Source organism: Stegostoma tigrinum, chromosome 12 (genome assembly GCF_030684315.1).
Source record: "Stegostoma tigrinum isolate sSteTig4 chromosome 12, sSteTig4.hap1, whole genome shotgun sequence".
In the NCBI taxonomy this organism is placed as follows: Eukaryota; Metazoa; Chordata; class Chondrichthyes; order Orectolobiformes; family Stegostomatidae; genus Stegostoma; species Stegostoma tigrinum.
The window spans coordinates 34,783,957-34,856,045 of NC_081365.1; the positions used below are offsets into that span (position 1 = coordinate 34,783,957).

The 72,089-nt window shown below is 40.1% G+C and overlaps 1 protein-coding gene across 1 annotated transcript; it reads left to right on the top strand.

The window, feature by feature from the left end:
- Positions 1–11,403: 11,403 nt before the first annotated feature.
- Positions 11,404–45,987, top strand: gpr156 (G protein-coupled receptor 156). Its single transcript, XM_048540736.2, has 7 exons — positions 11,404–11,532; positions 19,521–19,631; positions 29,878–30,003; positions 30,137–30,232; positions 34,516–34,752; positions 40,443–40,604; positions 41,828–45,987. Exons 1-7 carry the CDS (start codon positions 11,404–11,406, stop codon positions 43,232–43,234), a joined length of 2,268 nt encoding a protein of 755 aa, XP_048396693.1. The 3' UTR covers positions 43,235–45,987.
- The last annotated feature ends 26,102 nt before the right edge of the window (positions 45,988–72,089 follow it).

A 72,089-nucleotide genomic window follows, 5' to 3' on the forward strand; every position in this document is an offset into this window, starting at 1 on the left:
AATAGTTGAGGCCACAGCACTGGCTCCTGTGCCATTTTATTAGTTACAATATGGAAGACTGAACAACAGCTATTTATCTGGTCTTTCTACCAGGATTTCCTCCATTAGTCATTACTGGTTCCCAAGTCATCTTCTAAAGAACGCATGCTTGCTTAAGCAATCTGCTTCCTCTGGATATACTTTTAGAACCATTTACAATCATTGTCTAAATTATCCTTTTTATTCTGTCATCCTTGGCTTCTTTCTAACATTTGCCCAATCCTTCGGCCTATCACTAACCTTTGCTGTCAGCTATTGACCATTGGAAAATTCATCATCAGGATCCTCCTCAACCGTCTCCTCCCTGAAACGCAGTGTGGCTTCTGGCCACAGAGGGACACAGTGAACATGATTTCCGCTGCATGACAGCTGCAGGAGAAATGCAAAAAGAACCTACCCCTGTACATGGCCTTCTTCGACCTTACAAAGGCCTTTTGACACTATCAACCGGGAAATATTATGGAGCATCCTTCTCTGCTTTGGTTGCACCATGAAGTTTGTCACCATTCTTCACCTGCTTCATGACGACAGGGAAGTTATGGTAATGATAAATGGATCTATCACTGACCTATTCCCTGACTGTGCTGATGTCAAGATTGGCTGTGTTGTTGCCCCAACACTGTTCTCGATCTGCCTTGCTGCAATGCTGTAACCCACCACCAACAAGCTCCCTACTTGAGTGGAACTAACTTACCGAACTAGCAGGAAATTATTCAAACTCTGCCATCTTCAAGCCAAAACCAAAATCACAGGAAGCAGTGTTATTGAGTTTCAGTACATGGGTGATGCTTGCATATGTGCAAACTGACAGGATAAAGAGCATACTGTTGTTAGCAACTTTATTGAGGTGTATGAGACATGGGTCTCACCTTGAACATCCTCAAGGCAAAGGTCCTCCACCAACCTGGTGTGGCATTGTGGAGAGAACGCCCAATCATCAAGATCCACAGGGAGGCATTAGAGAATGTTGGCCACTTCATATACCATGGGAGTATCCTGTCAGCCAAAGCAGATATTGATGAAGAGATCCAGCTTCGCCTCCAGCATGCTAACGCAGCCTCTGCCTCCTCAGGAAAAGAGTGTTTGAGGTCAATAACATCAGATCTGACACCAAGCTCACTATATACAGAGCTGTGAAGGTTTCTACCTTCCTATATGACTCTGAGACATGAACTGTCTAGAGCAGACACCTCAATGCACTGGAGCATTACCACCAAAGCTGCCTGTGCAAGATCCTGCAAATCCGCTGGAAAGACTGATGCACCAAAACCAGCATCCTCGACCAGGCTGATATCCCCAGCATCAAGGCAATGACCACACTTGATTGGCTGCCACGGGCTGGGCATATCATCTGCATGGCCAACACAAGACTCCCCAAGCAGAGCTCTACTCTCAGCCCTGAAACAGCAGGTAAGCCCCAGGTGGACGAATGAAATGTTTCAGAGATACCTGCAAGGCTTCACTGGCGAAGTGCAGTTTTCCCATTGGCACCTGGGAATCACTGGCCCAAGACTGTCCAAAGTGGAGGAGGAGCATCTGAGAAGGTGTCTAGCACCTCAAAACTTGCCATCAGGAAAAAGCAGAGGACAGGTGAAAATATAGTGTATGGAACATGAACCAACACCCCACCTACCCCTTCCCATGACTACCTTGTGCCCCAACTATAGCAGAGTCTGCAGAAACTGCATCAGTCTGTATAGTCACCTACAGACTCACCTTGAGAGTGGAAGAGAGTCATCCCTGTCTGCAAGGGACCACCAATGATGATGATTAGCTTTTGCAGCATTGTACCTCTTTTAACACAGGCTTTCACCAGCTTAATTAACTGTATGCTTTTCCTCATAAGGTTCTTCTTTCCCAATGGAATATATCTCCATGAAAATTATGAAATGTCCCTTTGTCTGACATTGCTTCCCTTTGTCTTAACGTGCAAACTATTTTGCCATTCCACTTTAGTCAACTTTGTCTTCGTAATTTAAATAAAGGCAATTACAAAGTTCAGTTTAATACACAAGCTTCAGATTTACGTGTCTTCTGCTCAAACAGTGTGAAATCCCAAAATCACTCTGACCTAGAGGATCTGTAATTTGAAGTCATTAATTAACCCTGCCGCACCACACATTACCAAGTCCAAAATAGCCTGCTTTCTAGTTTGTTTCAGAATGTCTTGTTATAGGAAGTTGTCTCCAACACGCTCCGAATTTATCTATCAGGTCCTCTTTGTCAGTTTGATTCATCCAATCAATATGAAGGATAAAATTGCCCACAATCAGTGTGGTAGCTACCTTACAAACACCCATCATTTCTTAGAATTTCCACAGTGTAACTACAGAAAGAGCACCTATAACTTACTCTGACAAATGACTTATTTCCTTTGCTTCTTCTTATCTTTACCTGAACTGATTTACATCCTGATCCTCCAAATGAAGATCATTTCTCACTATTGTATTGATCTCATCCTCTTTTAACACAGCTCCCCAACCTCATTTTCTTTTCTTCTCAGCCTTTTGAAATGTCAAATACTCCTTAAATATTCATGTCCCAACCATGATAACTTTTCAACCATGTCTCTTTAATGTCTATTATTTCAAATTTGTTTATTTTTACCTGTGCTATTAATTATCCATTTTGTTACAAATCCTGTGTAAGTACTGATAAAGAGCCCTCACATTATGACATTTTACCATTTGCCATTTGTTTTTAACACTTTCTTTTTTTAAAAAACCTACTCTGATCTGATTTGTTTGTGAGCTTTTATCTGTACTCTGTTTCTTCCTGTTGCATTTCTGGTTACCATTATCTGTATTTCTACCTTGCACTGTTGCTCCATCCTTTCTCTTTAACTTTGCAAATCACTTTTCAGGTATTCAACTGTCTGATCTTATTTACTTTGCCTAAATTTTGTCATGCTTAGGTAGTAGTCCAGAGATTATTATTTTTATGGTTTTGCTTTTGCATTTAGCCCCTAGCAGCTCATATACTCTCAGTACAGACAGCAAGAACTCTGAAACTGTTGAGCAATTCTAAGCGCTAAAACTCCCCTATTCCTACCTTCTGCATCCCCATACTTGCATTATACCTGTGGGTTGGAAAAGTGAATGATCCTTCAAGATTTCACAAGAAAAGGGAACATTTTGATAAAGTAAAAACTATAACTCAGTTCAGAAAAGATCTTCATAAGTTATAGTGCTAAGTTAGCTATGTTTGCTTCATTTAGTTTCTCACATACTACAATAAAGTTTTTGTTAAAATATGTGTGACATTTTGTGGCATAAATCTTTCAATTAATTACTAAATTACTCTTTTAAATATTAAAACTGCTTAATTGTAACACCTGTGATTATTCATTTTGTCTCAGATTATTACTTTAAAAAGACTTCTCACCACAGACATTAAACTGACTGGCCTGTGAATTTGTCTTTACACAGTTTTCGAAAAAGTGTAACATTTGGAAATATCCACTCCTCTGAATTACCTCAACATTTGGATTGGAAGATTGTGGCCAGAAATTCTTTAATTTCCATTCTTACTTTCCTCGGCTTCTTATCCAAACCCGGTGGCTTATCACATTCATACAAACATGTGACCATATGAATTAGAGTCAGCAATAAGTCAATCAGCCCTTTAAGCCTGCTCTGCCATTCAACAAGATCATGACTGATTTGATGTCAGCCTCTACTCAACACTACTGCCTACCTCCAATAAACTTAGATTCTTGACCATCAAGGAAGTCTATCAATCTCTACCTTAAAAATATTCAATGAACCTGCCTCCTGTACACTCTGAGCAAGACAGCTCCAAGGACTTACAATCCTCTAAGAGAAACAAAAAAAAAATTCTTCTCACTTTTGTCTTAACTGGAAGATCCTTTATTTTTAAACTGTATCTTCTGGTTGTCCCACAAGGGGAAGATCCTTTTAACACCCATCTTGTCCAATCCTTCCAGAACTTCAATAATGGTCTCAACGCAATCACTTCTTATTCTTTCAAACTCCAAAGGGTACAGCCCACCGTATTAAACTTTCTTCATAAAATAATCCCTCCTACCTGAGGAACCTTCTCTGAACTTCTGTTGATGCATTTATGTCTATCATTACATAATGAAACCAGAACTGTACAACATATTCCAGGCATGGTCTCACTAGTGCTATATTCAATGGCAGCAAAATATCTGTACTTTTATGCCCGTACAACTTGCAATAAACAGCAACATTCCATTTGCCTTTCTGATCACTTGTTAAATCTGCATACTAACATTGTGACTCGTACTTCCAAATCACTCTATAACTTAATTAGCTGGTCTAATTAGTACGTTTGCAGATGATACAAAGATTGGTGGAGTTGTGGATAGTGAGGAGGATTGTCAGAGGATATAGCTAGATATAGATCAGTGGGAGGCATGGGCAGAAAAATGGCAAATGGAGTTTAATATGGACAAATGTGAGGTGATGCATTTTGGAAGGTCAAGTACGAGTGGAAATTATACAGCGAATGGCAGAACACTTAGGAGTATTGCTATGCAGAGGGATCTGGGTGTGCATGTCCGCAGATCACTGAAGGTGGCAGCACAGGTAGATAAGGTAGTAAGAAAGGCCTATATTAGAAGGGGCATTGAGTATAAGGATAGACAAGTTATGCTGCAGCTTTAAAGAACTTTAGTTAGGCCTCACTTGGAATATTGTGTACAGTTCTGGTCACAACACAACACTACCAGAAGGATGTGGATGCTTTGGAAAGGGTACAGAGAAGGTTTACCAGGATGTTGCCTGATATGGGGCATTTTAGCTATGAAGAAAGGTTGGATAAACTGGGTTTGTTTTCCCTGGAAGACAGGAGGTTGAGGGGTAACCTGATAGAAGTTTATAGGATTGTGAGTGGCAATGGATAGAGTGGAAAGTATGAGGCTTTTTTTACCAGACTAAAGGGGTCAATTTCTAGGGGACCCTGTTCAAGGTGTGAGGAGAGAAGTTTAAAAGAGATGTGCAAGGCAAGTTTTTCAGAGAAAGGGTGAGCGAGTGCCTGGAAGATGCAGCCAGAGGAGGTGGTGGAAACAGACACAATAGCAGCATTCAAGAAATACCTGGACAAATACATGAATAGAACGGAAATAAAGGGATAAGGGCCCTGTAAGTGAAGATGGTTTCAATAGGGAAGGGAAAAATGTGGCAGGCAGAATTTGGAGGGCCAAAGGGCCTGTTCCTATGCTGTATTGTTCTGTGTTCCATCTGGGTCGGCAATCTTTCTTAATTTAAATAAAATGCTGCTTTTCTTATCTTCCTGTCAAAGTGCATATATTCTCATTTTTCCTAAGTTATACACCATTTGGCAAATTTTCACCCACGCACCTCACCTATCTATATTCCTTTGCTGGTTCCTTACATTCACTTCACAACTTACTTTTCTATGTACCTTTTGTCATCAGCAAATTTTGCAATCATACATTCAGTTGTTTCATCAAAGTCATTACTATAAACTGATCGCTGTGGTAATCGTCACGTCTTGACAAACTGCAGTTGACCTATTTATGCTTCCTCTGGCTCCTGTTAGCTAACCAATCCTCTGCCTGTGCTATTATGTTTATCCCCAACATCATTTGCTCTTATTTTGCATAGTAACCTTTGATGAGATCCTTATCAAATATCTTCTAAAAGTCTAAGTGCAGCAGATCCACAAGTTTCCCCTTATCCACATCATCTTTACTTCCTAAAAAAAAATTCCAACAATTTAGTCGAACGTGATTTCTCTTTCACAAAACTACTTGGCTTTACCTGGATGCATTAAAATGTTTTCATGTCTTTCTAGATCCTTCTTAATAGAAGATTCCATCATTTACCTATAACAGATATTAAGCTGACTGGCCTGCAGTTTTTTGCTGTGTCTCTCTTCCCCCTGCCTCAGAATAAAGGGGTCACATTCACAATATTCCAGTCTGATGAAGCTGCTCCAGAATCTGGGGGATTTCGAAAAATTAAAATCAGACATTTACTATTCGAGCAGCCTAAGACCTAAGCTGAAGTGAATCAGGACCTGTTGAGCTTCCAACCTTGAATTCTGTCCATCACAAAGACTGCCTATATCCATTTTTGTAACACTGCCTGCTTCTGTCTTAACTATAACCCATTGTCCACCCAGACCCTCACAGGTGCCCTTTGTAAATTTCACGTTTGAGCACTATAATGTTTTTCCGACTGATTTTCCAATTATCACTTTCCATATGCTTTATGTCTTTTGGTCTTCAAAAAGTCTGCCACCCTTTCCCAGCTCCACTTGCCGAGCACTCCAGTCCTGTGGACCTACAAAAGCCTGTTAAACTTTTAATTTAGCTTCAAGCATCTCAGTACCCTATCCATCAATCTTTCCATAATTATCCATTCCATCTTTGAACTTCCTTCAATGTACAGATTTTTCTCTCTGCACTTAGTTCCTCCTGTAAAGCTTGATTCTTCTTAACAAACCTGTTCACTTAACCTCCCATTTGTCTTGGAATCCATTTATTTCAACTTTGCTGCTCTGATGCACCATTGAATGGATTCCAGTATTAAATACATCATACAAATGCAAGTTATTGTCAGGGAGGGGTGGGGATAAGTAATAGTGTAGAATTTCTAAGAAAAATTTGCACTTCGCGTTAATGTTTGATTAGCATATGTTGTGCACTATAGAATGAAGGAGCAATTCAACACATTAACATGTCTGAAGTAAAGGTGAAAATATGACCAAGACGTAGGTTTTTAAATTCCTTGATAACAAAAGTCGTATTCTCCAGGTAGGTTAGAGGCACTAAACTGTGGACCTGACCTGCTTTAATGCTGGATTCAACAGAGGAAATATGCTTTTTTCTGTATCAATGACATATTCCACTTTGTAATTAACAAAACAATGCCTAAAACATTAACTTTTAAACTAATTTTGTTATGGTGATTCCTCAATTTTATTTCATTAAATAAAACTGGGGTAATTTAATGTTAAACAATGTTTTATGTAATGAGTAAGTGCCTTTTATGTTCACAATGATTGGTTTAAATAACACCTATTATTTTCTTGACAGAACATAATGTCTGAAGTCAAACATATCTCCCCTGTATTATTTGGAATTATGTGCACCTTGTTATCATGTGGGATTCTTCTAGCCCTTTTCTTCCTTATCTTCACCGTCAAATTCAAAAATAACAGGTATTATCCATAAAACAATACATTTGTATCACTGCTTAAACTTATGAAGTCTCATTCTCTCCCAGCCCCATCTCAGCCAATTCATTATGTAAAGAGGCTAATTGACAGTGAATGATATTGATAAGGAAAAGCTCGGATTCAGTTGCTGGTCTGTGAAGTGAACAATTAACCTCTGAGTCCTTAGGTTAGCAAGTTCACCAGGATCTTTGTAACCTGTTTAAAGGTGGCATCAAACACCCAGATTTACTTCTACTGGCTGTTAGTACATAATGATTAATCAGAGGTATCAGAGATTGTGTGTCCATACTTCCAAAGAAATTATCCCTTAATGAGAGTTTCCACCATGAGAAGGCGGCAAAAAAGAGAAGAAAAAGTCGGAGACAGAAACAAGATAGAAAGATAAACAGAATTACAGTTGAGTGCAAAAGAAATTGAAACTGAAAGGGAAGAAGTGGGTTTAAACTTTTTCAATCAACATTATTACAAACATGTTAATGTCATAATCTTAGATTGAGGGGTTGTATACGAACAACAGAACTGAGGAGGAATTTTTTTCTACCAAAGAATAGTGAATCTGTGAAATTCTTTACTGCAGAGGGTTATTGAGGAGGCTGGGTCATTAAGTATTTTTTAAATTGATTGATGGGATGTTACCATCGCCGGCTAGATCAGCATTTATTGCCCATTCCTAATTGCTTCGAAGACATTGCTGTGGGTCTGGAGTCACATGTAGAGCAGACCAGGTAAGGATGGCAGTTTCCTTCCTTAAAGGACATTAGTGAACCAAATGGGATTTTCCAACAATCAGCAACAGACTCATGGTCATCATTCAACTCTTAATTCCAGAATTTTATCTATTGAATTTAAATTACACTATCTGCTATGGCAAGATTTGAACCCGGGTATTCAGAACATCATGAGTGTCTCTGGATTAATAGTCCAACAATAATACCAATATGCCATCACCTCCCCTTAAGTATACATCAGTAAGTATATGCCAGGTTGAGAGAGACAGATTTTTAATCATAAAGTAATCAAGGATTATGGCGAAAAGACAGAAAATTATTAGATTATCCATTATCTCCCTGAATAGTGGAGCAGACGCGAGGGGCTAAATGACCTGCACTGCTTGTATGTCTCATGCTTTTTTCCTGTTGAATTATAATTTTATGCTTAACATGAGCATTTTATTAAGAATTCAATTTGCTTTCAGCTGGGAATTGTATGTGACTAAAGTAAATAACATAATTAAGTGGGCTTTTACATCTACTTATAGCTGCCGCCCACCATGGACATTAGACATCACTTCTTTGAAACGCTGAAGAAGGGTGATACATTGTAATCTACTTGCAAATGGCATCAGGCATGAAAGTATGACAACTAGATAAAGCAGGGCCCCACTGAGGCACCAATTCTTTGCAGGGGAAAACATTGTTTAGCTGTGAGTGAAAGTTCAGTTTTCTTTTATCAATTGAGCCCAATGTTAGCCAATTTAGATTTAAAATTGCTCATCCTCTGACTAGCACTTTTAAATTGGGTTAGGATAACAAAGTGTGGAGCTGGCTGAACACAGCAGGCCAAACAGCATCTCAGGAGCACAAAAGCTGACGTTTCGGGCCTAGACTCTTCATCAGAGAGGGGGATAGGGAGAGGGTTCTGGAATAAATAGGGAGAGGGGGGAGGTGGACTGAAGATGGACAGAAAAGAAGATAGGTGGAGAGGAGAGTATAGGTGGGGAGGTAGGGAGGGGATAGGTCAGTCCAGGGAAGATGGACAGGTCAAGGAGGAGGGATGTGGTGGTAGGTAGGAAATGGAGGTGCGGCTTGAGGTGGGAGGAAGGGATGGGTGAGAGGAAGAACAGGTTAGGGAAGCAGAGACAGGCTGGGCTGGTTTTGGGATGCAGTAGGGGAAGGGGAGATTTTGAAGCTTGTGAAGTCCACGTTGATACCATTGGGCTGTAGGGTTCCCAAGCGGAATATGAGTTGCTGTTCCTGCAACCTTCGGGAGGCATCATTGTGGCATTGCAGGAGGCCCATGATGGACATGTCGTCTGTGGAATGGGAGGGGGAGTTGAAATGGTTTGCGTCTGGGAGGTGCAGTTGTTTGTTGCGAACCGAGCGGAGGTGTTCTGCAAAGCGGTCCCCAAGCCTCCGCTTGGTTTCCCCAATGTATTTAAATGTATTTAAATTGAGTGCTTTTTTTTCATTATTGAGCCTCGGGGTAAGTGGTATGAACCCAAGGAAAGAAAGGTTACTCTTAATGGACAATTCTCACAGGGTTGAGACTGCTAGATACGTCAACAGAATAGGATGGTATGAACAACATTATATGAATATGACCTCGGCTGACATGTAAAAAATATTTTTAAAAGGACACAGGCTGGTGGGAAACACTTTTTATTGTTCTTTTTATTCTACTAATTTCTATCTCAAATCTCTTCCACTACCATCTCTGTATTCTTTTCTTCCTTACTTTTTTTCCCCCAAAATGATTTGTTCGGAATGAAGATAAAACTCTTCCTTTAAAATATGAAAAAAAATCCGACTACTGTATAATTTTAAAAACATGGCTTGATTCAAAATTCAGTCGTCTTGCCCACTTACATCAACAAAATATTAGTATAGAACTAATGTCATATTTAACACAATGTATTTTTAAATGGCTTTTTTAAAATAAGAAATTAAACAGTAAATGAATGAAAACTTTGCATTTCTGATATTGTAATATTATTTTCTGTTATTTCTCTACTATGTCTGCTTATTTCATCACATCATAGACTGTAGAATGATCTCCAATTTGTTATCAATAAATGGGTAGGACCACATAAAATTTGTTACATAAAATTCAGAAGTTGTGACTCCAACTTTTAAAGAATAATGGTGACCATGGAAAATACAAAATACAATGTGTGTGTAATACTGATCATTGTAGTTAGTTTGTACTTTCACCATTAGGTAGAAAACCAACTATAATAGAGTGATGTAGATCTGAAGGAAACCATCGAAAAATATCCAACCTTGCTAACCTTGTATTTTTTTGCCAATCCAATAAATACTTCTAATACTTATATTAGTATAACATAAATTATATTTACATACAATATATAACAGAAAATATTATGGAATTTACAATAATATATTATATAATAATTGTTATTAATTTCCTTTTGAAAGCAATTATCGCTTATTATTGTCTGCCATTACTTCCTATTATGTTTTCAGCGTACTTTCAGAATAACTCCGTGTTTCTTTCCTCAACTCACCTCTGGTTCTTTTGTCAATTACTTTAAGTTGGTGGCCTCCACTGATCATTCTGCCACTGAAAAGAATTCTCCTGCTTTACTGTTAAAATACTTAATAATTTTGAGTCCCTCTACTAATCTCCTTTTAAACTGCTGTGCTACAAGGAGAAGACTTAAAGGTGCCTAGAATGGGCACAGTACTTGAAATGGGATCCAACCAGTGCTTTATAAAGGTTTGAAATAATTTTGTTGCTTTTGTACTCTGTATCTTTATTTATAAATTCAAAAGCAGCATGTCCAGCAAGCTGAGAAGGCTGTTCAAAGGCCTGAGTTAAGTATGCCCCTTTGAAATAATATCAATTGTATGTCGATCCTCACTCTTCCTATAAAATGAATTACTTTGTATGGCTTTGTCTTAAATTTCATGAGACTCATGTCTCCAATTTTCACTCGTCTGTTCTCCAGAAGTCTGTGACCATCCTCATTATTGTTTATTAAATTTGTTTTGTGCCATCTGCAAAATTTGAAGTTATGACCTATGTATAAAGTCCAGGTCATTGATGTATCTCACAAGTAACAATGTTGTGAGCAAAGTCTCAGTTTATACTTTAAATTTGTTCCTATAAACTGCCAGTGGAATTATGGACAAAGAAAGCCTGCTTTGGGAATTTGTTCCTTAGATTAAAGAAACTAGACTTCTATTGTGAAGACTGATGGGGACCTAAAAATATGGCTTGTCTTCTAAAATCCAAGCAAAGTGAGCTCCAGTGTAAATGTGGCTCAGAGGTTACAGGATAACTGATCTGCACCAGTCTTGTATAAAATTTCAGTCCTGTACATGTTAAAAAGTGTTCAATTTCATAACATATTAATGTTTAAAATTCTGTCTATCATACAAAGATTTCACAAAATCTCTGTTATTGTTAATTATTTCTATTAGGATTGTGAAAATGTCCAGTCCAAACCTCAATATTGTAACAATTATTGGAAGTGTTTTTACTTACGTCAGTGGATACATGTTTGGAATTGTGGAAGAGAAAACTGCTACAATGGAAGTGTCAATTGAATTGATTTTTCAGGTGAGGAAATTTGACAAATTATGAAGTGGTGTATATACTATTAATCTGAAACCCAGGACTTCCTGATATTTGACTTGCTTCTATCTTGTTTGTGAATTGGCTTTGTCAGTGCTTACTATAAAGTGATGTATGTGAGTAAGAAAAGCACTTGTCATAATTTAATCTGACCTACCAGCCAGTTATAAAGCAACACTGGTAAAATTGCTGTGGTTGGTTCACTTGCTAAGCTGGTTCATTCCAATAAAGCATTGTTGTATTTTCCCACTTACTATTTAAACATCCACAACCAGAGCTACAAATCTACTCAAGAACATTAGACTGGTAAAGTTGTTAACTGCTGTGCAAGCCTTCACCATGTATATCATTGCTCCTAATTATTTTAGGAGAACAAGACAAATGATCTTAAACACAGCATACAGAAACTTTAATAAAGGACCTCTCATGGGAAGTAAGGGATATCCTGCATGTGAAGTATGGTATCAAGTTATACAATTTATAATTAGAATTAAAACCCCTACACAGTGTGGAAACGGGTCCTTTGGCCCAACAAGTCCACATTAAACCTTGATGCATCCCACCCAGACCCATCCCCATTCCCCTTTTACCCACCTAATCTACAGACCTCTAAATACTATGGGCAATTTAGCTTAGCCAATCCATCTAGCCTGCACATCTTTGGACAGTGGGAGGAAATCAGAGCACCTGGAAAAAACCCACACAGACACAGGGAGAATGTGCAAACTCCACACAGGCAGTCGCCCAAGGGTGGAATTGAGCCCAGGTCCCTGGCACTGTGAGGCAGCAGTGCTAACCACTGAACCACCATGCCACCCTATCATTCAATCAAATTGTTTTGATGATTTTCTTTGAGAGTTAATATTTTAAGATTTAAATCCCACACAGATAATGGTACTTAATCTGATTTTTGAGAGGAGCATTCTGTGATTTAACAGATATTACATTGATATAGCACTATATTTTAGGTGAATGAAATAAATAGCTGCATGTCCAAAGTTCGACTGAACATTAAAAGGGTATCAGCATCTGCAATCAGTTGGCGATGAGTATGATTGTCCACCTGGTCATGGGTTTTGTGGCTGCTGAGCCCCGATCTAAAGCCGCATCTCTGACCGCACATTTGGCAGGTGTTTCCAGGAGGTAGAATTAGACCTTGATTTTCTCTGGTTCCTGTTTCTGGACTTCCTCTTGCTGTTGAGATACTCTCAAAGGATTGCGTCCCTTCATACTGGGGTTTCCTCCAAGTCAACTTCTTCTGAAAAAGGGTCTCCCACCTGTTGACCTCTATGTTACATTTCTTGAGGGAAGCTTACATTTTCTTTGTCCTCCACTTGTTCAAGTACCTTCCTCGAGGGCGAAGAAGGTTTGCCTTGGCAGTCAGAACTCAGACATCACAAGCACATGGCTGGAGTAAGTTTTAGATGATCATGGGCTCAATGCTGGTGCTGTTAGCTGCTTGAAGGAAGCTGATGATAACACGCTTGTCCCTCCCAAGTGACATGGAGAATCCGTCACAAACAACATTACAGCACTTCTCAAGGGTCTTGAGGTGCCATCCATATATAGTCCAAGTTTTGGGGCCATATAGACGAGTGAGAGGATGACTGGATTACACACAAGGATCCTGGTATCAGCATGATGTTAAAGTCTTCAAGAAATCACATCCTTGGGTGACTGAAGGTGGCACTTGCAGATTGGACACAATTTGGAATTTCCACATCAGTGTCAACCTTTTAGATGAGTGGTAGGTTCCCACGTAGGGAAATGTTCCATGTTTGGGAGGATTTCTTCTTTGATCTTAGTGGAGGAATGGACCAGACTTGACCCAAAATGGGTTGGTAAAGGACTTGTGTCTTTTTGAGGTTTGTTAAAGAGTATTCAACATTTTTAAAAGAAAGGATGTTAGGAAGTGATACATAGTCCACCAGATGTGATCTCAACGAGGTCCTGTGCAGCCCAAATAAGACGTACTGCTTTTACATTCCATTCCTCTTATTATAAAGGCAAATGGAGCATTGTCAACCAATTGCAGTACCTGCATCCTCACTGTACAAGGACACCAGGTAACCTCTGTATCATTGAGTTCTGCAACTTCTCTTCATTTAAATGCATACCAGTTTTCATTTCATCCTGCCAAGGTGGAGGAGTCCATATTTCTCACAGTCTACCAAGCAATTTTTTGCCAACTCACTTAACCAATCTGTGCCCTTAGCAAACTCTCCAACTCCACTTGACAATTTTTTAAATTCACTCATGGGAGTCACTGGCTGGTCAGAACTTATTGCCTTTCCCTCGCTGCCCTTGAACTGAATAGCTTTTTTAGGCCATTTCAGAGGGCAGTTGAGAGGCAATCATGTTGTTGTGGGTCTGGAGTCACATGCAAGCCAGACTGGTAGGGATGAGCAGATTTCCTTCCCTGAAGGACATTAGTGAACTATGTGTTTTTTTTTCAACAATCAGCAATGGTTCATGGTCATCAGTAGATTCTTGATTCCAGATTTTTTTAAAAATTGAATTCAAATTCCACCATCTGTCCTGGCAGGCTTTGAACCTGAATCCCAAAAACATTTGCTGAGTTTCCGGATTAATAGTCTGGCCACAATACCACTAGGCTATTGCCTACTTACTCTCTAATATATCTTGGTGTCATCGGTAAATTTAGTTTCCATGCATTTAGTCCCTTCATCCAAGGCATTGATACAAATTGTAAACCATTGAGGCTCCAGCATTGATCCCTGTGGGGATTCACTCGTAACATCTTACCAACCTGAAAAAATCCAGTTATCGCTACTTTCTGCTTCCTGTTGGCTAATTAATTCTTTATCCATGCAGAGGTGTAATCCTTAAACCAGTAGCTCTTCTTTTCTGTAGTGGCCTTTGCTATGGCACCTTATCAAATACCTTTTGAAAATGCAAATGTATTACAACAATAGGGTCTCCTTTACCCATCTTATTTGCTAATTCCTCAAAGAACTCAAATATTTAGTTAAACACTATTTCCCTTTCACAAACCCACATTGTCACTCCCTGATTTACAATGATTTTCTTAAGTACCCTAACACAGCTTTCTTAATAACAAATTCTAGAAATTTCTTTATATCAGATTGTAGGCCAACTGATGTGGAGTTTCCTATCTTCTGCTGTCTCCTTTCACAAATAAAGGTCTTACATTATCTAACTTCCAGTTCATCAGGCCCTTCCTGGAATCTGCAGAAATAGAAAATAGAGGCAGGAACAGGCCATTCAGCTCTCTGAGCCTTGTTTACTATTCAATATGATCATGGCTGATCATCCAACTCAGAACTCTTAATAGAACACTGAGAACTGTATATGCTGGAAATCTAAAACAAGCAAAATCAGAAATTGCTGGAGAAATCCAGTAGGTCAGGCAGCATTTGTGAAGAGAAAACAAAGTTAACATTTTGAGTCCAGTGACCATTCTTCAGAGTCAGTATGTCTCCCCCTATGGGGAGACTCTAACTGGGAACAGCTTAAAAAAATGAGGTTTTCCTTTTCAGACTGAGAAGTGATTTTTCTTTCTTTGATAGTTGTTAGTCTGTTGAATTTTCTTCTTCAGAATAAATTAAGATACCAGACTCAGAGTTAAGTGGAATTTTTTTATAGACTCAGAAGTTGAGGGTTATGAGAGGGTAGACAGGAGCTTGGAGTTGAGGCCAGAACCAGATTAGGCACGATCTTACTGAATAGTGGAGCCACGACTAAAGGCCAAATGGCCCACTCTTTTTCCTTGGTCTTGGTATTATGTTGGTAAATCTTCCTTACTGAAGACTTGACATACTTCCTAAAGAGTGATACTCAAAAGTGAACATAATACACCAGCTGAGGTTTAATTTGTGATTTAATTTACAAGAAAAAAGAACATTTTTGTATTTGAGTGTCTCCATTTATAAAGCCAAGGATTGTGAATCTTTTAAAATAGCTTTTATCTGTTTGTTCTGTCTTGTTTAAAGATTTGTCTGTGCAAAATCTCAAGTTTCCCCACTTCTGTAACATTTTAAAGATTGTAGCAGTTTAGTTTATATTTGCTTCTCCTCATTCTTCCCCACAAAATGCATCACAAAACATATCCCTTTACACTCAATTTCATCAGCCATTTCACCTAATGTATGGCTGGTCACTCATACACTGAAATGCAGTGGACAACTTATCCATGGGACATAAAACTGGTAATCAGCCCCAGTCATAGAACAGGATTTGGAATATAATTTGAAAAGTAATACAGTGGTAGACACTAACAAACTAATCAGTTCCCAAATCGGAAAGCAGCAATGAATTAACAAAACACTGGTCACCAGTAAATTATTAATAAAGCAGTGGACATTTCAGCAACTTGAAAATTCAAAAGCTTGTAGCACCAAATTATTTTGCAAGATCTCAGCCAAAAGGGTTTTGCATTTTAAGGATTTTGTTTGAATGGTAGGAGGTAAAGTTGCACAGCATTGTATTCTGAATTCTCAATCGAATCAAGCGTGAGGAATTTTACTTTTTGTGACCGTACAAAATGACAAAGGATGAACTGCTGTGAAGACTGGATAGCTGTGCAGATGTGCAGAGAATGGAAACCCTGTGTTGGCACATGGCAATTTTGGTAGGCATTTTAGCTAAAAAGATGTATGAAGAAATGAAGGAGAGGAGTGCATACGATCCGGAGACCCAAGGAGCTGTAAGTGGAATATTCTTGACTGACTATTTATGGGGCAACAGTCAAGGACAGCTGACTGTGAATTCCTGAGAATATAAGTAGCAATTAGGATGGACAGCATCAGACAGCTAAAGGCCAGTTAGTCTGATATCTGTCACAGGGAAATTTCTAGAATCTATTATTAAGGTGTGTGCAGCAGGTTACCTAGAATCATGATGTGATTGGGCAGAGTTAGGGCACTTCAGTTTAACTGACTTATTAGAGTTCTTTGAGTGATTAACAAGCAAGGTGGATAAAGCCAAACATGTAAATGAACTATACTTTGTTTTGATAAAGAGCCATCTCAAAGCTTATTGCACAAGATAATCTGAAATGACATTTTCTGAGTTTCAGTGGGTACAAGGGTGGAGCACTTGAGAACCCAATATTAGCTGAAATTTTCAGGGTTGGAATTTTGGGTGAAAAGAACAAGGTGTGCAAGAGTGGTAAGCTCCTGTATGATCACACTTTTTGAAATTTTGGGCTGCAAGTTCAACATTCAAAACAAAAGCAATGATTTTAAAACAGTTATAGGCCAGCTTCTACAATTAGTGCAAAGGTATAATTGCCATTGTCCTACCAGACCATTGGGCTGTTCTCTCATTCGAGGGAGAGGGAGAGGGAGACAGCTGATTGTGGTTTAACCTGAGGGCCAGCTCACCTCCCGCAAGAGTTTGCCATACAATTAGGACATATTGTTGCTTCTATGAAGTAGTTTGGAATCAGACATGCTGTTTCCAGTAAATTACATTTTCATATTGGTCATTGGCTAGTGCAACATCACCATCTAGTGAACAGATTGCTGTCACTGCAGCATGACCATATGCTGACATTTTCTCATTATAAAATGTTGACCTGTTGTTATCAACATTCCATCATCACAAAAGTTTAGATTTTTAAAAATGACAAAACAGATACTAGGATTTGTGGCCAGAAAGTGCATACCATATACCAAATATGTAGATATATAAATTGAAGAGGTATACAAATAACAGGATGAGTTTTGAAAAGATGAAATATGTTAACTTATTTATGTATATGTATTTAATAAATTTAAAAAAATGGTGGGTAGAAAGAATATGGGTGATCCAACAATGCACGGACACCAATGATATGTGTGCCCTGAAGACAATAATGGTCCAATACCTAAGGGACCACCCTGCTGACAGCCGAGCATGCAACGTAACTCATCCACAACAGGGAACGTATCAATGTTTGCTGCAGAGTGTTCTTTGAAGAACTCCTCAACTGAGACTCTTGTCTTTTACTTGAAAGCCCTTAATTCCAATCCTCAGTACAATGTTCAGCTCGGTCACTGCAGCACCCTAGTCTGGAACAATTTTGTAAAATACATTCGACAACTGAAAAACAACAAGGCCTCTGGACCGGAAGGCAGGGATATCTGGCTGCACAACCTTACATTCCTCATCTGGAAATAAATTTTATACTAGGGGATCTCGGGGATGCTGTGATCAAGACTATATTTAAAGTCGAGATTGTCGTAACCACAGAGAAGTTACCTTGCTGCCTTACATGAGATATTTTTAGTTTGGTATTTTTCTATCTTTTCTCCTTTTCTTTTTTAACCAGTTCTTACATTTTCATGACTCCTACCTGCTTGCCTCCCCCTTCCCATTTTTTTGTTAAACAAACACCCCTTTTTTTATTCTTTCACGGAAAATGAGCTCTCAGTACCTTCTTCCATTCACTACTGATAGCTCTCTCTCATTCCCATGTTCTTGACCTTTATCCAACTTCCATGCTATCACCAGTGCGAGTTTAAAGTTTTTGTAAATCTTTCATTTCCCTGCAGTTAAAGTTTAATATCCACTGTTTTACTAGCACTAAGATGGGAAAGCTAGTGTTTTAAGGTTTACATTCACACAGTACTTTTTCCCTATCTTCCAACTGTTAGCTTAGCAACAGAATATACACAGCCTAGGGAGAGCAAAGACTACATGCCAATATATCACAGTGTGGAGCTGGAGGAACACAGCAGGCCAGGCAGCATCAGAGGAGCAGGAATTTGACGTTGTGGGTCAGGACCCTTCATCAGAAATTCTGACCTGAAACGTCAAATCTCCTGCTCCTCTGATGCTGCCTGGCCTGCTGTGTTCCTCCAGCTCCACACTGTGTTATCTCTGACTCCAGCATCGGCAGTTCTCACTATCACTGAAGGACAACGTACAGACTTTCTTTTGTTGTTACTAGGATTCTTTCATGAAATTTTAAAATTATAACAATTTCTTTGAAGTTTTGTGCTATTTCTGGGCCTAACAAAAGATCCTTACAAAGGTTTGATGATGTTAGAATGGTTTTAGTTGTGAGTTGAGTACATCATGGGTTTGTTATAATTCACAAAGGAGAAAACAGCGATGAGAGATAATGGGAACTGCAGATGCTGGAGAATCCGAGATAATAAAGTGTGAAGCTGGATGAACACAGCAGGCCAAGCAGCATCTCAGGAGCACGAAAGCTGATGTTTCAGGCCTAGACCCTTCATCAGAGATGATTAGCTCTAGGTTGGGATTACTCTGGTTAAACTATATTTTGGGTACAATTGTTGAACTTTTTGAAATAATGTTGAAAATCTCTGCCAATACGTAACTAGGAGGCTATTAAAACAACTGAGCATGATCAAGAAGCTTTAATCACCTATTTGATGTAAAACCAGATATTTTGACACTCCGTTAATCCGACATCACCTATAATTCTTTATAGTAAATTTGCTTCTGACATTTTATTTATAAATTCTAATGACTTGAAAAATACATTAAAACATTGACAGTGCACCTTACAGCAGTTGAGACACCCAAGGACATGATATTAATTATGTTATGTATGCAAAATAATGTTTTGTAGTGAAATGATTGGATTTTTATTACTTGTATATACTTATTTTATTCCAGCTGTCCATCATTACCATAAAAGGTGTACTTTTGCAGTGACAATAAAATACTTACTTCAGATCTCTGTAGTGTGTAGAACGAACTGCCAGAGGAAACTTTGGAGGCTGGTACAATTACAACATTTAAAAGGCATCTGGTTTGGTATATGAATAGGAAGGGTTTAGAGGGATATGGATCTAATGCTGTCAAATGGGAATAGATTAATTTAGGATACCTCATCAGCATGGACGAGTTAGACCGAAGGGTTTGCTTCTGTGTTGTATATCTCTATGACTCTATGTGTATTCAAATGATTTTAGTCTTGCCACCATTAATTTTGATGTGTTTTGTTGAACACAAATGTTTATTTTGAATTACAGATTCGCATATGGATGCTCTGCTTAGGAACCTCACTGGCATTTGGGCCCATATTGGGAAAGACGTGGCGACTGTACAAAGTTTTTGGTCAGCGTGTCCCTGAGAAGAGAGTGGTAAGCAAACATATGAACCTTCGTGATCTGTGCCTCACCCAACTTCTCTTTATATTTATGAAGCAAAGTCAGAAGAAGGAGAAATGAGAAGAAGCCATACTTCATGATTTTATCTCACAAACATTGGCAGTGGATGCTGTTATTGGGCTGAAAGGAGTATTAATTAAATTTTGTTTTGCTTGCAGCACAGGCAGACCGTAACATTTAAAGGACACACAGATCATATGTGTTTAGACAAAGTGAGGCATACACGGCTGCATGGGAGGTGTACAAAAGCAAGATCAACATTAGATTTGAAATTCAAGGGGTCCATTCAACAGTCTGGTAACAGCTGGAAAGAAGCTATTGTTGAACCTAGGCCCGAAACATAAGCCTTCCTGCTCTTCTGATGCTGCTTGGCCTGCTGTGCTCATCCAGCTCTACACTTTCTACTGTCTCTGTTCTTGAACCTGTTGGTATTATATGTGTTTAAGCTTGTGCATCTTCTGTCTGACAGAAGAAGTTGGAAGAGAGTATTATTGGAGTGGGAGGGGTCTTTGATTATATTGCCTGCCTTCCATGGAATCCATGGATGGAAGGTTGGCTTTTGTGATGGTCTGGGCCGTGTTCACAACTTCCTGTAGTTTCTTACAGTCCTGCCAGGACAGTTTCTATAACAAGCTGTGAAGTACCCAGATAGAATGCTTTCTATGGTCCATCTGTAAAAGTTGGTGAGAGTCCTTATGGACATGCTGAATTTCTTAAGTCTCCTCAGGAAGAAGAGGTGTTGTTGTGCCTTCTTGACCATCACATCTACGTAGGAGGACAAAGACAGATGGTTTATTATTGTCACTCTTATAACATGACGCTCTTGACTTTCTCCACCTCAGTTCCATTGATGTAGATAGGGGCATGTTCTCCTCATTTTTCCCTGAAGCCAATGATCAGTTCTCTAGTTTTGCTTACATTGGGGGGAGAGATTTGTTATTGCTGCATCATGACACCAAACATTCTATCTCCTTCGTGTATTCTGACCTGTCATTGTTTGATATCTGGCCTATAAACGGCGGTGTTGTCAGCGAACTTGTAGATGGGTTTGGATGAAATTTGGCTACACAGCTGTGAGTGTACAGGGAATCCAGTGGGGGGCTGAGTACGCATCCTCACAGGGCACCGGTTTTGAGAATTATTATGGAGGAGATGCTGTTGTCTATCTTCGTGGATTGCAGTTTGTGGGTTCAGAAGCTGAGGATTTAATTACAGAGAGTTGAGCCAAGATCTAGGTCACAGAGTTTACAGATTAGTTTGGTTGGGATTATAGTGTTGTAGGGGAGCTGTAGTTGATAAGTAGATGCCTGACATATATATCCTTCTTATCCAGATGTTCCAGGGCTGAGTGTAGGGCCAGGGAAATGACATCTGCTGTGGAACTGCTGTGCCAGTAGGCAAATTGCAAGGGATTGAGGCAGGCTGTTGAGATGACCCATGGCTAACCTCTCAAAACATTTCATAATTATAGAGATCAGAGCCACTGGGTGGTAGTTGTTGAGGCAAACTGCATTCGTTTTTCTTCTGGTACTGATGTAATGGTGGTCTTCTTGAAGCGGGTGAATACCTTTGATTTTAGCAAGGAGAAGTTAAAGATGTCAGTGAATACTCCTGCCAGCTGGTCCACACAGGATTTGTGTGCATGGCCATGACTCCATCTGGGCCTGTCCCATTCTTCCTGTTCACTCTTAAGAAAGCTGATCTGATATCTGCAGCAGTGGCATAGGGAACAAGTGCAAGCAGGACTGATAGAGCAGATGACACAATTTCACTGGCTTCTCCTACAACTAGAAAGGCTTCATTTTATGTTTGGGGCTATGGGAACAAAGTGAGTGACCTTCAGTGTATTCCTTCTCATCTCCAATAGTCTTTCAACCTTCCTCTCATTTGCATAATTAATCACATCTCTTCAACTACTGAGTTACCTGCCCAAAGCTGAGATCCAGCTCCCCTCCCTAAAGACAGCTGGTTAAACTCCACTTGATTTAATCTCATTACACACCTTAATGTCTCCAGTCTGGAAATGTATTGGTGGGCAGATGTTATTTGAGCACACCAAGACTCATTCTAGTACAGTATCTTCAAACTTCTGTCAAAGTAGACTGTTTGGACTAATAAAACAATTTTCTTACTACTCAGTGTTTGATGTCTCAGGAAGATATTTATATTTATGCTTTTGTTCACACATTTGTAGCTCAGCATTCTTAAAATATTTTTATTCAACCTGTTCGATATATCCCACCTTAGGGACAGGTGGGACTTGAACCTGGACCTTCTGGCCCAAAGGTAGGGACATTACTATTCTTACATTATTTATTAATCAAGAAAATTCTGAAACCCAGAAATACTTTGATTCAAGTCCCACCTGTTCCTAAGGTGGGATATATCGATCAGATTGAGTAAAAATATTTTAAGAATGCCGAACTGCAAATGTGTGAACAAAAGCATAGATATAAACATCTTCCTGAGACACCAAACAGTGAGCAGTAAGAAAATTGTTTTATTAGTCCAAACATTCTATCTTCAAACTTCTCCCAAAGTACTGTACTAGAATGAGAGGGTGAGGTTTATTTGTTTTGCCAATAGGCTTATTTGGGTTCATGGATGTGAATGCGTTAGAATTGGTCACAGAGGGGAGACATCAGAGGTAGGCTCTTTACTCAGAGTGGTAGGGGTGTGGAATGCATTGCCAGAGAGAGTAGTGGAGTCGGCCTCATTAGGGGCATTTAAGTGTCTATTAGATTGGCGTATGGATGCTAGTATAAGGTACGGGGGGGGGGGGGGGCGGCGGTTAGATAGACCTTAGGTTTTGGTTAAAAGTTCAGCGCAACATCGTGGACTGAAGGGCCTGTACTGTGCTGTACTGTTCTATGTTCTATGTATGATTAACTTCGATTGTTTCCCTCAGTAAAACACAAGTGGAGATAATTGATTCAAATCTTTACAGATTGATTTTCAAAATCAAACTAATATTAATATTCTTATTAGATAATGGGAACTGCAGATGCTGGAGAATCCGAGATAACAAAGTGTGGAGCTGGATGAATACAGTAGGCCAAGCAGCATCTTAGGAGCACAAAAGCTTTTGTGCTCCTAAGATGCTGCTTGGCCTGCTGTGTTCATCCAGCTCCACACTTTGTTGTCTTAATATTCTTATTAATTCAGTTCACTGCAAAACAAAAAATATTTTTAACAGGCAAGCAATCAAGTGACTGTCATTTCAGTTCTTGTCCCTATTGCTCTCACACTTACGTTTACAAAGAATTGTCTACAAATTTTACCTCAGTAAGCTGTTTCTTGGGTGTAAGTAATTTGAAACTTTTGCTTACAAGTCTGAGACATTGGATCTGTCACAGGTAGACAGGGTGGTGAAGGCGGCATTTGGTACACTTGCTTTTATTGATCAGTGTATTCAGTATGTCAATTGTGAAGTTATGTCGTGGTTGTGCAGGACATTGGTCAAGCCACTTTTAGAATATTGTGTTCAATTCTGGTCTCCGAACTATAGGAACAATGTTGTTGGACCTGAAAGGGTTCAGAAAATATTTATAAGCATGTTGCCAGGATTGGAAGATTTGAGCTATAGGGTGAGGTTGAATAGGTGAGACTTTCTTCCCTGGGCATTGGAGACTGAGGGGTGACCTTATAGAGGTTTATAAAATCATGAGGAGCATGGATAGGGTAAATACACAAGGTCTTTTTCCAAGGGTAAGGGAGTCCAAAGCATAGGGCATAAGTTTAACATTAAAAGTGAAAGATTTAAAAGCGACGAAAGGAAAAGTTTTTTTTATATGCAGCAGGTGGAGTATGTATGGAATGAACTGCCAGAGACAGTGGTCGAGGCTGGTACAATAGCAACATTTAAAAGGCATCTGGCTGCATATGAACATAAATAGGTTCTCTAGCCAACTTTCTCTTTCCTCCAGCTTGGTGTGCTTTGGTAATTATAGAATACAAAATAAATATGCAAAGATCAAGTATATTTACTAGCTTTTCTTTCATACTTGCACCTTGATCATTCCCTGTGAATGTTAGCTCTTTCAAGGTCTGGAAACAAGTCTTGATTTTCAAAATTATGAAGAAAAGTAGTGAAAACATCCAAATTCAAAAGAAAATACTTCAGCACAATAGCTTGTTGCAGTGAAACATCCTTGGAAGTCAGGTGCACTGAATTAATCAAATGTAGCTTACGCTTACAGCTCCAGGCAAAATATCAAGTCTAAGCACAGGCTTATGGAAAGGCTGATGAACATCTTCTGAATTAAAGTCTTTACTGAGCAATTAAGGACCTACAGGACAAATCAGTGAATAATTTGAAAATGTTGGCAATTTATAGACTGCAAAATATTCTAGAGTTTTTTTAAAGAGACTTGTAGGGAATCTGTGACCAAACTCTGCAATTGCAAAGCAACAATGCAAAGTGTCGCACTGTGACATCTTTAGCACTATGAACCCTCTCAAAAATGTTGCCAAAAGTAATAACAGATTCTGCTATTACTGTTTCTTCATAAATTTTTCATGAAGTCTGTACATTTGCTTCATTGAACAGATACCGTGTAATTATTCAGTAGATTAAGTCTAAGCTAATTTGATTATGCAGGTCCAATAATCAAAAGAAATATTAGTCTTTGCAGTTGACTGTAGAGTAACGAGACTCTGTTGAACGTATACTGATGATACCCACATCACATACTTATTTAAAGGGAACTGGACACCAGAGTCGTTCGTGTGTGTGTGTTCGTGTGTGTGTGTGTGTGTGACTAAACTGTAAATAACATTCTTACAGAAAGTACCTTGGACTCAAGGAACAGTACTTCATTAATTAATTAGAGTTAGTCCCTGCACACTTACACATGGTGTTGCAGAAAAGGCATCAAAAAAATGAAAGCAGACAATGAATTCAGTTATTGAAGTGAATATCATGGTCAGGAAGGAGGGGTAAAATCTTTCAAGACACACCAGGTCATCAGGGCACAGCAGAGGTCTGACAAGTGGACCTGGAAACCAGATAGCAGTACCAATCCTAAGCAGCAGGCAGTGGAACAAACAACCACAGTTGAAGGATCAGGTCTACAGCTGAAATTAATTCAAAAGGTTAACAAGATTGCAGAGGCTTTCATGGGTACGAAAGACGGCCTCAACCATGATCTTGGGCTCATGTCACACTACATGTAACCCCACCACATTGTTCTGTATCTGTAAAATCTTCCTTACTGTCCTGTTTTGACACTATCATCTTGGTAACTTGTTATGATCTTTCTACTATAATTAGTTTGCAGAGTTTTGGAATACTTGTTACTTTGGATAAACGCTTCAGCATGCAACTCTTACCCCTGTCATGTTATTCTAGCCATTTGGTTTATCTTCAGCACCATTTTATTTTTTATTTTTTGTAATTACCTCCCTGCCTCAATTAATCAGATCGTAGGTCATCCCTTCACTTGCTCTTCAACTAGTGACCCTTTATTGACATTGTCTGACACTTTTGACCACCTGCAGAGATTTGTTATTCACCCTGTTGATGCACCACTCACTGTCTGTATGATCTTTTGATCTTTTTGCCTATAAATTCTGTGCCAATGCGTTTTTCTTCACTTCACCCGATTGCTTGTGATTTCAAATAAACCTGTTGGACTGTGAGTTGGTGTCATGTGACTTCTGAGCTTAAAGATAAACAGAGATTTTTCACCACCAAGAAACATTACCGAGCTTCAAAGATTCCTGAGGACGGTGAACCAGGTAGGTCATTTTTAACCGTATTTAACATAGGGAAATAAGCCTTTGAAACAGCTACTAATGACCACATGATTGGGGACAGTACTTTTTCAGGAGTAGAAAGATGAAAAGCATAGACTCCGTTTCTAGATTGCTTATGATACAGAACACAATATGCCACGATTGAAAAGGAAAGTTTAGCAACAATATGGGCATATCAAAAGTCTCTAGATTAATTAATGGGTTTATAGTTCGTTAGCAAACAAACCATAAATGTCTAAATACAAAAGAAGTAGTCAAGATGCTGCCGAGAATTCATTAGACAACTGAGGCAATCAGGTCTGACTCAACAACTAAATATGTGCAGGTCGACTACCAAATGACTGTAGATACACTGTTGAGAATACTAGTACAACTAAAGAATCTGTGGACTACGTGCAAAAGATTGAAGCCCAAATGTCAGCAGTCACGGAATATTTATTGGCTACAGAAGAAAAACTGCAATAAATTTGAAAAGTACAAGAACATGATGAAACTGTATTCAGATAAAGAAATACTAAGTCAATGAAATTTCCCTTCCCTGTTGTGGCATGAACAACTGTACAAGTGTTGGGAAAATATGGAGGGAATAGAAAATTAGTATCTAGAGCCTGAGAATTTTCTTTACTACTTTCTCACCATTTTAAAATAATTATTTCAGAGTCTTGCCATTGGGAAGCGACTACCTTCTTTTTATGCCTTTACATCTCATTAAGGTGCCATATCCAATTCTTCTTTCCTTCCCTGATAAACTAAGCAGAAAAATTTCCTGAGATAGTGGGAACTGCCGATGCTGGAGATAACACGGTTTGAGGCTGGATGAACACAGCAGGCCAGGCAGCAGAGGAGGAGAAAAGTTCTGAAAAAGGGTCCCAACCCAAAATGTCAAGCTTTCCTGTTCCTCTGATGCTGCTTGGCCTGCTGTGTTCATCTAGCCTCACACCGTGTTTTCGCAGAAAAATTTCCTGTGTGTAAATAAGGGCAGATACCTGGGGGCTGTAGCTTACTGAATGCTGGTCCCTGCGATCATGCAGGAAGCCTGTAACAGTGGAGAGAAGGCAGAGGTGCCAGTGTTTCTGTTAATAATGACAATTTTAGTCCATGAGAAGCATGCAGAATGGCAAAGATTAAATGATGTGGAGGTGCCAGTATTGGACTGGGATCGACAAGGTCAAAAATCACACTACACCAGGTTGTAATCCAACAGATTTATTTGAAGACACAAGCTTCAGGAGTCTCATTCCTTCTTCAGGTGGCCTTGTGAATGAGTGATAGCAGTGGAAAGATGGTGTCACTTAGTCTTGTGGAATACAGAACATCAATGATTATCTTTCTGCTGAGCTGGGTGTTCCACTTCACCAGGGACACCATCGTGATCCAGGCTGCATTATCGGTCCAGACTGCAATAGTCTTCTGTCATTGCCTCCTGCAGTGTTTTGCAGGAAAAAGGACTGCCTTCCTCTTAAATCTATCCAAGGTCTCTAGATCTCTGCTTTTGATTCAGGTTGCAAGATTTCCTTTCCTCTGGGCCTTGTTTTGAACTCAGAGACTCAGCAACCACATTGTGAGGGATCATTCCTGACTTACAGCATCTGCAGTATTGTGCTGCTAGTTTTTAAACATTGTGCCAGCGGTGTAAATGTCAGGCCAGCCAGGCAGTGATGAGCACCTCCATCTCTCTGGCCATTCAATTGCCCAGGAATGAGTCAGGTTACATGTCTAAAGAGGTAATGAGTGGAAGGTTGCAAGAGAAACATCACTCAAAGCAATGGAGACCCACCATGAATCTTACCTGATAAAAACACTAACTGAAATTGGGAGAGTTCCATTGGAAGACTAGTCAGAATAGACACGTAATACTGTCAGCTACATCAATATTTCAAGCAGCCTAGGCTTGTGCCTAGGCACTGTGATTCATAATTTGCTAGTGTTCAATGAGAGATTATTAATACTAACAGCACTTAGACCTGAAACTTTTTAAGAGAATTCATCAACATAATTTGCGCATTACAAGGCTGTGTCAGAGAATACAACAGGCAGCGTGGTGGCCAGGGATTACATAGAAAAAGTAACCAATAATTGCATTGTGTGTGTGTGGTGGTCAGCCAAAAGAAAGAAAGAACCACTATCATCATCATCTTTTCCATCAAAGTCATGGGAACACTTGAGAATGGATTTATTTGCACCCAGAGGAAGATCTTTGTTGTTATTATTGATCCACCTCAAGTATGGATCTATGTAAACTGTCTATATAAGATCAGTACAGAACTACCACGCAAGAAAATCTTGCCAAATACATGGCATTCTGAACAGTGTTGTCTAAGACACTAGTCCATGTTTTGCAAATTAGCAGTTCAAGATGATGGCAGGTGAATATGGTTTTATTCATGTCCCAAGTTCACTCCACTCATCTTGAATGAATACAGGAGTATTGTGAACAGCTTGTGAATTTCAGCATAATTGAATAAAACAAAAATTTAAATCTTGCAAAATTAAGTTAAAATTGTCACTGCTACAGATTTATCACTGTTAATGTTATTGATGGATAGGGGTTTGAGAACATAACTTCCATCTCTGTCTCAGAAGCTACAGCCAAACATCCCTGTGAACAATCATAACTGAAATGGTGTGAAGATGAGCAAAGAGACAACCAGGCTGGAAACTACAAAACACAATTGCTAGCACAGTAAAGTCCAGGGACAGAGTATGGGCAAGAGATCAACAGAGAAGAGGAATTACCATAGAAAAAAAACACCAAGATCATATATGGTTCAAAAAGATCAAGGGATGAGGTCCACAAAAACCAAACTAAATTACTTTTAACACTATATCAAGACAATGACTGAATGCTTTTTTTGAATATACTATAATATTTGTATTTCCAGATGTAGAACATAGAACATAGAACATTACAGCACAGCACAGGCCCTTCAGCCCTCGATGTTGTGCCGACCTGTCATACTGATCTCAAGCCCATCTAACCTACACTATTCCATGTACATCCATATGCTTGTCCTATGATGATTTAAATGTACCTAAAAGTTGGCGAATCTAGTCTTCAAGTTGGTGATTCCAACTTTGTACGGGCATCCAGGAATTTTAATTATGTAGAATTACAAAGTCAGAGTCATACAGCATGGAAGGAGGCCCTCAGTCCAACTAGTCCACGTTGAAAAAAAAATCCCAAAATAAACTAATCCCATTTGTCTGCCCCTGGCCCAAGTCCCTCCAAACCTTTCCTATTTGTGCACTTATCCAAATGTCTTTTAAATGTTGTAATTGTACCCACATCCACCATTTCCTCAAGAAGTCCATTCCACATGCAAACCACCCTCTGTGTAAAACATTCGCCTCTTGTGTCTTTTTGAAATCTCTCTCCTCTTACCTTAAAAATATACCTAAAAATAGTCTTGAAATCCCCCATCTTAGGAAAAAGACAATTACCATTAACTCTATCTAAACATTTCATTATTTTATAAACATTTCTCAGGTCATCTCTTAACCTCCTATGCTCCAGTGGAAAAAAAGTCCCAGACTATCCAGCCTTTCTTTATAACTCAAACCTTCCATACCCAACAACACCTTGGTGAATCTCTTCTGAGCCCTCTCCAGCTTGATTATATCCTCCCAACTGGGTGACTAGAACTGGACACAGTATTCGAGAAGAGGACTCACCAATATCCTGTACAACCTCAACTTGACATCCCAACTCCAATACTCAAAGGACTGAGAAATGACGGCAAGCGTGCCAAATGCATTTTTAACCATCCTGTCTTTTCGTAACACAAACTTCAATGAGTTGTGTAACTGCACCCCTCTGTTCTACAGTACTACCCAAGACCCTACTATTAATTGTATAAGCCCTACCCTTGTCTGTTGTACCAAAATGTAATACCTCACATTTATCTTTATTAATGTTCTAGCAAACAGATCTAATCATTTGTGATTACTCTCATTTTTGTGGTCTTTAAATGTCCATTTATGGCAGGAATTACTTTCAAAATGTGTTTTAATGAACAGCTGCACTACCATGGCGACTACAGCGATGGTGCTGTAAAGCTGGAAATTTGGAAGAATCACAGTGGTACAAGCGCTACACAACCTAGCAATCCTGGACCTTTGATTCCCTCATTGTAACTGTTTGCTTATAGTTTTTGACAAAAATTTCAGAAAAATCAAAAAGAGTGAAGATTATATACTTTTTAGTCAATGGCCTTTAAAATTACTAATTGTAACTGCAGATGTTTTTATATCCATGGTGTTTTTTTTAGCCGTTAAGAATAGTTTTCTTTGCAAGTTTAGTTGCTCTTAACTTTAGTGAAGCCTTGAAATATCTTTCATTCACTCTGTTCATGAATTAAACAAACCAATTATAATTTCATGTTGCAGTTTACTGTCTGAGCCAAGTGATTGAGGTTTTGCTAATTTCCACGATGTAATGAACCAAATCTGCCTTCCTTTCCAGATTATCAAAGACATTCAATTACTGGGGCTGGTAGCTGGAGTGGTTGCTTTGGATATGCTGATTCTGGCAACATGGAGCATTGTTGACCCATTGCAGTGTACACAATCCTTAAATGCAGGAGTGAGGGTAAAACAAACTTTTAATTGTGAAGCTTTTAGTTTCTCTTTTCTCCTGCAAAATAATTTGTTTTGCTTTAATATTAATCAATCAATCTCCTTTGATATTGAACAGAAATTGTATTGTTTTCTTCATTCCTCAGGCAGTTGAAAAATATCTTTCCTACTCCATTACAATCATGAAATGTTGTGTTTCTCGGTACACAGAAATCTGGATAATTCTTATTTTACTCCTAAAGGTATTAATTGTTATTTCTTCACTTAGTAAATTTTGGTTTGTAAAGATCAACGTCATTACCTATCCTTCTTATCCTTGGTAGGACGTGTCACAGCAGCTCTGACAACACTTCACTTCATTTATTGGGTCATTTTTTGAGCAAAAGGCTAAAATAGCTGCCACTGACATCAAAACAATTGTGTATTATGGACTTGAGTCAGATGTAATCTAAATAAGGGCAGATGGCAGGCTGTGTCTTTTGGATATTATTGAAACAGTCAGGTTTTGATCAGGGTCCCAACCCGAAACATCAACTTTCCTGCTCCTCTGATGCTGCCTGGCCTGCTATTTTCCTCCAGCTCCACACTGCTATCTCTGACTTCAGCATCGGCAGTTCTTACTATCTCCAGGTTTTGATAATATCTTGCAACAGTTATGGTGAGTTATTTTCTTCTGGCTCTGACTACAATCCCCAATTTATTCAATTTCACGTTATGACGTCATGGAATTTGAATGCCTCAGCATGACTGCTGGTTTGCTTCTATAACTATTGCATTATTTCTTTTCAACCTTAATGATCTTTTGACTCTCCATCTTGATTACAATCAAATAGTGGCCTTGTCAATGGTCATTTCCAATGAATAAATTTTCTTTAAAATAAAACTTGCATTTTTAAACTAAATTTCATGTTAAGGCAGTTTGGACGGTAGTAGACCTATCATTCACAAAAGTGAATATAAATGGCAAATATTCTTATGCACTGCATCCAAAGCATATCCAACTAGACGGTATCAAGGTGGTCGCTCTCTTCTGCAGAACAGGAATATTCCTGAGAACGAGGCTTATTTTCTCTATTACCAAACATGTCCTTAAACCATTCTTCCCTCCACTTTTACTTTCAACAAGCACAATTAACTTATGGACTTTTGTCACTAAGACTGGGACTGAGCATTTAACTGTCCTGTGTTTCTCTTCCCACATCTGCCTTCTCCTCATCCACCAAACCAAACTTTACCATTGGTTTTAACACTTCACTTGTATATCTTCATGACGTCTCACAGTTCATCTTGTCATGCCCTTGACTATATCAAACCAAATAGCCGACCATCCAGCCTTCCTTCTTGACCCTTTTGACAGTGTATACCATTATAAACTGGTTAGGTCCCTTGGTTGTTATCCCCTGTTCTGGATGTCAGTTTGCTCGCTGAGCTGGAAGATTAGTTTTCAGACGTTTTGTCACCATTCTAGGTAACATCATCAGTGAGCCTCCGACGAAGCCTATCCCCTGTTATTGTTATTGTTATCCCTTGTTTCCAACAACAACATCATCACCCCTTTCTTGATATAGAACATCACAGCACAAGAGGCCATTTCATCCAGCATGTCCATTTTGGCTCTTGCAAGGGACCATTCATATATATTACCATTTCCCCCATCCTCTTCCCACATCCCTCGTCTTCAGGAATCTCTTGTGGGCTATTGTCCATCTCTGAAATCTGTCAAACATATTTGTTGCAAAATATGGCCTCCCTTTGCAACACCTCCAGATTCAGATTTTTCCAATCATTTCCTGTCCCTGACATATCACTAAAACAGCTCTAACCAAAATCACAAATGACAGCCCTTTGACTGAGGTGCTTTGTCCTTCCTTGAACACTCAGAATTCTTCAAAATGGTTAATGGTGCCATTTTTGTTCCTCTATTTCGCAACGTACTAAGACTACCCTCACTTAGTTTCATTGTTAGCTATCTAGTTCTAGGTACTGCATGAAAGCAGTGGGTTCACTTCTGCCCATTCCATTAACTCAAGGTGCCCACGAATCAAGTCATGCCATACTCTTCTTCCACTGGCTCCAAATTTTAAAATTCTTATCCTTTTGTTTGTTTACAATCCTTTAATGAGCTTATCCCCTTAATTCTGTAATCACCTGGACCCCTAGAGCTGTACCTCTCTCCCCTTTATACTGACATAGATGACTGTTCATTTTATTGTTTAGGCCAGACTCCAGTTTTACTTCTTTCCACAAAGCTTGTTCAACTTCCAGTGTCCAACTGCTTCTCCGACATCTACTCAATAGATGAACCATAATTTCCTCAACATAAATAGTGGGGAGACTAAAGCTATCCTCTGGAACTGCCTTAGTGTCCATATACTAGCCCAAGATTCCAACTCTTGTCTCTGGCTGTTTTTTCTTGCATATTTGCAATTCCAGCATTGTACCTAACCAGAGCTAAACTTCTGATCCTTATTCTCTTTCAGAAAGTCATCTATGACCACCTCCATAACTTCATCCTATACGCTGCTGAAAATCTCATCCTTACTTGTTAGCTATCTAGTTCTAGGTACAGCATCAAAGCAGTGGGTTCACTTCTGCCCATTCCATTAGCTCAAGGTGCCCTGACATTTTTCCAGTTCCATTTCTCAGCGGTTTGTAAAGAGTCTAATTCAATGTGTTTGCTGATGGAGTTCCGGTTGGAATACCAGTCCTCCAGGAATTCCCTGGCGTGTCTCTGTTTGGCTTGTGCTATTATCTATGTGTTGTCCAGTCAAATTTGTGTCTTTTGTTATCCAGGTGTAATGAGACAAGTGAGAATTGGTTGTGTCTCTTGGTGGCTAGTTGATGTTCGTGTATCTGTATTGTCAATTTTCTTCCAGTTTGGCAGACTTTTTCATAGTCCTTGCATGGTATTTTGCATGGTATTACACTGGTTTTACTGGTTTTAGGTATGGGATCCTTTACATTTCTAAGTAGCTGTTCTGGAATGGTTGTCGGTTTGTGGGCTACTCTGATACCTAGGGACCCGAATCGTCTTGTGGTTATGTCTGGAATGTCTTTGATGTTTGGTAGGGTGATAAGTGCGTATGGTTATGTAGTATCATCCTGTTGTGGTCTGTCTCAGGAGGTAACGATGAATTGTGTATTTTAAGTATCCATTCCTTTTGAAGACTCTGTATAGAATGCTCCTGTTTCGCTTTTTGTAGTTCTGGGTTGCTGCCATGTGTTGTGGCTCATTTATCAACAAACACATTGAATTAGACCCTATGCACAAAACACTGAGAAACAGAACCAGAAGAATGATCAGAGGTGTAGATAGAGTGGTGAGCCACAGACTTCTTCCTAGGGTGGAGGTAGCTATTTTGAGGTGGCATAATTTTAAAGTGAGTGGAGGTAGATATAGGGGAGACGTCAGAGGTAGGTTCTTTACACAGAGTGGTAGGGTTGTGGAATGTATTGCCAGAGAGGGTAGTGGAGTCGGCCTCCACTAGGGGCATTTAAGCAGCTATTAGATGGGCATATGGATGGTAGTGTAAGGTAAGGGTGGATGTTAGATAGACCTTAGGATTGGGGTAAAAGTTCAGCACAACATCATGGGCCTGTACGGTGGTGTACTGTTCTACGTTCTATTGTTCTAATACCAACCACCCCAGTGAACCGAGTCATATAAATGACAAGTGGGATTTAACACCAACACTTCAGAGGGATACTGACGATGTTACCTAGCAGGGTGATGAAATACTTACAACCAAACCCAAACCCACTGAATCAGCGAGCACGTCCACAACTTCATCCACCACCCAGCAACAAATCTTCTTGAAGATTTTAGGCCGACATTCTGTCCAAGACGAACACATCCATTCTCATCCAATTGTTTATTTCCCTTCCTAGTCTACCCCTCCAGTTCTCTGTATCTCATTCGACCTCATCCTCTGGACTCTTAGCTCTTCCAGTCTTGGCTTTTAATGCATCCTCTTCCTCCCTTTGTTTCACCATTAATGGCTGTTCCTTGAGCTCTGGACATCCTTGACTAAGCTATTCAATCAACCTCTCCTACATTAAAGCTCTTTGTAAAATATCATCATTTGGCTTTGCATCCATCAATTTCTGATAATGCTTCAGAAGCAATTCAGGAAGTATTTTGAATTAAAGATGTTATATAAATGAATGTTGTATTAAGTGTAATCAGAATTTAATTTTTTATTCCTGTTAACATGTCTTAAGCAAGAACTCTGTCTTACTCCTATTATCTCATGCCACTTCATGCTTCAAATTAATCTTTGCTTAATCTGCATCTCTTGTCCCTATTCACCTCTCAACTATCTTTTTGCTTTGTGGCTCAGCCTCCAGTTGTTCCGTATTGTTTGATGTTGACAACATGCATCTCTGCCACAATGACTTGTTGAAATTCTCTGGGTAAGCTAGTTAATAGGTTTTCGTTTTTAAAAAATGTTTTGATTGAATAGTTTTGTTGCATGGTTTTTTTATTTACAAGTTACTTACAGCTATTGTAATTTTCTAAACACAGGGAAGTCTTCTGTTCTATGGCACATACCTAGCTGGTTTAACCAGCAATGTTAGCTGTCCGCCTGTAAACCAAACTGTCACCATCATGGTAGGAGTTTATCTGATCATGTTTACTGCAGGAATAATCATTCCCACTATCAGATTCCTCAGCACCTGGCCCAATCTTTCCTATGGTATCACATCTGGAGGAATATTCCTATGTACCTCAACTATCAACTGTCTCATCTTTATCCCTCAGGTAAGAGAAACGTGAAGAATTCAAACATGTTTAGAATGATAGCATTTATTAACTAACAGAAGAATTGAAAATGATGCATTACCATTTCTTTCACTTCTGCATAACATTTGAAATTTTGTCCATGCTACTGATTCCATTGCCCTTCCTAAATTGTCCAGGTGGTGAAACTGAATGTGTTACTGAACCTGCTACTGGATTCAAAACCAGTATTCTGGATTCTCCAAACTCTCTCTTTTCATCACAGAAAAATTCCATGCAAAATCTCTCGCAACTTTGTTTTTTCATTCCTCGACTGCACATTACCTACTGAGAATGTCATCCAAAGCTATGGGATATCTTTTTATATTTGCGTTGATGACAATCTCGTTCTCACCACATCCTTTAACTCCATGACCACATCAATGTTGTCTGGTATCTAGTTATTATGAGTCACAATCTCTTCCAATTGAGCATTGGAATAGCTAAAGATATTAATTTCCTCCTTCCCAAACTATAATATGTTACTGACTACACTACCTTCCCAGATGCTGAGACTAGTGCAAATCTTAAAATAGAAGTTCCCAGAGCTGAGGTTCAGAGTACACATCCTATCAAAGCAGGTTTTTCCACTTCCATCTCTTTTGTGGTTAAGTCTCTAATTCATATCCTCTCTTTCCAGCTTGTGTATATCAAAGGACAGGATACTTGGGTGCAGTATACTTCTCACCATTGTGTTAGAGCTTAGTTTGTGTCATACACAGATGCTATCCCATGGAGAACAAAGCTTCATTCCTTTGCAGTGCTTAGTATTGAACTTCAGCCATGCCAAACAAAGGTTACTGTTTCTCTATAGAGATAGTTTCTCTATATTTTGAGAGAAAATTAGATTAGAAAGTGCTCCACAACAGTAGCTTTGGTGCTCCTAAAAGCCAACCAAAGACTTATTTGTCATTTAAAACATTGGCAATCCACCTGCCTTCTCAACATCAAGAGCTTGAAGCATGAGGAGAGCAACCCATTCAAAATAGAATTACCCATGTAATTTTAAAGGCCTTTTAAGCATCAAACAGACATCTATCAGTTCCTTAACAAAAGTGGAACTCAGAGTGCGCACATGTTAAATCCAGGGCCTGAATCCTGTGTCCTTGTCCATGAGGTGTTTGGTGGGGGAGGAGGGTGCATTTAATCAGGTGGGACAGTGCTAGGTAGGATTAAATTCATGGCAGGAAAGTCCATGAATGGATTTTACATATTACTGCTGATTGATATCCTTAAAATGGTCAATTAATAGATTAGAAAAACATATTTGTGAATGATCGGAAGTGGAAAATGGAACAGTTTTGACATCACTGGGTTGGAGAGAGATTTATCATATGATTTCTTGGGAAATGTGTTGAGGAGAACTTTAGGTTATTTGCTATTTACTGGAAAAGCACAAAAATTTGAACAACTGCGTTGACCAATGCATTTTAAAAAAAAGAGATGAAAGATCACTACTTTAACTTTAGTTGCCAGACAAACAGAATGAGATCGAAGAGGCCTTGTGCTGAAGGTTGCTCAGCAGCAGCCTCTGTACTTTTTGGGTTTGTTTGCCAAAGGCATAAAACATAGAACAGGACATAGAACACGATGTAGTGCTGAACTTTTACCCTAAACCGAAGGCCTATCTAACCTCCACCCTTGCCTATCTAATAGCTGTTTAAATGTCCCTAATGAGGCCTACGCCACTAGCCTCTCCAGCAACCACTCTAAGAACCTACCTCTGGCGTCTCCCCTATATCAACTTCTGCTCAATTTAAAACAATGCCACCTCTTAAGTTACCTCCAACCAAGGAAAAAGTTTCTGGCTGTCCACTCTATACCTCTGATCATTTCGTACACACCTTCTTCTGCTAACTATGATTGAGCCACTGTGCTCTTTCATTCAAAACAGATGTATAACAGTTGCAATGCATGCATTTCATTCATTCCTTAAATATTAACCAGTCTACCCACTGTCATGCCTTTTAATTAAGTTACTCAGTCTCAAACCCAACTCACCACTCATACCTGGGTAAGTTTCCTTGGTTTAGGTTTAGTACTTAGATTCTAAACTTAGATTGCATGGTTTACTTTACATCATAATGAAGAATTCTATCACCTTAGGGTCACTTTTTCCCCCCAAAGGACTTCTCACAACAAGATTATCAATTAAACCTTTCTCACTGCAGAAAGTCAAATCTGGAATAGTCTATTCTCTAGGTGGCTCTTCAACGAAATGGTCTAAGACAAAATCTTGTACATATTCCAGGAATTCATCCACCATAGTATTACTACAAACGTGTTTTGCCTAGTCTATACGCAGATTAAATCACACACAATACTCCAGCTACCTTCTTGCATGCATCTTTAATTTGGGAGTGAGAAAAGGACCTCCAAACTGGAAATACCAAATTTCATCTCTTCTGAAGGTGGGAATTGGGAAAAAGCTGGTGGTTGCTGGACAGCTTTGCAAGGAAAGAAGTTACGTCTCTCAATGTATTTGTGAATCCTGAAAGCTTCAACTATCAGGATTCCCAGTTGAATCTAAACTTTGGTCCAGGATCTTCAATTGCTCTGCAACCAAACATCATTCATATCTCATTGACAAGAAACCGAAAGTAATTAGGAGAAGTCAAACGATTCTATCTTTTGCACTTGAATCCTTGGCCTATAGGGTGTTTGTTCATTTTTGCTTATTTTTCTCATTCATAATACCTTTGCAGAGCTTCACTGTCATGTCCTGCCTGTGTATAAATGTATGTTTGGGATATGTTTGCACTGCTACTATGGAGTACCAGTGGTGGAGCGAATGAATGTGGTGCCAATCAAGTAGGTTTTCTTGTCTTGTCTAGTGTAGAGTGTTGTTGGAGCTGCAATCTGCCAGGCAAGTACAGACTTTTCCATCACACTTTTGATTTGTGCCTTGTCGATGGTGAACAGGCTTTGGGGGTTCAAGAGGTGAATTACTTAAAGATTTCTAGCCTTTGATCTGGCTGGCTTCTCGCCTGCTGGGGGATGTTTATTGCCTGGAAGTTGTGTGGCGTGAATGTCGCTATACCAATATCAGTGTTTTATATTTTATACATTGTCCCCTCTTCGAGGATTTTTTAAAGGCTTCAAAACATCAATTTATACAGTACAATCTAGGATATTTAATTGCTTGTCTTTGTAAAAGAGCTTCAGCACCGTCATGAGGTCAGTAGGGTATTTTACCACAGAGAGAATTTTATTTTTTATGAAATTGCTAATGACTAGAATTGATGCTTTGTACTGTGGCAGGTTTTTCCTGTCTGCACCATTGTACAGTCTTATTAGCATACAGCTGCTATGGCTTATGGCTGTTATCCAGCCTACATGCTAGATACATCTTATCACCTCCCAGCTGAATGCACAAAACTCCTTTGAAAGAACACAAAGGGCCACATACTAATTCTTTTCACACCATCATAAGAACATCAATTTCCTTCTTCTGTTTTATAAGTCATTCCTCAATTGTCATTCTGAAAGTTTGTAAAAACTGAAAATATCATTCATTTTGCCAAAAAGTGTTATTCAAGCATTGTGCTGAATAGGAATATTAAAAAAATCCACAATTGAACGTGAACCTAGTGGAACAGTATTGTATTCTGCCATGTAATTAAAGAAAAGGAACATCCACCAAACATTTGCACTGCTTTTGTACCCTTGAAGCCAAAAGATTTTATGGCACAATGGCAGCAATGAAAGAGGCAATTATATGGTTACATTTTGATATTCAAATCTGGAGAATTGTCCTTTGAGATGTGAGTTGAATTTTTGCCTCTTAAAAGTAAAGCTCGTCCAAAGGACTAAATGAGAGATGTGTAGGTCATGTTTTAAATTACCCTCCAACTATTCCTGGTGCATGCTACTTTCATCATATGAGAAACTTAGTGGGTTGCAAACTAATGCTCAGTTAAAGTAACATCAAATTTGCTACTTAAGTAAAAACCGCAAGAACTGCAGATGCTGCAAATCTGGAACAAAAACAGAGGTTGCTGGACAAGTTTAGCAGGTCTGGCAGCATCTGTGAAGAAAAAAAACAATTCTGAGGAAGGCTCACCTGACCTGAAACATTAACTCTGATTTTTTCATCACAGATGCTGCCAGACCTGCTGAGCTGTTCCAGTAACCTCTATTTTTGTTGCTACTTCAGTGTCTGCTACAAAATCAAATTTCTGCTTTTACATTTCATGTGTACTAGTGTGGGTTCCTGAAGGCTGTGAGAACCTTGCAAGGTTAGTTAGTTTGTGAACTTTGCAAAGCCTGCTGTAGAGCTAGAAACATCACACAGATGCACTACACCAGTTCAACAAAATAAATGACAGCCATTCGCTTGTTCATTTCTCAAGGCAATGCCTTCTCTAATAAAAGTCAATGGGCCTGCTTTAAAATATAAGTAAAGTCTGGCAGTTTACTGCCAACCATCATTAACTGGTGCATCTCCATGGCAATATCTACCAGAGTTCACTTGGCAACAAATCTCTACTCTCCTCTCTTGTTGGTTTTCCCCTTAAACTGGCACTCTTGTGAGTTGTCCTAAAGCGTGCAAGGCAAACAGCTTCAACAAGATGTTTTTTTTAAAAGCAATACTCAAGTTCTGTACTACTAAAAGAATAAATATGATGCTTTATTACAGTGCAATAACTTGGTCTTTGTCCAAAGTGGTTTGTCAGTGCCTGTTTGATTACAGGGTATAGGAGATGGGTGGTTGAGATGTAAGGGTTAAAGCTTAACAATCATGAATTTAACTGCCAACAAATGAGTTGTTGCCAAACAGTTAGGCCTTCTAACCTGCCAATCTCACCATATTCCAACCGCTGTAGTCCTCCAGTCCTGCTTTGGAAAGCAGCATCCCTGGCAGTGGTATACTGATAATGTCACTCAAATAGCAATCCAGAACTCCAGGCTAGTGTACTGGGGACATTATAAAATTCTATCATGGCAGATCATGAAATCTAAATTCAAATAAAAATCTGAAATAAAAAGATGGCCTAATGGTAACCACTGTCAATTGTCAATTTTAAAACAAAATCTGCTCCATTAATGTCCTTGGTGGAGGGAAATCTACCAACCTTATCTGTTCTGGCCTACATGTGATTCCATAAGTCTGACTGACTCGTAACTGCCCCCTGAGCAAGTTAGAGTGGGTAATAAATGCTTGGCCTAGCTAGTACATGCCCATATCCATCATTTAAAAAAAAAGATTCCAGCTGTACTCAACATCTGGGCCAGTGTCAAGAAATAGCTCTTATTCTCCATGTTTTCTCTATCCAATTTGACATAGTAAAATTTTTATTTAAATGGATAACTTATTTCTAAAATATTCAAGTGTTTACCTTCAGGATCGCTATATTGTATTTTAAATTGTAAGCCATGAGGCAACCTCATATAGGATGATAAGATTCTATATTCATGATTCTTGACTGAGCATTGTTAGAAACAACATTATAGTTTAAGACTGCAGGAACAGAAAATAGTGTAGCCTCAAATTTTATAGCACCTGTGATAGCAACTGTCAATGTTCACCATTCCTGCTCCTCTGAATGAAACAGCAACTTCTGGATTCCGTATATTTGCAATTAAACTTTGAATATAGATCATCTTTGTTTCATACATAACTTTCAATAAATTCCTAAAAATCCAAATTAATTATTGAGTTCTGTCAACAGGTCAGACAGTGGAAGCAATTTGAGGAAGAATTAAACGTTACTCCAAATCAGATGGCCAAATATTTCAACAGTCCAAGCAAGAGCTTTCGGTCCATGTACAGTGATGACCAGATCTATTACCTGCTTGGAGAAAATAACTCCATGAAACGACTCCTCACTGAGGTAGTACAGTAATATATAATGCAAACAATTTGACTTGAAGATATATTAATGAGTTACTGAAGATTAGTAAAGATATGGATTTATAGGAATATCTTTATACTGTGGGGCTGATAATGCTATTAGATGCAACAAAGCAGTAGCACTTTGGTGTCTTCTCCTGGAATAAAGACTATTCTTGTTGTTGCACATTATATTCAATGTTCACAAACTACAGCCAATCCCAAATCACATGTGAAAAGTTCTGTTTTAAAAGCTAAATTTGATTCGAACATCTGAGCGGATCCAAATCTGATCCCAATATGCTTATCACCTGGTGAAGCAATGGTACATGAACAAGGAATAGTGGATGCTGCAGGACACCCAGACAAATATGGATAATAAAAATCAAGAAACACAACGCAGGCTCAATCACAGATATTGTGAAAATAGAAAATATTATTTCTGTCAGAACACTTTCTCTTCAATGTGATGAAAGGAAAACTAGATGCTGCTATGTCTTTCACTGTTTTTCAGTTCATCTGTAATAAAAGACAGGAACAGAAGTGTAGAAATTAGACCAGTTAGTCTGCTTCACCTTTCAGTCTGATCATAGCTGTCTTGGTTGTAGTCTTAACTCAAGTTTGTTTTCTGCAGACACTACCTCCTCTCAGCAACTTTTCTTTTACTATTTCAGTGTCAGCAGCTAGCTACCATATACTCAGTCCCTTAATCCAAATTATTGATAGGGATTATAAATAGTTGAGGTCCCAGCACTAACTTCTGTGCACTCCATTACTACTTGCCAACCTGAGGATCACTTATCCCTATTTTCTTCTTCCAGTTAGCTAACCAGTTACTGTCTACATTACATGCTCTTCTCTAGTTCAGCAAACCTTGGTGTGACATCTTATTAAATGCTTTTGAAAAGGCAGGTACACACCTATTGGTCTCCTCTATTCACTGTTGCTGTTACATTTTCAAAAAACTCTTCTAGATTAGTTAAACATGACTTCCCTTTCACCATATTGTTCTGCTTGATTGTATGTGTTTTTCTAAGTATCCTGTCAAAACCTCCTTAAAATTATGATTTAAGCATTTTCTTTATGCTACATGGAGAAATCGGTTTGGTAAATTGTTTCACTAATTGTAGAAGCATTTTCATCAATTATTCCTACTGAACAAAAAAGAAACAAAGATTACAAGATTGTCTCCAACTGTAATATGTTTTTCTTTCTCTCCTATAGAAAAATGCAGTAATTGAAAGTCTGCAGGAACAGGTTAATAATGTGAAGGATAAATTGGTGCATTTAATGACACCAGATTGCACAGAAGAGCTGAAGGATTACATCTCCACAACAGGATCCAAGACAGCACATCACCCTTTGATTAATTTTGAGGTTAAAGGTCATAACACAGCAACAAAAGATTCAGAAAGTGAAAAGTCTTTGTCAGACAGACAGACAAATCTGGATCAGACCTTTGGTTCACAGCAAGACCATAAACCTGTGTCACTGCAAAGTAACTTCCACCAAATCATGGGAGATTCTACAAATCAACTGGACTCAACTTTGTATCCACAAAGGCCAGAAGATGTTGTAAATTATCAGAATTTTACTAGAAGTGTTCTGAACCACCTAGGACATCCAGAAAATTCTGAGATTAATCTAGATGATTTTTCCAATTCATGTGATACCTCAGAAATAGCTTCAGAAGTTCAGATAAACGACTGTGTGAAAATGACTCCACAACCAATAGATCAGATCCTGGTCTCCTCTGCAATCCATCCATCAGTTAGATCCAGGACGATTGAATGTGCTTCTGTCAAGGATCCAAGAAAAATGATTAAAAACAATTATGTGAGCAGTGAGAAGCTGCAAGAAATTCTACAAGAGCTAAATGTTAATGCTGTCACCTCAATCTGCTCACCAGAGAGACCAAGACGAATGCTCCAGAATTTTTCACTTGAACAGTGTACCCGGAGAGTAGAGCAATTAAAACATTGCTATCATAGTATTTCTCCATATATAGTGAGGCAGAGGAGGCCACCTTTCTATTCAATAACTGGTACACCTTCCCATTATTTTCCACACTCAACAACTCAACAGACTAAATGCCGAGTTAATGAAAATATAAGTAGGGATACAATTTCTGAGACTAGTCGACTAGAATGCATTCACCAGAAAAGATTAACTGATGAAAACAGATCTACAAGTCTCTCAGCAACCCTAAGCTCAGCAAAGAAACTGGATGCACTATCTGACAGCTATCAACTGTATGGCAAAAAAGACCAAAAAAATGGCTGCATAAGCTGTTCAGCTTTAGAAGGGAAACACATTATGAAGCCACATTCAGACCTGGATTTAAAGAAAGCACACTTATGCTTGGAAGAAAGCGAAGTAGCTGGTAAAGAAGGCTCTTTTCAAACTTACCAGTATGATTACTCAGATTCAGAATCAAGCAGTTCAGATGAAACATTTTGCTGTTACCACAGGGCATGCTGTGAAGTATGCTGTCGAGGCTCATACAATTCAAGTATTTCAGAAACCTCAGACAGTGAGCAATATAATCTATCATTCATTTGGTCACAAAAACATTTTCGTAATCATCCACTTGTTAATTTTAAAGAGGACTTAGAACCCACGTTTGTATGACCAATTCAAAGAACTTGGAAGATAGTCACATGCACCACATAAATTCTGCTTTGTCTGTGAGATTATCTTTTCTGTTTTTAGTAGCTCACTCTGTTCCTTTTATAACGGGGGAGAGTGAATGACTCGATTACTGGGATGACCTTCCCTATTTGTATGGCTGGTTTTGATAAAATTACTCAAAATTAATGCTTAAATGTAAACAAACACTAAGATCACTCTATACAGAAAAGTACAAATTTATCCAATGGTTCAAAAACACTTGCCACCTGCAATTGTAATCTCGCTCCCTGAAATATAAATTGTTTTATATTTAAAGAAAGAAATTTCATTTAGCTTCATAGGAGATTGACCATCTATTGCCAAGTTTCAGACTTCTATTGAGGACCTTTGACAACACTGTCAGTTTTTAACCAAATGAGACAGATACTAAATAAACATAGATTGATCGCAGAAATTTTAAGATGGCGGAATCATATTGCCCCTTCTTTACAAATACAAATGATTTTTTCTCTGAAGTCACTTACCTGTTGAACTTAGGATAACCAGAACATGAAAGCCCTATTATAACTATACATAGCTGGAAACTTCCACGAAACCTTTGGTGTACTTAAAAGAATATATTATGGTACTTTATCAGCAGATTAGGTTTTTTTAAAATTTGAACTTTTGCTTGACGTAAAATGTTGCTTTGATGTCATACAATCTAAGGTTTATTATTTTAAAAAACTATAACATTTTCCATTACAGTATACTGCTGTGATCTATTCGCTAAAAATAAGAGCTTGACAGGTTCTACCTAAGTGTGCATTAATGTTGTTAACCTTTGTTTATGAATTACTCTACAGAGCATCAGACACAGATTGAATTAGCTATATAAGCATCTATTTATTCTCCCAATTCAGTGCATCTTGCAAAACTAAAAACTTAATATGGAATTATTTTTTCATCAAAGGATGCATTAGAAAATAAAAACTAATCTAATACGTCATTGAATAGTCACAAAAAATAGGTGCAAGAATAGGCCATTCAGCCCCTTGAACAGGTCCAACATTCAGTAAGGTCATACCTAGTTTTATTGTGACTTTAACTTCACTTTTCTGCCTGAATCTCTAATCCTCGATTCCCTTGTCAATCAGAATTCTGTCAAACTCAGTCTGAAATATATTCAATTATCCCGTTTCCAAAGTGGTCTATGGAAGGAATTTCAAACACTAATATCCCACTCAAGAGAAGAAATTCCTTAGCGTCACCACCTTAAATGGGAGACGTCATATTTTAACCAGTGCCATGTAACTCTGGATCCTCAACCCCCACCAAGATGAAATATTCTCTCAGCATCTATCTTGTCAGACACTCTTAGAATCTTATGTTTAAACAAGATCACCATTGTACTTCCTAGTAAATCTTTGCCTTGTAAGTCTTCCCAAGATGTATCACCTCACACTGTAAAATTAAATTCCATTTGCCACTATTCAGCCCATCGGATCTACTTAGCTATATTGTCCTGTCACCTAAGACTTTCCTCCTTACTATTTGCCACACCAATTTTCATATCATCTACAAACCTGAGCATTCTTTCTACATTCATGTCCAGATTAATAATGACCACAGCAAACAGCAAAGAAACAGCATCAAAACGTGTAGTACACCACTAGTCACCAGTCACAAGTTATGAAATATCTCCTTGAATATCTGCCACTGTTTATCTACTATCTTACATTTTAACCTATTTACCAGTCCACTTTAGCCAATCTGTTTTCATATTCTTGTAATTGACTTAAAAGTTTAAGTCACTATTTATGGATTTACATATCTCACTTTCAAACGGAATGCGAAATTTCATCAGGTTTTGATCAATCTTGCCTTGAGGATCCTTTACTATGAGGGCTTTAATTAATCCTATCGCATTACACAAAATCAGATCCATTAGTAAGATTGAGTATTAATAATTCCAATAGCACACATCCAATCCCAAAATAGCTGAGGTAGTTTTTGGAACCTGCCTCTTCTTTTCATATATGATATGATATCATGGTATAATGATTAACAAACTTCAGACATTTAGGACATTACATGATGAGACAGAGAGTTGTTGAGAATTGTAACAGTAACCACACCGTAGCCGACATAATACCACAAAAAGTTGAACATGGTTTCCTTGCTTTTACATTTGATGAAAGCAAAATGTCCGGAAGAGAATGAAGTGAAAAGGCAAATTGAGAAGAGCACATAGCCATTTTACATGCTATCACAATTGAATTTCATTTTCAATCATTTCTCTGATAAGACACAGAATACAATTTGTCCTTTTTAGTGCATATTTTAACTTATTTATCATTAAAAGATAAGTCACTTCTAGATACGTGTTTCCTCATTCTGAAGAATTTAATCATTTTAAATATACTTTCATTATTTCTTTTCCCCAAAAGAGCTAATTCCTGTTCCCAGTATTTTATTATTCAGTCATCTATCCATATATTAGCCTACTCTGCTAACCTATCTTTGAATTCCCTGAATCTACCCCCAGAATAACATGCCTTTTTCCCTAATTTGGTCTCATGGAAAACAAGTGTTGATACAACCCTTCCTAAGTCAGGTATAGCCGTATAAATAAATTGGAAACAGAGGCTCAATGAATCCACCAATGAAAAGTGAAAACCTGAAAATGCAACTTTTGTTGTCACACCGTTCTTTGTTCTGTCAGTGAATTAAAAACTAACATTTTTCTAGTTTTTTGCACCACAACATCAACAGTAGGCTGGAAACTAGTACATTACCTTGTCTTAATGAGTGTGATTGGAGATAAAGTAATAAAATGGAAGTGTGTTCTAACAATCTGTAAATTGTTTGTGAATTATTACATATTATGTGTTGTACTCATCTGACTTTTAAAATGCCACAAAACAAATTTATGAAACGAAGAATTGAACTGAGTACCCTAACCAGTCTCGTGAGGCAGTCAGCTGTTGCTAAAATGCCCTAAAGTCCTATGATGGTCTTAGAAACCTGTCCCAACATTAATATCCATATCAACTTTGGACTGTTATGGTTCAATTTAATTTTAACATAAATCATAGAGGACCAACACTCAGTTTGCTTAAAACAGAGATGCGAAACACGAAAACAAAAATTACTGGGGAAACGCAACCTCAGAAAAGGAGAAAATGGAACCTGTCTTGGAGCAAGTATGTTTATTCTAAGATAATAAAATGTGAGGCTGGATGAACACAGCAGGCCAAGCAGCATCTCAGGAGCACAAAAGCTGACGTTTCGGGCCTAGACCCTTCATCAGAGAGGGGGATGGGGGGAGGGAACTGGAATAAATAGGGAGAGAGGGGGAGGCGGACCGAAGATGGAGAGTAAAGAAGATAGGTGGAGAGGGTGTAGGTGGGGAGGTAGGGAGGGGATAGGTCAGTCCAGGAAAGACGGACAGGTCAAGGAGGTGGGATGAGGTTAGTAGGTAGCTGGGGGTGCGGCTTGGGGTGGGAGGAAGGGATGGGTGAGAGGAAGAACCGGTTAGGGAGGCAGAGACAGGTTGGACTGGTTTTGGGATGCAGTGGGTGGGGGGGAAGAGCTGGGCTGGTTGTGTGGTGCAGTGGGGGGAGGGGATGAACTGGGCTGGTTTAGGGATGCAGTGGGGGAAGGGGAGATTTTGAAACTGGTGAAGTCCACATTGATACCATATGGCTGCAGGGTTCCCAGGCGGAATATGAGTTGCTGTTCCTGCAACCTTCGGGTGGCATCATTGTGGCAGTGCAGGAGGCCCATGATGGACATGTCATCAAGAGAATGGGAGGGGGAGTGGAAATGGTTTGCGACTGGGAGGTGCAGTTGTTTGTTGCGAACTGAGCGGAGGTGTTCTGCAAAGCGGTCCCCAAGCCTCCGCTTGGTTTCCCCAATGTAGAGGAAGCCGCACCGGGTACAGTGGATGCAGTATACCACATTGGCAGATGTGCAGGTGAACCTCTGCTTAATGTGGAATGTCATCTTGGGGCCTGGGATGGGGGTGAGGGAGGAGGTGTGGGGACAAGTGTAGCATTTCCTGCGGTTGCAGGGGAAGGTGCCGGGTGTGGTGGGGTTGGAGGGCAGTGTGGAGCGAACAAGGGAGTCACGGAGAGAGTGGTCTCTCCGGAAAGCAGACAGGGGAGGGGATGGAAAAATGTCTTGGGTGGTGGGGTCGGATTGTAAATGGCGGAAGTGTCGGAGGATAATGCGTTGTATCCGGAGGTTGGTAGGGTGGTGTGTGAGAACGAGGGGGATCCTCTTGGGGCGGTTGTGGCGGGGGCGGGGCGTGAGGGATGTGTCGCGGGAGATGCGGGAGACGCGGTCAAGGGCGTTCTCAATCACCGTGGGGGGAAAGTTGCGGTCCTTAAAGAACTTGGACATCTGGGATGTGCGGGAGTGGAATGCCTTATCGTGGGAGCAGATGCGGCGGAGGCGGAGGAATTGGGAATAGGGGATGGAATTTTTGCAGGAGGGTGGGTGGGAGGAGGTGTATTCTAGGTAGCTGTGGGAGTCGGTGGGCTTGAAATGGACATCAGTTACAAGCTGGTTGCCTGAGATGGAGACTGAGAGGTCCAGGAAGGTGAGGGATGTGCTGGAGATGGCCCAGGTGAACTGAAGGTTGGGGTGGAAGGTGTTGGTGAAGTGGATGAACTGTTCGAGCTCCTCTGGGGAGCAAGAGGCGGCGCCGATACAGTCATCAATGTACCGGAGGAAGAGGTGGGGTTTGGGGCCTGTGTAGGTGCGGAAGATGGACTGTTCCACGTAACCTACAAAGAGGCAGGCATAGCTGGGGCCCATGCGGGTGCCCATGGCCACCCCCTTGGTCTGTAGGAAGTGGGAGGAGTCAAAAGAGAAGTTGTTGAGTGTGAGGACGAGTTCCGCTAGGCGGATGAGAGTGTCGGTGGAGGGGGCCTGGTCGGGCCTGCGGGACAGGAAGAAGCGGAGGGCCTTGAGGCCATCTCCATGCGGAATGCAGGTGTACAGGGACTGGACGTCCATGGTGAATATGAGGTGTTGGGGGCCAGGGAATTGGAAGTCCTGGAGGAGGTGGAGGGCGTGGGTGGTGTCACGGACATAGGTGGGGAGTTCCTGGACCAAAGGGGAGAAAATGGAGTCCAGATAGGTGGAGATGAGTTCGGTGGGGCAGGAGCAGGCTGAGACGATGGGTCGACCGGGGCAGGCAGGTTTGTGGATTTTGGGAAGGAGATAGAAACGGGCCGTGCGGGGTTGGGGAACAATGAGGTTGGAGGCTGTGGGTGGGAGGTCCCCTGAGGTGATGAGGTCATGAATGGTGTTGGAGAAGATGGTTTGGTGCTCGGGTGTGGGGTCATGATCGAAGAGGCGGTAGGAGGTGGTGTCGGAGAGTTGGCGTCTGGCCTCGGTTCATAGCTGGGGCCCATGCGGGTGCCCATGGCCACCCCCTTGGTCTGTAGGAAGTGGGAGGAGTAAAAAGAGAATTCCTCCGCCTCCGCCGCATCTGCTCCCACGATAAGACATTCCACTCCCGCACATCCCAGATGTCCAAGTTCTTTAAGGACCGCAACTTTCCCCCCACGGTGATTGAGAACGCCCTTGACCGCGTCTCCCGCATCTCCCGCAACACATCCCTCACACCCCGCCCCCGCCACAACCGCCCCAAGAGGATCCCCCTCGTTCTCACACACCACCCTACCAACCTCCGGATACAACGCATTATCCTCCGACACTTCCGCCATTTACAATCCGACCCCACCACCCAAGACATTTTTCCATCCCCTCCCCTGTCTGCTTTCCGGAGAGACCACTCTCTCCGTGACTCCCTTGTTCGCTCCACACTGCCCTCCAACCCCACCACACCCGGCACCTTCCCCTGCAACCGCAGGAAATGCTACACTTGTCCCCACACCTCCTCCCTCACCCCCATCCCAGGCCCCAAGATGACATTCCACATTAAGCAGAGGTTCACCTGCACATCTGCCAATGTGGTATACTGCATCCACTGTACCCGGTGCGGCTTCCTCTACATTGGGGAAACCAAGCGGAGGCTTGGGGACCGCTTTGCAGAACACCTCCGCTCAGTTCGCAACAAACAACTGCACCTCCCAGTCGCAAACCATTTCCACTCCCCCTCCCATTCTCTTGATGACATGTCCATCATGGGCCTCCTGCACTGCCACAATGATGCCACCCGAAGGTTGCAGGAACAGCAACTCATATTCCGCCTGGGAACCCTGCAGCCATATGGTATCAATGTGGACTTCACCAGTTTCAAAATCTCCCCTTCCCCCACTGCATCCCTAAACCAGCCCAGTTCATCCCCTCCCCCCACTGCACCACACAACCAGCCCAGCTCTTCCCCCCCACCCACTGCATCCCAAAACCAGTCCAACCTGTCTCTGCCTCCCTAACCGGTTCTTCCTCTCACCCATCCCTTCCTCCCACCCCAAGCCGCACCCCCAGCTACCTACTAACCTCATCCCACCTCCTTGACCTGTCCGTCTTCCCTGGACTGACCTATCCCCTCCCTACCTCCCCACCTACACCCTCTCCACCTATCTTCTTTACTCTCCATCTTCGGTCCGCCTCCCCCTCTCTCCCTATTTATTCCAGTTCCCTCCCCCCATCCCCCTCTCTGATGAACGGTCTAGGCCCGAAACGTCAGCTTTTGTGCTCCTGAGATGCTGCTTGGCCTGCTGTGTTCATCCAGCCTCACATTTTATTATCTTGGAATCTCCAGCATCTGCAGTTCCCATTATCTCTGATACTATGTTTATTCTAACTCTGCTTTCTGTCCACAGATGCTGCCAGACTGGCTTGAGTTTTTCCAGCAATTTCTGTTTATACTTACTACTTTCTTTTGCAAATATTGGTCGAAACTCTTACTATACATTTTCTGTTTCTATCTAGTTTCCTGTCTCTAATTTCTAATACTCTAATTTCTTTCACATACTTAATCCCATAGCCAATCTCTGCTGTTGTTTATATTCTGTCCAATCATCTGACTTTCCACTCATCTTAGTGCAATTATATGCTTTTTCCTTAAGTTTGATGCTTTCCTTAACTTCTTTAGTTAATCACTGATGGTTGGTTCTTTCCTTAGGATTATTTTTTAGGAATATATTTATTCAGCGTCTTCTGAAATACCTCCTTGAATGTCTGCCACTGTTTATCTATTGCAATCATTTGATGTATTCCTTAGCCCAGTATCCCAGTTCACTTCAGATAGATCAGCTTTCAAGCCCATATTTAAGCCTTTATTTATTCTTAAATAGGTTCACACATTTTTCACTTTCAAACTGAATAAATAATTCAGTCATTACGGTTGCTGTTATTTAGGAGTGCCTTTATTCTGAAATGATTGATAAGGTTTTGGATAACCAGTCCAGTGACATTGTCACTGTGCCACCACCACCTCTCCTGTTAGTGAAATTTAAATGCTTTTGAATGATTTTTACAGCAAAGTAGAATAATTCTGAAATGTTTAGAGCGTTTTCAAGTTTAACAAAAATAAGGGAACTTTCTGTAAAGAAAAAACAGTGATGTGATTTACATAAATTTTTATTATAATTTATTGTAAGTTTGAGTTTGAGGTAGTGATACGGATTTATGGTTGGTTGGCTTGCTGTGCTGGTGTGTTGTTTTTCTGAAGACGTTTCAATGACCTGCTGGGTAACATCATCAGTGCAGCCTCCAATGAAGCACCATTGCGTTTTCCTACCTGTTATTTGAACTCTGGAGTCCATTGAGCTGGATTATCTCACTTCCAGTTTTCCTTTGCAGTGGATGTTTATGGGGTCGAGACCTGTGTTTGATGATGGCTTTCTTCATGGAGTGCCAGGCTTTTAGGAATTCCCATGCTTGTCTCTGCTTTGCTTGTCCCAGAATCTTGGGTTGACCCAGTTGAATTGGTGGTTCTCCTTATCAATATGGATAGAGATGAGAGAGTATTGGTCATGTCTTTTTTTTTTTTTTTACAGCCAGTTGATGTTTGTGTATTCATATTGTTAATTTCCTTCCTGTTTGTCCGATGTAGTGTTTGTCACAGTCTATGCAGGGAATCTTGTGTATGACATTGATCTTGCCCATAGTGGGTAGTGGGTCTTTAATTCTGGGAGGCAGTTTTCGTAGGGTTGATGTGGGTTTGTGTGCTACTCTGATGCCCAGTGGTTGTAGGAATCTTATGGTCAGTTCCGATGTGCTCCTGGTGTAAGGTAGTGTGATGAGTGTGTCGGGGTGTGTAATATCTTCCTGGTGTTATTCACGTGATAGGCATCCTCTGACCCAGTTTTTTGGATATCCATTGTCTTTGAATGCCTGGAAGAGGCACCCGAAAATCTGGGTCAGAAGATGATTGTAAGATGGAGTATAATCTAGTTGTCATCATCCATAATGGTACCGAAAATATTGACAGGACTAGAAAGGAGGAGCAGCTGAAAAAAGTGAACAATTACAAAGCAGAATATCCAAGGTAAAAATAGCAGTCTTACTACCTGAGCTGTAGGGAAAGTGGCATAGGGGAAATAAAGGTGAAGAATTAAATGCATATCTCAAAGATTGATGTAAGTGGAATTGGTTGCAATTAATTCTGCACTGGCACCAGTATTGGGATAGAAGAGAGCTGTTTCACTTGTATTCCCTTCACTTGAACTTCTCTGAGACCACTGTCCTGGTGAATTGAGTCACTCGGCTGCAGAGAGGGCTTGAAAATAATTGGTGGATGAGGGTTTTGGTATTTGGAAAAGTGGGACTACGGAACAAAAGGGCATGGCAACATTGCAGGCACTTATTTGGATAATGAGACTCACAGCAGGATGTAATAGGATAGAATGTACAAATATAGAATAACAGCAGCAAATGGAGTAAAAGGTGATTTGAACAAAATGGTAAAAAGGCAAAGTTAATGGCTTTTTTACTGAAATGCATGCATTATTGAAAACAAAATAAATGAATTTAATGTGAAAATAGAAGTTAAGGTTATTGTCTTGTAGCCAGTTTAGAGAGACAATTACATTCAGATCAAAACTTGGAATTAAATATTCAGGGATATGTGACTTTTTGAAGGGAAAGGAAGGACAGAAAGGGCCATGGAGTAACTTTGTTAGTACAAGATGGCTAGCAAGAAATAATCTAGGATTGGAAGATGTAGAATCATTTGTTCTATACATTTCACAGAATGTGGGTATGCTGACTAGACCAGCATTTGTTACCCATCCCTAATTGTCCAGAGACCGGTAGGAGTCAACTACTCATTGCTGTGTGTCTGGGGTAGACCAGGGGAGGACAGCAGTTTCCTTCCGTAAATGGTGTTAGTGTTTTCTGACAATTGGTTTCATGGTTGTCATCAGACTCATGATCTGAGATATTTTTTAATTTCAAATTTCACCATCTACCATGTTAGGATGGAATATTACCATTTTTACCATATTACCCAGAATATTACAGAGCCTGTGCATTAATAGTTGAGTAATAGTACCACTAGACCATTGCTTCCTCTAAATATTAGAGGAGGTAAGAAATTACAAAGGAAGGAAGAAAGTAGAGGTAGTTCATTGACCCTTTAACTGCAACTATGCTGTAGGACAGAGAAAATGAGAAGATAATGAGAAAATTGATGAACAGAGAGATCTGGGTGTTCAGGTCCATTGTTCCCTGAAGGTGGCAACGCAGGTCAATAGGGTGGTCAAGGCGGCATACGGCATGCTTTCCTTCATCAGGCGGGGTATTGAGTACAAGAGTTGGCAGGCCATGTTACAGTTGTATAAGACATTGGTTTGGCCACATTTAGAGTACTGTGTATAGTTCTGGTCTCCACATTACCAAAAGGATGTGGACGCTTTGGAGAGGGTGCAGAGGAGGTTCACCAGGATGTTGCCTGGTATGGACGGTGCTAGCTATGAAGACAGGTCGAGTAGATTAGGATTATTTTCATTAGAAAGATGGAGATTGAGGGGGGACCTGATTGAGGTCTACAAAATCATGAGGGGTATAGACAGGGTGGATAGCAAGAAGCTTTTTCCCTCCCAGAGTGGGGACTCAATTGCTAGGGGTCATGAGTTCAAAGTGAGAGGAGGAAAGTTTAAGGGAGATATGCATGGAAAGTTCTTTACACAGAGGGTGGTGGGTGCCTGAAACTCGTTGCCAGCAGAGGTGGTAGACGCAGACACGTTAGCATCTTTTAAGATATATCTGGACAGATACATGGATGGGCGGGGAACAAATGGACACAGACCCTTAGAAAATAGATGACAGGTTAGACAGAGGACCTCGATTGGTGCAGGCTTGGAGGGCCGAAGGGCCTGTTCCTGTACTGTAATTTTCTTTGTTCTTTGTAATATCATACATTGCCAAGTCAGTTCCAGACTATACCACTAAGAAACAATCTTGAAAGCGTTCTATAAACCATCATCTAGGCTGCCAATGTCAACCTGATGTTTCCAGTTTATATGTAGATTAAAATCATCTATGATTATTGCTGTCCCTTTATCACAAGCACCCAATATTTATTCTTGTATACTTTACACCACATTGTGGTCATTGTTAGGAGGACTACATACCACCCCTACTGGTGACATTTTTCCTTAGAAATTCTTCATTTCTACCCAAAGTGATTCTAAATCCTAATCTCCTGAACCTCGGATTCCATCTAACAATGACATCCTTGATGCACAATTTCATATAGCTTCCATTTCTTTTTGAATGTCAGTCTGCTCAACATTCAGGATTCAGTTCTTGCCATGATGCAGCCAAATTTTTGAACAGTTATCAGATCATATTTATTTATTTCAATGTGCACTGTCAATTCATTTACTTTGCTATGAATACCACATGCATTCATATTCAGAGCCTTCAGTTTTATATTTTTCTTATCTTCATAACACCTAAACTTGATGTATTTATATGGTTATTCTCTCTGTTCCTTCCTCCTATTGTCTGATCATCATTTTTCATATAACTATTTGGTCACCTGTTTGGATTCAATAAGGTCCTGGCTGATCTGTTTGTGTTTTAAATTCCACATTTCTCATGAGCTCTTGATTCATCAGCTCAGCAATAATTTATCCAACTCAAACACATGCATAACAACACCCTTCAGCCCACCTTTTCTGCACCAGCCAAAGATCTGACCATAATCTTATTTTCTAGTTCTTGATCAATAGCTCTAGAGGCTATGGCAATGCAAGTGAATATCCAAATACTGCTTAAATGTTACAGGAGTTTCTAACTTAACCATTCTTTTAAGGCAGTGAGTTCCAAACTCCCACTGCACTTTGGGTGAACAAATTTCTACTCAACTCTCCCTTGAGCCTTCTCCCTCTGTCCTTTAATCTCGAACCCCCGTGGTTAGCGACCCTCTCTACTAATGAAAAAAGTATTCACCTCATCAATGCCCTTCATAATCTTATTACACCTCTGTCATGTTCCCTCCCCACTGTCACTGATCCAACTTAAAACAGCATCAGCCTATCCAAACTTTCCTCATAACTCAGATCCACAAACTCAAGGAGCATTGTGGTAATTTTTTAATCAACTTTACCTTAAAAATATTTAAACATGCAATCTCTATCATATTCTGAGGTAGAATTCCAAACTTGCAAACTCAAAAAACTCCTAAAAAAGGGATGACACCTAATTTTTCTACTTCTGAACTGATTCACAATACCTTTCCATGCCCACCTTATCAAGACCATTCAGGATATTAATCAAGTCACTGCACACTCTTCTAAACTCCACTAGAAACAACCCCAGCCTGTCCAATCCATTGTCACAAGACAATCCATTCATTCCAGGTATCAACCTAATAAATCTCCTCTGAACCATCTTCTCTGCACTCATGTCCCTCTTTAAATAAGGTGACCAAAACTACACAGTGTTGAGGACATAAACTCACCAATGCCCTGTATAACTGAAGCATAACATTCTTGTTTTTATCTTCAGTCCCTCCTGTAATACAGGGTAGCATCTCACTAGCGTTCTTAATTAGATACTGGGAGAGAAGGAAATCCAAGCTGAAAGGCAAATCATTGCCAACCTCCAAAGTCTGCTGAGATCAATTCAGAGAGTGCACTTTCATAGCTTGGCCCCAGACTCCCCACCCTCTGGGTGCTCAGAACTTCGGGAATAGTCTGTGATTCCCTAGCTCTGCTTCTTAGCTGAAAGGTAAAGTGATTAGTTAGCTCTGTTGCTTGGCCTATTTTTGATTGTCAATTTATTGATTATATGCATGTTTACTCTTGTGAGAAACCCTATTTTTGAGAAACTTGCTTACTAAGTGACAGCCATCACCCACTCCTGAGTGGGAGAAATGTGAAAATATGGTACCTGTGCAAAAACATTTGGACAAGCCGGAGTAGGAAGACTTGAGAGGGATATGGCCCAAATGTTGGTAAATAGGACTAGATTAATTTAGAATATCTGGTCAGCATGGACAAGTTGGACCAAAGGGTGTTTCTGTGCTGTATATCTCTATGACTCTAACCATGACCAAAAAGGACAATGGCATTACATAGATGGGAACACCACTGTCTGCAGGTTCCCTACCAAGCCACACACCATTTTGATTTGGAAATATGTCACTGTTCCTTCAATTGATATCAGGTCAAAATCCATTGAGTTCCTTCCTAAAAGCATTGTGGATGTTCCTATAGTTCAAGTACTGTAGCAGTTCAAGAACTCAGATACTAGGAACTGCAGATGCTAGAGAATCTGAGATACAAGGTGTAAGGAGTTAGATGAACACAGCAGGCCATTCAGAGGCACAGGAAAGCTGGCATTTTGGGTCTAGACCCTTCTACAGAAATGGGATTACTGACCCATTTCTGAAGAAGAGTTTAAGCCTAAAACGTCAGCTTTCGTGTTCCTCTGATGCTGCTTGGCCTGCAGTGTTGATTCAGCTCTACACCTTGTTATCTCAGTTCAAGAATCAGCTCACTTCCACCTTCTCAAGGGCAACTAGGAATAGGAAATAAATGCTGTCTTAACCTGTTATATCCACTATTGTCCACATCTGATGGATAACAATTAAAATAAAACAAGCAAATAGCTGGTATCATCTTTTACCTTTCTTAAAATGTCAGGTTTATTGCTACTAGTAAGGTGAATTTGTTACATGTGAGCAAAAATAGACCAATTGGGATCTCAAAGCTGGTCTTCCTTTTAATAACATTATGGCTGATCTGTTTGCATCTTGAATTCCACATTGCTTTCCAGGTTGAGAGCTATGTGAATAGAAAGTTTATCAAAATAGTTACCACACAGTTTAAGAGTATGCAGGAAGAGAGGGAATTGATGACCACCAGATAATAAAAACGGAACAGGAAGGTAATGGATGCAGGTAACAGGGAGTAGATAAAGTGCAGGCAGGGAGGTCGTTTCTGCTAGCAGGTGAAACCAGGACTACAGGACATTGCCTCAAAATAAAGGAAAATAAATATAGGACTGAGGTCAGGAGGATCTTCTCTACCCAAAGGGTTGTGAATCCGTGGAATTCCCTGCCCAGTGCAGCAGTTGAAGCTACCTCACTGAATGTTCTTAAGGCAAGCCTAGATAAATTTTTGAAAAGTAAAGTAATTAAGGATTATGGTGAGTGGGTGGGTACGTGGAGCTGAGTCTCACCTATCCCCTCCTCCCACCTCAAGCCACACCTCCATTTCCCACCTACAGACCTCATCCCGCCTCCTTGACCTGTCCGTCCTCCCAGACTGACCTATCCCCTCCCTACCTCCCCACCTATACTCTCCTCTCCACCTATCTTCTTTTCTCTCCATCTTTGGTCCGCCTCCCCCTCTCTCCCTATTTATTCCAGAACCCTCTCACCATCCCCCTTTTCTGATGAAGGGTCTAGGCCCGAAAAGTCAGCTTTTGTGCTCCTGAGATGCTGCTTGGCCTGCTGTGTTCATCCAGCCCCATACTTTGTTATCTTGGATTCTCCAGCATTTGCAGTTCCCATTATCTCTGACCTCAAAAAGATCAGCTATGATCTTAAATGGTGGGGCAGGCTTGAGGGGCCAGATGGCCTCCTCCTACTCCTAGTTCTTATGTTCTTATGTAATGCAACAGATTCTAAATGTGCCCCAGTCTCTAACCTGTATGTAGTCCTGAATAATGATGACAGTAATGGCTATCTAGGAAGTGCAGCCAGAGCCACATTTGTGGCACCACATATGTCTCAAGTGTACAAGGGTATGTAAGGAAGATCAACAGTGATAGGTCATTTGATAGTTGAGTATTTCTGCAGCCAAAACACGAATCCAGGATGGTGTGTTCACTCCCTGTTCCAGCAGTTAGGATATCATGGAGCAGCAGTGGAGCATCCTGAGCAGTGAACAGCCAGCAGTTGTGGTCCACCTTGGTACAAATGAACAGATGCTACCCTTTCCTCCATTTTGCCCATAACCCTTGATTCCCTGACAGATCAAGAATCTATCTCAGCCTTAATTATACACAAGGATTTTGCCACCATAGCTCTCTGTAGCAAGGAGTTCCAAAGACACTCAACTGTCTGAGAGAAATTCCTCCTCATCTCAACCTTAAATTAGCACCCTTTAATTCTGAGACTATGCCCTCTGGTCCTAGACTCTCAAGGGGAAACATCCTCTCAGCGTTTACCCTGTCAAGCCCCTTAAGAATTCTATATATGTTTCAATGAGATCACCTCTCATTCTTCTAAACTCCAGGGAGTACAGTCCCAACCTCTTTAGCCTTTACTCATAAGACAATCTGTCCATATGAGAGATCATCCCTGTGAATCTTCTCTGACGTACAGGATGTGTACACCATCACTGATGTGTCGGACATGCCAAAACTAACAAATTATTAAATGCATATATATTTTTTAATTATGAAGGCTTAATTTAAAATAAGGTCTTCTAGTTTTACAAATCAGAAAACATGCATTATTCAAATATTTGGTGCTTGATGGGCATGTGGCTGTTGACTTTTTGTTTTGTGTGCCATTAATCAGGTCAAAGTGTCATTACAGAGAAACTGAAGAATGAATTAACTGAATGTAATCGGTGACAATCTTTTTGCCCTAGAGATGGTATAAATTAGAGTACGAGGTAATGTTGCCATAGCCTTAATGGAACATAGGCATGCTCCCTCATTACCGAGAGAGATGACTGATGGTGGTTAACCTGAGGGTCACCATGCCTCAGGTAAGGTGAGAGGTTGAGAAGCACAGTCCTTCAGACTAACCTTCGTCAGTGCAGGAATTGAACCCAAGCTGCTGTTGGCGTCACTATACACCGCAAGCCAGAATAACCAGAGACACAAATCTGGCAAGATCTATTGAGCTTTTAAACTTTGATAGTCAGTAGTCTAGAGATCAGGATCAGAAGAAGAAAATTAGAAAGAATTTTTGTTCTGTAAAGTTCAATAAATATCCATTCTTAATAACAAAAACAGAAGCTGCTGGGAAAGCGCAGCAGGTCTGGCAGCATCTGTGACGAAAAATCAGAGTTAACATTTTGGGTCTGCTGTCCCTTCACAAATGCTGCCAGAGCTGCTGAGCTTTTCCAGCAAGCTTTTGTCCCCGATTTACAGCATTTGCAATTTATTTTTGCTTCCATTCTTAATAAAAAGTGCCTGCTGGTGGCACTTTTCCAAAGATGAACCATGCTATTACAATAGCTCCACCAATTGGAACCATGCATTACTACGGCTCTAGGATGTAATACAACACTAGGTTATGGTCCAACATAGAACATAACAGTGCAGTACAGACCCTTTGGCCCTCGATATTGCGCCGACCTATGAAACCAATCTGAAGCCCATCTAACCGACACTAGTCCATTATCATCCACAGGTTTATTTGAAAACACAAGCTTCAGAATGTAGCCCCTTCATCAGGTGAAGTGAGAAAGAAGCACAGAATTTATAAGCAAAAGATAAAAGGGTCACACAACTGATGAGGATGTACTAAACAAACCTAAGATGTTAAATCTTCAAAAGGTTTTGGCTGATTAACATTTATATGTAAATCCCAAATTTCTTTCAAGTCATTACTCTGAGAGAACAAAAGGTTTTATCTGTGTAAAGAAGAGATGACATTTTAGGTCAAATAATGCATGTTCTACGTGTGAGGCCTTGTTTAGAATTTGTGTTTTGTTTTGAAGTCAAATGGTTTTTTAAATTAATTAATTAAAAGATTTAACAGCATGTTAGGTTGTTTAATGAACAAACAGGAATATAACCTGGCGTCTCGTGATTTCTGACCTTGTCCACACCAGTCCAACACCGGCATCTCTACATCTAAGATATAACATTCTAGAAAAGTTGGCAAAAACTGACCATGTCACCAATAGCAACCAATAGTCACCAAAGAATGTTTTATGATATAAAAGTGAATTACATGGATTCTTTAAATTCGTATGTAAATTGTTTGTAACATTTCTTCATTCCCTTGAGGGAAAATTACAAGTTAAATTACAAATACTGAAGGTGCAAATATTTAATATTGAGGAGGGAATGGCCTAGTAGTATTATTGCTGGACTGTTAATCCAGGAACCCAGAGAATGTTCTGGGGTCCCAGGTGCAAATCCCACCATGGCAGATGGTGGAATTTGAAATCAATAAAGTATCTGGAATTATGCATCTAATTGTTGATTGCTGGGGAAAAGCCCCATCTGGTTCACTAATGTCCATGAGGGAAGGAAACTGCCATCTTACCTGGTCTGGCATACACGTGACTCCAGACCCACAGCAATGTGGTTGACTCTAAACTGCCCTCTGCCCATCCCTAATTGCCCAATAAACGCTGCTGGGTCAACAACACCCTCATCCTGTGAATGTTCAAAAAAAAAACTAATGAAGCAATTCTGGAAAAACCGGGGATCACTTAGACTTTAAAGAATGGTTGCAACAGAAAAGATCATTTGGCCTGTTGCGTCCATGCTAGTTCTCTGCAAGAAGAACTTAGATTGTTTCACCTTCTTGCCCTTTCCATGTAGACCTGTAATTATTTTCACTTCAGGTGCTTCTGAAAGCCCAATTTTATTTGCTTCCACCATACTTTGAGGAGGAACATTGCAGCTTCCAATCACTCATTGTGAAAAATAAGTTTATTTGCATGTCATTGTTGGTTCTTTTTGCCAATCATTTAAAATCTATGTTCTCTGGTTCTTGGCCCATCTACCAATGGGAATAGACTCCCTTTATCTATTTTGTCTAAATTCTCATGATTCTGAACACTATCAGATGTTCTTTCAATCTTGGGTTGGGTTGGATTTGTTCTGTTTTTTTGTGTACAGAACACACTTAGGTAATTTTTCACATTGTCAGGTAGATGCCGGTTTTTGTAGCTGTACTGCAACAGCATGATTGGAGGTGTAGAAAATGCTGGAAGATAAGTTTTCAATACTATTGTTTGAACGTTGCTAGGCTTCTGGCCTTTGCAATATCGAAGGATGCTAGCCATTTCTTGATATAATGTGGAGAGAATTGAATTGGCTGAAGACTGGCATCTGTGATGCTGGTGCTCTCTGTAGGGACCACAGATGCATTATCCACTCAGCACTTCTCACCAAAATTGTGAAGAGTTTCAGCCATTTTCTCTTGCACTAATGTGCTAAGCTCCCCATCACTGAGGATTAGGAAAGGGCAGGTATATGGATATGCCTCTACTTAAAGACCAGGATTCTGTATGCGTTTTTAAACTGTTTTCTAGATCTGCTCTGCCTCTACTTCCTTCAATGATTTGTAACTATTATATGGATCTAAAGAGAAACAGGGTGCTTGTACAGTCCTTCAGGAATTTCACATATCTCTGGCTTGAAAAACAAGTGTTGCAAGTCTATTATGCGGTACTTTACCAAGAGTCTTTTTTAAAAAGTCATTATAAAGCACATCAATCCCTTACACTAAATCAACCCACTCTGCTGCCTCAAATAACTCAATCAAGTTAGTCAAATACAATTGGCTTTTAACAAAATCTTGTCCTAGTAACTAATCCAGGATTAATCACCTCTAAGGTTTTCTAACCATTTAAAATTATTAGACTGCAGTTGTCAGAACAATTGAAAGCTTTACTTTGAAATGTAAACATTCATGATCATTTTAATCACATTTAAAATTTGCAATTTTTAGACTTAAATCTAAATATAGAAACACTTACATTTAGAATTCAGGACACCAAAGAAAACAGCATTTCTTCAAAACATACCTCAAATAGTTCTTGACCAACTGCTCCAGTTTACAGAAAAACTATATACATCCAGCTTTCCTCTTCATCATGTAGTTCTCTCTGCAATCAGTACATCTATTTCCTAGCGGACTGTTGAATTTGGAAATAAGGAAGAAACTAGCTTAAGGTATTTTTCTTAATCATTTATAGGTCATGGGCATAGTTGGCTAGGCCAGCGTTAATTGTTCAGTCTTAATTGCCCTTAAAAAGGTGCTGATAAGCAGCTTTATTCAATCACTGTGGTCCATGTGGTATATGTAGACCCATGTGCTTTAAAAAAAGTTCCATGATTTTGACCCAGAGACAATGAAGGAATGATGATATAATTCCAAGTCAGTACGACATGTCACTTGGAGCAGAGGAAAAAAAAAATTTCCTTCATTCATTCATGGGATGAGGGCATCACTGGCTAGGCTAGCATTTATTGCCCATCCCTAAACACCCAAAGGGCTGTTAAGAGTCAACCACATTGCGATGGGTCTGGTGTCACCTGTAGGCCAGACCACATAAGCATTGCAATTACCTTCCCTAAAGGACATCAGTAAACCAGTTGGGTTTTTCTAACAATTAACAAAGGTTCCAGTTTTTTTTAAATTGAATTCAAATTCCACCATTTGCTGTGGTGAGATTCATACCCACGTCCCCACTACATTATCTGGATTAATAGTCCAGCAATACTATCATTAGGCTGTCACCACTGCATAACATCGGAGGTGCTAAAAGGAGTACCAATGGTGGTCTTTGCCTTGGGTGATGTAAAGTTTCTAAAGTGTTGATGGAGATTCTTCTGCAAAAGCATCAGCGGACTGAAAATGTTAACTCTGTTCTCTCCAGAGATGCTGCTAGACCTGATGAGTTTCTCTGGCAATTTCTGCTTTTCATTTCAGATTTCCGTGTTTTGGAATTCTTTGTTTCATTTTAGAAGCCGTCTACATATTGATTCTGGAAGATTCAGCAATGGTAACGTCATTGAGTGTTACGGGGTAATGCTATTCTCTCCTTTCCGGGATAATTGGAGATGCTGGGGACATGAAACTGATTGTTTTTAATAATGCTTCTTATGCATGTTCCTGTGACAGGCTCTTGAGTGCAGGAGGGTTTATCACTTTACTTTTGTGTGAAGGTGGTAAATGCTGGTCTTTAGCGCTTAAATTAAAAAAAAGAACAGTAGTAAAAGCACCTTTAATGGTAAGAATGTGCACTCTTGGTGAGGCAGTAAATGTAGAAATTTTTGGAGCAAAAATGTTGGAAGAAATTCCAAAAGGGCTCAGCAGCAATATACATTGCATATGACATCAGTAATAAGTCACTACACGACAGTATATTTTTAACGAAACATGTGAATGATGAACATCTAAGGGTTGATATCACAGTTTAAAATAGTTGCTGGAGAAAACAAAATGGGTGGAAAGTAGCAGTTAGCATTTCAAAACACTTGAGCCAACTCAGAAACTGAGAAAAACTGGAAAAAGATTTTTGGAACTCTACCGCACACTTAAAAAAAAAGCTGGAATATATATTGTCATTCTGCACAATAGGTTGGCCCTTTGTCTTTTTTATTTTTTAAGTTTTTCATTATTATTGGATGAAAATAGTGTACTTTGAAAAGGAAAGGTGCAAAATCTATATCATCAAGCAGGGTCTGGCAGGGAAGCGAGAGACCAAATGAAACTAGGTGATGGCTATATGTTAATTAAGGAATAATTGGCTGTGAACTGGACTGTGTGTATATGATAAATAAGGTTCAGCTCGTGGCACAGTGGTAGTATTAGTGTCTGCACCAGGAGGCACAAGTTCAAGTGACACCTGTTTCTGAGGTGTGTCAATTACACGCTTGAACAGGTTGATTGATTACTCATTCCTCATACAGATACTTTCAGTGTGTTAAAGAATTTTGTGATGTGCGAGTTGAAATAAAACTCTGACTAGGGAAGATATGCCTGGACTCTGTCTAATCAAGCTTTTGTCTCTGGGTGTCTTTCAGCACACTATAATGCAGATGTTGCAGGTGTCATAGAATCATACAGCTCGGAAACAGACTCTTCAGTCCAATCAGTCCATGCCAAACAAAATTATCCCACCAGTCCTGGCCCATATCACTCCAAACTTTTCCTATTCATGTACTTATCCAAATGGCTTTTAAACGGTGTAACTGTACCTTCATCCAACACTCCCTCAGGAAGTTCATTCCACATGCAAATTACCCTCATGTCTCTTTTAAAAATCTCTTCTCAACTGAAAATTGTGCCTCCTAGTGTTGAAATCCCCCATCCTAGGGAAAAGATGACTACCATTAACTCCATCTATAACCTCTCATTATTTTATACGTCTTTATCAGGTCACTTCTCAACCTGCTAAGCTCCAGTGAAAAAAAGTTTCAGCCTATCCAGACTTTATAACTCAAACCTTCCAAACCCAGCAACATCTTGGTGAATCCCTTCTGTACTCTCTCCACCATGATAATATCCCTTCTATAACTGGGTGACTAGAACTGGACACAGCATTCCAGAAGAGGGCTCACCAATGTCCTGTACAACCTCAACATGACTTCCCAACTCCTATACTCAAAGGACTGAGCAATGAAGGCAAGCGTGCCAAATGCATTTTTAACCATCCTGTCCATATGTAACACAATCTTCAAAGAATTGTGTACCTGCACCCCCCCAGGTCCCTCTGTTCTACAACATTACCCAAGGCCCTACCATTAATTGTACCAGCCCCACCCTTGTTTGTTGTCTCAAAAGGTAATACCTCGCATCTATCCAAATTGAATTCAATCTGCCTTTTTTTGGCCTGTTGACCCATTTGATCAAGATCCCCCCATAATCTTAGAAAGGCTTCTCACCACCTCATGGAACAGTTCTGAGAACAGCCTGAGAATGGCTATCCCTTGGCGTTGGCATTTTTTTTCTCCAACTCACAACTGAGTACACTGTTTCTAGGCAGCTATAGACCATTATATTGTACATTTCCTACGATCTTTACCTTTTGGTATATGTTAACATATATCTGTTGAGCCTTACAAGACCAACTGCTTCAATGATAAGAGTGGGTGATAGTTCTACCTAGGTAAATTAAATTATTTACATGTTATCATCTTAAAGCCACTAGTGCACATGAATTTCACATCACCTGGTGCATGTTCATATAAAGGTGGCGTACAACTGTCATTTACTTGGTTCTGTTTGAAATCAGGGGTTTTCCTTGTTGAATTCTGTGCCACATGACAAGTGATTAGAATGGCAGCTTGAAAGAAGAATCCAGACTGACCAGGATGAGTCAGAGGTAATGGATGAGTTTGGATTGGGATCAGAGGCATGGGGCAGTGGCTGAGGGATTCAAAGGAGGACATACAGTTTAGTCAGGCCTATAGAGGAGCTGAATTGGGAAGGATTTGGCACTTTGGGGCTGAATGGAATAGACAAACTAACAAAATTAGGAGTCTTAAAACTGGTGTCAGTGCTATCCACACGTGGGTCTATCTCAGGGTATTAGCTGGCATAGTACTTACAAGGCTTTGTATTCACTTAAAACATTTTAATTGTTCCTGCTCAGAGATTTCAGATAATGTTCTGTAATGAAGTGTACAGGTTCAGTTGTGTTCCAGAGTGGTGTGTACAATGCTGGACTACCATTTCCCATGCTCACAAGCCCCCTCCTACATTGCCATTTTGGATGGATGGTCAGAGCACGTAAAAGTGAGGCAATCTCCTGATCCCTTCCCTTGTACTACAGAGTTCACCTCCTAAGCATGGACAACCCTTCGACTGCATGTCTCTTAAATGAAAGTGAATTGGGTACCATAACATTATGGTGCTATCTTTGCAATGAAGACAGGATATAATCCCAAAATGTTTTAATATCATGAATACATGTGACATGCAAATATATTACAAGTAGGAATCTACACCAGACAGCATGATCAAGATCCAACACACGACTAACATGCTGTTGATTTAATCTCTAAAGTTGAGCCTGCTGGTGAGAAAACGAAATTTTAGCTTCTACCAAATTCAGTCACACCATTTACCACGTTTCTCATTTTTGCAGGCCACGTAAAATCATCCTATTATCAGAGGTTAAAATTCAAGGGAGATGTAAGTGAGCCATTTTGATATAGTTGTTCCGTTGAAAAGGAATTAGATTTAAACTCTCAAATTTCTTGTTTTAAATTTTTTTACATAACTCTGATAACAGAGTATAAAATGGGTACAGACACTGCATTTTGAACATTTCAAAATAGGTGACAACCAGTGATAGGAAATGTATGTCTTATTTTAGAAGCAAGCGATATTAATTAACATTTAGAGAGATTGCTTTGGTTACATTGATTTGCATAACATTTTGTGCTTTTTAAGATTTAGACTTAATTTGCAAATAGCATATAATTTCTACAATTTGTCAGATACATTCTAATTAAGGCCCCATCATGAAGGTAATCACTGCATGCACCTTCTCAACAAGTCTCCCAATAGAATTCTGAGCTGCTGCAATGTCTAAAATACTGGTGACTTCTCTTGTCACTGTTAGTTTGACGCAGTGGACTTCTCAATAAATCACGGGTCCACATTCTTTACTAGCACTATATAATATTAGTGTCACTGACCATATCAAACGGTCATCCATGAATTCGAGGATGTGCACATTGACGTTAACAGTAATAGTTACTATTTGATGAACACAAGGATTTAATTTAGTGCCAGGAATTGCATAATGATAATGTACTCACTAATAAGGCTGCACCCACTATTTATTCACCCTTGTTAAATATGAGCTAGCTGGGTAATTTATTATTGGCAGGAAAGTGAGGGGTTAATCAATGTATTTCAGTGTTGTGGTACTCAGTTAATTACTGCCAGCCTTTACAGAGCAGCAGTTATATGCTGGTCTGAAGCTGCAGTTCAATACTCAAGATTACACACCACCACTAACAGGTTGATAACAGTGTTCACGTTTAGAACTGTAAAAACCAACATTCCTTCCTCCACTCAGTTCAACGAAAAATTCATGTAAAAAGTGCTGGATTGCAGAGTGAGAAGTCTTGACTGTCCCTTCAAAAATGAATTTGCAAATAGTTAACATGTGGCAAGTTTTTGGCACAGTGGTAATGTCACTGGATTTGCCCCAAGGGAAGCCCCTCAGGTTTATCAAAGCCATTTTGTGATCTAAAAGGAATAAAACTGAACAGAACACCCATTTCTCTGCAGGTTGAGTGATTCTGGAACCCTCTGTCTCAGAATAGGGTGAAAATGGGGTCATTCTTTCATGTTTTGAGAGTTTCTGCATCTACCACCCTTACAGGCAGTCCACTAGTTGACATGCAAGTCTCTTATGTGGGGCCTTCCTGAAATCCTTTTGAAAGTCCAAGTAAATCACATACACTGGTTCACCCTTATCAACTGTACCAGTCACATACTTGAAAAATTCCAATAGATTCATCAAGCACAATTTTTTCTTTTATAATTCCATGCTGACTGCCCAATGCCACCATTTTACTCCAACCTGACAGTGGTGGTGGGCATGTTGTTAGAGGGAACCGTGAGGGACAGGATTTACATGTATTTGGAAAGGCAAGGATTAGGGATAATCAACATGGCTTTATGCGTGGAAAATCATGACTCACGAATTTGATTGAGTTTGTTGAAGAAATAACAAAGAGGATTGATGCGGGCAGAGCAGTGCACATCATCTGTGTGGGCTTCAGTAAGGCATTCAACAAGGTTACTTGTGGTAGACTGGTTAGCAAGGTTAGATTATATAGAATAGAGAGAACTAGCCTTTCAGATACAGAACTGGCTGGAAGGTAGAAGACAGAGGGTGGTGGTGGAGCATTGCTTTTCACACTGGAGGCTTGTGACCAGTGTGCCACAATGGTCAGTGCTGGGTCCACTGCTTTTCATCATTTGTATAAATGATTTGGATGCAAACACAGATGACACCAAAATTGGAGGTGTAGTGGACGGTAAAGAAGGTTACCTCAGAGAACAATGGGATCTTAAGCAGATATCCCAATGGGCTGATTCATGGCAGATGGAGTTTAATTTAGGTAAACGTTAGCTGCTGTATTTTGGAAAGGTAAATCCGGGCAGGAATTATCTGCTAAATAGTAAGGTCCTGGGGAGTGTTGTTGAACAAACAGACCTTGGAATGCAGGTTCATAGTTCCTTGTAGTTGGAGTCACAGGGAGATAGGATAGTGAAGAAGGCATTTGATATGCTTTCTTTATTGGTCAGGCATTGAGTACAGGAGTTGGGAAGTCAGGTTGCAGCTGTACAGGGCATTGGTTAGGCCACTTTTGGAATACGGTGTGCAATTCTGATGTCCCTGTTATAGGATGGATGTTGTGAAACATGAAAAGAATTCAGAAAAGATTTACAGATTGCCAGAGTTGGAGGGTTTCAACTATAGGGAGAGGCTGAGTAGGCTAGGGCTATTTTCCCTGGAGCTTCGGAGGTTGAGGGATGACCTTCTAAGGGCTTATAAAATGATGAGGGGCATGCATAGAGTTAATAGGCAAGGTCTTATTTCCAGGATGGAGGAGTCCAAAATTAGAAGGCATAGGTTTAAGGTGAGAGGGGAAAGATATAAAACAGACCTAAGTGGCAACATTTTCATGCAGAAGATGTATGGAATGAGCTGCCAGAATAAGTGGAGGAGACTGGTACAATTACAATATTTAAAAGTAATTTGGATGGATATATGAATAGGAATGGTTTAGAGGAATATGGGCCAAATGCTGGCAAATGGGTGTAAATTTATATGGGATATCTGGTCAGCACGGATGAGTTGGACCAAAGAGTGTTTCCATGCCATATATCTCTATGACCTAACTGCACAAACACTGGAGTTAGAAATCATTGACAATAACGATAGATCCTCTAAAAGAGCAAATAAACTCTTAAAAATAAAAAGGGGTAGAAATAAGAACACCTCTATGCAGGACTTTAAGCAGGAGTTACAAATAGTTTGCAGCAACATCAGGTGTGAATATATTTAAATTCGTTCTGAGCATTATTGGGCTTTTGAAACATTTTGGCATTATTTGCCACCATGGTAACATTTACGTCATGCACATATTCCTATTTTATCACACCTATAATTCAATTATCTAATTGTTTTCAAAATCAGGTTTGTGAGAAACTGAAACTACAGAGATCCTCCCTCTATTTTACCAGTGGTAGAGTAAAGTCATATTTGGCTATGATCCCTCCTGCAGCTAAATTTTGCAGTCACTGGCATATCAGAATAATATTCCACACCCAGTTTTCCAAGCAATCCAGTCAATACATATTTAATAATGTACATAATGGATGCTTTTATGATAGATGTGATAGCTTGAGTAATCCACTCCACCCTCTAACATAAAAATGGATTTCCCAATGGAGATGGAGTGTCAATCAAAAGGGTTTAATTCTGCTTTCTGCTGCCATTCCGTTTTATATAATACAGGCCAAAAATCTCACAATCTTTATAGTGTCAGTCCATTTTGTTACTTGCATTTGTCCTGCACTAATAAATGAAAACATTTTGCTTTGTAAAAGCTGATTGAAAACTATAAATCATTACTATTAAACTGATAATTAAAAAAGAGAGCGAGTGTGTGCTATGAAAGATAGATGGGAAAATTAGTGAAAGAAGACATTCGGATCAGAGTTGTGATTAGGTCTGCAGAGAAACCCTGGTGAATCATATACTGAGCAATTGCAACTGCACGTTACTGGGTTGGTGTTTAACACCCCTGAAGTAGACTAGCAACCTAGTCAATTATCAGAGCATAATAAACAATACAACATTTTCAGTTCCACCCAAATCATGAGGACCAGTAACAAAATCATGCCGCTTTGAAATGTTTGATTTCTGAGCATTGGATTTCAATAATGATGGATTGAGGTGCGGCATGGTGGCTCAGTGGTGAGCACTGCTGCCTCAGTGCCTGCAATCTGGGTTTGAATCCAGCTCAGGCAAATGTCTGTTTGGGTTTGCATGTTCTCTCTGTATCTGTGAAGGTCCCTCTGGGTGGTCTGGTTTCTTCCCAAAGTCCAAAGATGTGCAGGTGAGGTGGTCTGGACATGCTAAATTGCTCACAGTGTACTGGGATATGCAGGTTATGTGGATTAAGCCATGGGAAAAGCAGGATTACATGAATAGAGCAGGGAGGTCAGTCTGGGTGGATGCTCTCCAGATTAGTGTGGACCGAATGGCCTGCTTCTACACTATAGGGATTCTATGATTCCATATGCAGCCATGAATGGTGATGAACAATCAAACAACTCACCGAAGGAGTTTCCACAAATATCCCCATTCTCAATGATGGGAAAGCCCAGTATATCATTGCAAAAAGATAAGGATGAAGCATTAGTCTGCAGCCAGAAGTGCCCAGTGGATGTCCAGCCTCCTCAAGTAGTCCCCATTACCACAGATACTGGACTTCAGCTAATTCAATTCACTCCACATGATATCAAGTAGTTTTTGGAGGCACTAGATACTGCAAATGACCACATTCCAGCAATAATAATAACAACTTGTGCTCCAGAACTTGCTGTTGCCCTAGCTAACTGTTCTGGCTTCCAACACTGGCGTCCACCCGATGTGAAAAAAATTGCCCAAATATGTTTGATATGAAAAAAGCATGACAAATCCAACCGAGCCAATTACAACCACATCAGCATACATTCGATCATCAATAAAGTAATGAAAGGTGTCATCACCAGCGCTATCAAGCAGCACCTGCTCAGCAAAAACCTGCCCAGTGATGCCCACTTTGGGTTTCACCAGGGCCACTTAGCTCCTCACTTACTTACAGCCTTCGTTCAAACATGGACAAAACAGCTCAATTCCCGAGGTGACAAGACATCAAGCCCGTATTTGACCAAGTGTGGCATCAAGGAACCCTAGCTAAACTATAATCAATAGATATCGGGGGAAAATTCTTGGATTTAAGTCATGGCTGGTATCCAAAATGATAATTGCGGTTTTGGAGGGCAGTCATCTCAGCTGCAGGAATTATTCAAGGTAATGTCATACACCCAACTATTTTCAGCTGCTTCAGCAAAGACCTTCCTCCAACATAAGGAAGTTGGGATATTCACCGATGATTGCACAACGTTTAGCACTATTCAAAACACCTCAGATAATGAAACAGTCCATGTCACATCACAACACAACACAGCACACAAGATAAAGTGTGAAACTGGATGAACACAGCAGGCCAAGAAGCATCTTAAGAGCACAAAAGCTGACGTTTTGGGCCTAGACCCTTCTTCAGAAAAGGGGGATGGGGAGAGAATTCTGAAATAAATAGGGAGAGAGGGGGGAGGCAGACTGAAGATAGATAGAGGAGAAGATAGGTGCAGAGGAGAGTATGGGTGGGGAGGTAGGGAGGGGAAAGGTCAGTCCAGGGAGGACGGACAGGTCAAGGGGGCGGGATAAGAGTAGTAGCTAGGAAATGGAGGTGCGGCTTGAGGTGGGAGGAGGGAATAGGTGAGGGGAAGAACAGGTTAGGCAGGTGGGGACGAGCTGGGCTGGTTTTGGGATGCAGTGGGGTGGGGCGGGGTGGGGTGGGGCGGGGAGGGGGGGGGCGTGGGTGGGAGATTTTGAAGCTGGTGAAATCCACATTGATACCATTGGGCTGCAGGTTCCCAAGCAGAATATGAGTTGCTGTTCCTGCAACCTACGGATGGCATTATGGCACTGCAGGACATGTCCATTCTGGGCCTCCTGCAGTGCTATAATGATGCCACCCGTAGGTTGCAGGAACAGCAACTCATTCTGCTTGGGAACCTGCAGCCCAATGGTATCAATGTGGATTTCACCAGCTTTAAAATCTCCCCTCCCCCCCACTGCATCACAAAACCAGCCTAGCTCGTCCCCGCCTGCCTAACTTGTTCTTCCTCTCACCTATTCCCTCCTCCCACCTCAAGCCGCACCTCCATTTCCTACCTACTAACCTTATCCCACCTCTTGACCTGTCCGTCCTTCCTGGACTGTCCTTTCCCCTCCCTGCCTCCCCACCCATACCCTCCTCTGCACCTATCTTCTCCTCTATCCATCTTCAATCTGCCTCCCCCCTCTCTCCCTATTTATTTCAGAACCCTCTCCCCATCCCCCTTTTCTGATGAAGGGTGTAGGCCCGAAACATCAGCTTTTGTGCTCCTAAGATGCTTCTTGGCCTGCTGTGTTCATCCAGCCTCACATTGTTATCTTGGATTCTCCAGCATCTGCTGTTCCCATTATCTCTGATGGACAATATCAAGTTTGTTTGAAAAATGTTAAGTAACATTTGCGCAACACAAATGCCAAGCAATGACCAGATTCAATGAGTGACAATGTAACCACCAGCCCTTGACATTCAGCGGTGATACTATCATTGAATTCCCCACCAGCAACTTCCTGGGGGTTACCAGTGACAAGAAGCTCACCTGGACACGCCACATAAACACAGTAGCTACAATAGCTGGCCAGAGACTAGGAATACTGCAACAGGTAACTTACCTCCTCACTCCCAAAGTCTGTCCACTGTCTACAAGGCTCAAGTCAGGAGAGTAATGGAATGCCCGCCACCGAGTACAGCTCCAACAACACACAAGAAGATTAACACCACCAGGACAAAGCAGTCTTCTCAATTATTTGTGGACGTGGTGCCATTCAGTCCCTCCACCACCAACGCTCAGCAGCAGCAGTGCACACCATTT

Coding starts and splice junctions, on each gene's coding strand:
- gpr156 (XM_048540736.2), top strand. CDS start 11,404: ATGTCCAGTCCAAACCTCAATATTGTAACAATTATTGGAAGTGTTTTT. Junction 34,753..40,442: donor GTCTCATCTTTATCCCTCAG/GTAAGAGAAACG, acceptor TTCTGTCAACAG/GTCAGACAGTGGAAGCAATT. Junction 40,605..41,827: donor TGAAACGACTCCTCACTGAG/GTAGTACAGTAA, acceptor TCTCTCCTATAG/AAAAATGCAGTAATTGAAAG.